We start from the raw sequence: 72089 nt of genomic DNA on the forward strand, positions 1-72089 counted from the left end.
AGAGAGAGAGGTCAGAGCACAGCAGATTTTGAAGAGTTAATAGTTGAGCGTTTTATAAAACTGATGAAAAATATCATGACATATTCAAGAGATATACCCCCAAAAAAGTAAGTAAAAAAACTACACAAAGGAAGTATTCAGTAAAAATGCTGAAATCCAGATTTAAAGAGAAAATCTCAAAAGAAGTCGGAGAAAAGATAATTTCTGCTAAAAAGCAACAAAAAGACTTCCATTTCAAGAAGCCACTAAGAAAACATCAGTAAATGAAACCCATGGTAGAGAAAAGGAAGATGATGCTAATGATGAGATCAGAAATTAATGAATTTGAAAATAATCTTAAAAGAGAGAGGAGCACCAAAGCTCAGAATCAATTCTTTCAAAAGAATAAAATTAATCAATATTTGATGAGACTGACAGGTAAAAATGAGAGAAGGCACAGAAAACCAACTTTAGGAATTAAAAGGGGGGCATCACTCTAGAACCCATAGACATTCAAAAGATTTAAGAGGATATTATAATCAACTTTATACCAATATATTTGAAATTTTAGATGAAATTTTAGATGAAATTAGATGAATTTATATGAAATAGAAATAAATTCCTATAAGACACCACTTACCAAAGCTGACACAGAAGAAATTGAAAATCTGAGAAGATTATAACTATTTCTGTACTTAGAAACTTCTCTACAAAGAAAACTCCAGGCACATAAACAAATCACATCAATCTTATGCAAAGTCTTAGAACAGGAAAAAAAAAAAAAGAAATAGCTTCTCAACCTGTTTTATGAGGCCAGTATGACTTTGATACTAGAACCTAACAAAGACATAGTAAGAAAGGGAAATTATAAGCCAGTATCATTTATGAATATAGATTGAAAATATCCTATAATTTAGCCATTCAAATTCCATGATGTAAAAAAAAATGCATCACAACCAAGTATTGTTTATTTCAGGAATGCAGGTTGGTTTATCATTTGAATATTAACTGGTGTATTCACTACATTAGCAGAATAAAATATCTACATTAGTTCAATAAGTACAGAAATTTGAAAAAAATTCAACATCCATTCATTGTAAAAGAAAAATACCCTTACCAAACTAGCAACAGAAGGGATATTTTCTATTTGGATAAAGAATATCTACCAAAAAACTAGAGTGCCCATCATACTTAATGGTAAGATAGTGATAACTTTCCTTTTGACAAGGTAATGAGAATAGGTGGTCACAATCAACACCTTTATTTAACATTGTTCTGAAGGTCCAAGCTACAGCAATATGGCAAGAAGATAAAAGGAAAGTCATAAAGAGTGGAAAGGAAAAATAAGCCCATCATAATTTGCAGATTACATGATTGTATAACTAGAAATCTAAAAGATCTACAGATAAATTATTAGAGTTAATAAGTGATTTTAGAAATTTTGTTGGATAGAAGATCAATACAAACAATTAGTTATATTCTGTATACTGGTCCCAGAGAGTTAGAAAATAAAAATTTTAAAATTTTATTTTTTTAAATAATCTCTACACCCAACATGGGACTTGAACTTACAACCCTGAGATCAGGAGTCCCATGCTCTACTGACTGAGCCAGGCATATGCCCCAGAAAATAAAAAAAATTAAATACCATATGCAATAGAATAAAAACATCAATCATAAAATGTCAATTTTCCCAAATCTGTATATTCAGCGCAGAGTCAAAATCCCAGCAGATTGTGTGTATGTATGTTTATAACGTGTGTGTGTTTGCAAATTGACAAGCTGATTCTTGAATATGCATGGAAATGGAAAGAGCCAAGCATATAAGATCAACTTAAAGAAGAAGAAAGAATTGAAAAACTTATTCTATTGGAATAAAGACTTAATATAAACTAGAGTAATTAAAACTAATCCACATTTAATTTATGACAAATGTGGTGCTGCAGAATGATGGAAAAAAGATGCTCTTTTCAATAAATTTTGCTAAGTTAATTGGATATCCTTAAGTAAAGAAGGAAATTTGAACCCTACACCATACACAAAATCAACTCCAGATGAGTTTAAATCTAATTATGAAAAGGAAAACAATAAAATTTGTAAAGGACAATATAGGAGACTATTTTCATAACACCACTAATACAAAAGAAAATTCTAATAAATTACATTATTTTAAAATAAAGATTTTTTTTGTTCTTTTAAAAACACCACTGAGAGAGTGAGAAGGTAAACTACTGTGGGAGAAGATGATTGCCACACACAAAACTGACAATGTGCTTTTATATAGAATGTATAAAGAATTCCTACAAATTTATAAAAAAAGAAAAACAATCTAAGGTTAAGCAAAAAAAGGAATGTGGGAGAAAAGAGATGCAAACAGCCACTCTACAAAGGGGGTATCAAAATGGCCAATAATGGGCGCCTGGGTGGCTCAGTTGGTTAAGCGACTGCCTTCGGCTCAGGTCATGATCCTGGAGTCCCAGGATCCAGTCCCGCGTGGGGCTCCCTGCTCAGCAGGGAGTATTTTTCTCCCTCTGACCCTCCCCCCTCTCATGCGCTCTCTCTCTCATTCTCTCTCTCAAATAAATAAATAAAATCTAAAAAAAAAAACAAAACCCCAAAACAAAAACCAAAATGGCCAATAAACATTTGAAAAGGCGCTCAATCTCATTAACAATCAGGGGAAATACAAAAGACAACCATGATGAGATACCCCAATAGAACCACCAGAATAGTTCAAATTAGACAGACTGACAGTTCCAAGTATGGAGCAATGGGGGCACTCTCACCACGTTGGAACACTGCATTATCTGTTAGGGCTGAACATACATAAATGTCATTACATAGCAAATTGACTCTCCACAGATCTGCATGCACAGGTGAAGCAAGAAACTTGTTTAAGGATATTTGTCATGGCATTATATCATAACAGCCCCAATTTGGGAAAAACCCAAAGATCCATCAATATTAAAATGAATGAATGAGCTGTGGTATATTCATGCAATGGAATACTATTTGGCAGTGAAAATTAAGATACAGGTACACATAATAATATGAATAAATCTGTCAAACATATTATTGAGCAAAAGAAGCCATATGCATAAGGGCATAGTCCACCTGATTTCATTTGAACTTCAAAAACCAGGCAAGAGAAATCTAAGGAGTTAAAAGACAGGTAGGTAGTTACATTTGGGGAAGAGGAAGGAGTTAGTATTTTGTTTCTTGGTCTACATTGGTGGCTACATTGGTATGTTCACTGTGTAATAATTTACTGATCTGTAGGCTTATGATTTATGCATTTTTCTGAGTGTATGTTAGAGTTTACTTTTTTAAAATTTAAGGAATTTTTAATTTTCCCAAGAGAAGGTTTATTTTGAAGGCACCCTGTAGATTGCCAAAATGTAACTGCCTTATTTCCCCCAATTTTTTTAAAAGATTTATTTATTTATTTTAGAGGGAGAAAAAGAGAGAGAGTATGTGTGAGCTTGTGGGGGAGGGGTAGAGGGAGAAGGAGAGAAAGAATCTCAAGCCAGCTCCCTGCTCAGTGCAGAGCCAGAAGTGGGGCTCAATCCCAGGACCCCAAGATCATGACCTGAGCTGAAATCAAGAGTGGCATGCTTAACCGGCAGAGCCACCCAGGCGTCCCTAGTTCCCCAAACTTTTTATTTTATACTTTGCCTTGAATGTAAAAGGGAAAGGTGCAAAATTTGATTTCTTGCCACTATTTGTAGTTTTTAGATTTAATAATCATCCCAGAATTTTTTTCTTTCAGATCATCTTTGCTTCCTTTTTTTCCAATCATACACTACAATTGATAGACAAATAAATCTCCTTTTCTCTATTTACACTTATATCTTCATTGCCAATCACTTCTGAACCAGCAACTATGGTAGAACTTGTTAAAATAATGTATCACTTATACTAAATGTGTGTTTATCATTAAAGAAAACCATACAAAGTTTTTTCTTCCTTGCAAACTGGTATGATTTGTTTCCTCATGAAGTTAGAAAACATACTTCCTTGGCTACAGTGCCAATTCTATTATAAGGAGAAAAATTATTTAGCCAATCTTTCATAGGGCATTTTCCTTATCTGGGCATATATAGGACCAACTGAACCCTTGGCTATTTTCTGGGATCATCCTAATGCAGTATACAGAGGGACAGGTGGGGTGGTCCCATTGCGGGATGGGAGGTGATCTGTGCTTGATTAGAAACTCAAGCAGGAAGCTTGAAAGGAAAAGGGGCTTGAATCTAAGGTTTTATTTCCATGGCAGTGGCTGACTTTGACTTCCTTTCATGGTCCTTCTGCCTGTTTCCTTGGAGCTTTTGATATTTCCAACCAAACTGATGATGATGAAGAAACCATGAAAATACTTGAGGCCAGCTTGCAGTATCAGTCAGTGGCCCAGTGGTCCTGCAGGTAGGTATTGGCAGGTCTGCATTTGCGTTACGAAGTTCGACAAGAATGTTTATTGTGTGTAGGAGGAGGACTTCAGGAGATTATCCAGCCATCTTTCTGGGTTTTGCTGGGACGCATGAAGCCAGATTTCAAGTTCTCTTAGCCGTCCTGTTGACAAAATTGGATAACCTCCTCAAAACAGGCAGGCAGATTCCCATGATGCTGCACCCTTCACAGACATTCTGTTTGGCTTACAGCCACTCTGCCTGCCAAATTCCAGCCTAGCTCCCCAGACACATGTGAGGCTGCCCTCTGACAGTCCAAGGCTTTCCTTTTCTCTGACATATCTAGAGGTCCCAAGTTTGATCCAAAGATCAGCAGCATCTGACTGGGAACTTGTTGGGAATGCTGAAACTCTGGCCCCACTGTGAACCTACTGATCTTGCTTATGAACAAGATCCCTAGGTGGTCTCTTCACCCCACCCATCTAGAAGCACTGCTAGAAGTGAAAGTTTCCCAGAATGCAAGAATAGAAAGACAGATGAAGGAGCCTTGAGTTAATCTTCAGATTTAAAAAATGCTTTTAGTTTGTTTGGAATGATGGAGAAATCCAGTATCAGATGTTTTTGACACTTTCAGTCATTTATAGTTAAGTCAAAATTATTTATTTATTTATTTATTTATTTATTTATTTATTTATTTATTTATTTAAATTCCAGTATAATTAACACACAATGTTATATCAGTTTCAGGTGTACAATATAAGGATTCAACAATTCTGTACATTACTCAGTGCTCATCACAATAAGTGTACTTTTAATCCCCTTCACCTATTTCATCCATCCCCCACCCACCTCCTTTCTGGTAACCATCAGTTTGTTCTCTATAGTTAATAGAACTGTTTTTCTGTTTGTCTCTTTTTTTCCCTTTGTTTTGTTTCTTAAATTTCACATATGGGTGAAATCATATGGCATTTGTCTCTCTTGACAGACTTATTTTGCTTAGCATTATACCCTCTAGATCCACCCATGTTTAAAATTACCAGATTTCATTATTTTTGTATGGTGGAATAATATTCCATTGTATATGTATACCACATCTTTTTTCATTCATCTATTGATGGATACTTGGGTCGCTTCCATAATTTGGCTATTGAAAATAAGGCTGCAATAAACATAGGGGTGCATGTGCACAATAAAAAATTAGTGTTTTTGTATTATTTAGGTAAATATCTAGCAGTGGAATTACTGGATCATAACGTAGTTTTATTTTTAATTTTTTAAGGAAACTCTGTACTATTTTCCACAGTGGCTGTTAAATCAAAACACTATTCTAACCCCTATTTTAGGAATTGGAATTTAGAACATTATTTGAGAAATTATGAAAAGAACTCAGATATATATTTTGCATTTAGTTTATTTTCTGGAATTTGCAGAAGAGATTATCAGGTACTTCTAGGTACAGGAAAAAACCGTTCAGGCTCTACAAGAGAGTTGGTTGTAAGTTAGCTGGGGGATAATATTAGCTTCACATTGCTGGTGAAGAAAAAGTTTGCAAGAGAAAATAGACACAGTAATATTAACACAAAATGTTTATTATTCTTCTTAAAATTATTGATGATAATGTAATATCCAAGTACACAGTGACTACCCTATGAGGTAAGTACTATAACTGATTTATAGGTGAGGAGACTGAGGATTGTAGTAGTTAAGGAATTGACCCAAAGTAACCCAGCCAGGAAGTGTTAAGGCCAGTATTCAAATCCAGAGAAGCTGGGCCTGGTATCCGTCCTTTTAGAAGCACTGTGTCATGTCTCTCAGCTTTGGGAGTTTAAACTTCTGAAATTCCTATCAAAGGAGCCCCAAGAGTCGTGGCCATGCTAATTCTAGGGCTTACAACTTCTGTAGATATCTTAGATGCATTGCATCATCTCCCTAGGCAGACCTCTGGCTTTAGCCATTGGATGGTTCCATTCCAGCTCAGATGCACTTGTGCTGTTATGTCCCAGCTCTGGTGAGCACTGAGTGCCTCTCTACTTTGCACTCCAGGGCTGATGACTGTCAGGCCTGGCAGCCAGGGCAGCCTATAAGTGTGGGGGTTTTGATGACCCTTGGGCAGCTTTCAGCCAGTGGGGTCCAGGAACCATCCTCTTAGCCCCCAAGTTCTCAGCCTTCCAGCTCTGGGAGGCATTCTGTTTGTGTCTCAAAGACCTATTAACCTACAGCAGTGACATCCCTAATGCACAATTCCAGTGACCTTTCCTCCTTTCTTGTCTCTCATTATTCGCCATGCCTTCACTGCAGGTTCCAGGGGCCACATCTCAGATTGACTGCCTGTACTTGAGTTCTGGTCTCAGGCTCTGCTTTTGGGGACCCCAACTTAGGTGGCAACTCAAATGGCAACAGGGATCAGGTAGGTGATGAAAATGGTTGAAAAGAACCAGTTAGGGGTGCCTGGGTGGCTCAGATGGTTAAGCGTCTGCCTTCGGCTCAGGTCATGATCCCAGGGTCCTGGGATCGAGTCCCGCATCAGGCTCTCTGCTCCTTGGGAGCCTGCTTCTCCCTCTGCCTCTCTCTCTCTCTCTCTCTGTCTCTCATGAATAAATAAATAAAATCTTTAAAAAAAAAAAGAAGAACCAGTTAAATTTCTAGATAGACACATTTAAACAATGAAATAATTTCAGCTTTTATAAAGAAACATGTGATCATTCAATTTTCCTGAAATTTGATCTAGTTTTACTTTTCACTCTTTTGATAGAGATAGACATAGAAGAAATGTTTGTTTTAATGTTAAGTTAAAGAAAAACAACAGTGTAATGATAAAAAGCAGCAGAGTGAGTTGGTCTCAGTATCTGGACATCCCAAAGAGTGGTGAGCACTGGAATGAACCTGGAAGCCGACACCCAAAGTAAGGAGCTTTAGCTCATTGTCATCATGTGTGTCTTTGGGCCCACCTTTGCCAGAACTTTCCATTTTAAAGAAAAGCTCAAAGCTCTGATATTTACCTGGAATTTATGCATTTTTAAATGTTGGTAATCCATTCAAATTGTTTAAAAAACATCTGGAGGCAAAACTATTGAAGGCTGCCAGTTTGAGGCTGATGTTGTACATAATTTCTACTTCATTAAAACCTTGATGTGCTAAACTCATAATTATTTTTCCACTCCTTAAAGCCTTCTTTCTGGGACTCCACCTAGAAATACTTTGTTAACTTATTCTTGTAAAAGAATAAGTAAATGATTTATACCTGAACATAATAACATTGCATGTCTTCAAGTAAGGTTTTATAGTCAATCATCTTAGTAATCCGGTTGGCCTCAGTTTTCCCCCTGAGTGAGAATTAGAGCTCTGACTCTACTTTCAGAGGCACTGGCTGCGTGGAGACTGCTGCGAAAATATGGATGGGCCAGCCATGGGTTTGGCCAGTGAAAGGTCCCTTTGGGTCAACAGCATCTTGTCTGATAGCATTGTCCTAGAGCAGGATATTTCACACAGTCTCCTGCTGCTCCATGGAATCTGGGACACCAGTTGTCTTGAAGGAATGCCTTGTTATGTAAGTGAAGCCACAGGGAGGCAGAGACAGGAAGCATTCTTCATGGGAAGTTACTCTGAGGACCCAATGCTGGTGTCTAGGAAGAGTCACAACTAGATTTGAGTTCATCTGTAGTGCTCTATCAGGGCCAAGATTTGGGTGGGGGATCTGAAGAGAGTTCATTGTTTCTGTGTCTTTTTGACCTTCAACTCTCAACTCCCTTGCATCCGTTGTCCTTCTTCCAGACACTTCTGCAGCTCCCTGTGCCTTCCCCCACCCAGTCCTCTTCCAGTTTCCTCTCAGTCAATGGCTTTGCTCTCTACTCAGTTCCACCAATAAGCCTGAAACATAGCAGCTGGCCCTGACATCCCATGCCCTTAGCTCCTATAGCTAACCCTCCTCAAGTCCGAGGGATTTGATCCCACCCAGCTCTTGAATCCCCCTCTCATACCCACTGCCACTGGCCTTTGCAGGTGATCATTATATCTTGTCAAAGGTTTCCATACCTGCACTGGCCCAGCTCAGGCAGCTATAATAAAATACCATGGGCTGGGTGGCTTAAACAACAGACATTTATTCCTCACAGTGCTGGAGGCTGGGAAGTTGAGGACCAAGCTGCCTTCTCACTGTATCCTCAACATGGCAGAGAGAGAGAGAGAGAAGAAGAGAGAGAGAGAATGCACATGTGCTCTGGTGTCTCTTCCTTTTCTTATAAGGGCACTAATCCCATCACAGGTCTCCACCCTCATGGCATCATCTCAACCTAATTACCACGCAAAGGCATCACCTCCTAATACCATTACATTGGGGGGTCATCATATAAATTTTGGAGGACGTAAACATTTAGTATATAACAGTGATCTTAGAAAATGCAAATTTGATTATATCACCTCAATATCATGCATGACCCATAGGCAGGCCTCTTCCCATCACATACTATGTCCTAACCTCACTGGTCCTCTCTCGTTTCTCTAAATTTCATATGCCCTATCACCACTGGGCTTTCCCTATGCCTACACTGCTGTTCTCTACCCCTTTGCTGAGTAAATTCTTGCCAATCCTTTGGAGCTCAAGAGTTTTTTCCTCGGGGAAGGCTTCCCCTCCCCCAGATCAGGCTTAGTCCCCTTCTAATAACAATAACGTTGTTGTGGTTGATGATTATTGTATTAGAAATGATTAAAATTGATTGACCCCTAACCAGGGCTTCCATGGAAGCATCTTAAATTTACTCTCTACAACAACACTTTAAGGTATATTCTAGTGTTCTCATTTTATAAATAAGGAAACCAAAGCAAAGGGGAATTAGTAATGTGACCACAAAACCATAGCAATTTGCTTACATGCCTTTATTGCACCTTGAGGCTTTTTAAAAATAGTACTCATTAGGGGTGCCTGGGTGGCTCGGTCATTAAGCGTCTGCCTTCAGCTCAGGTCATGATCCCAGGGTCCCTGGATGGAGCCCCACATCAGGCTCCCTGCTGGGCGGGAAGCCTGCTTCTCCTTCTCCCACTCCCCCTGCTTGTGTTCCCTCTCTCGCTGTGTCTCTCTCTGTCAAATAAATAAATAAAATCTTTAAAAAAAACCTTTAAAAAGATAAATAAAATAAATAAAAATAGTACTCATTAGGATTTATAATTGCATATTTATTTTTGTAAACTTTAGAAAATTAATGTTCATCTTTCCACTGGACCTTCTGGTCTCAGATGGCAAGGACTTTCAGCACCTGTGTTCACTTACCCCTGAATTGCAGGGATCTAGCATTGTGCTTAGAATATAGCAGATAGTCAATAATAGAATGTTTTTGGAATTTTTTTACTCAAATCGTTATGCAAAATGTCCTTCAACAGGAACAAGATTCCTGTTGTTTCTGAAAAAATCCTGTATAATAAAAGAACAGAAAATAGTACAGAGGTATACAGAATATTGCAAAGTGTCTCTGAAGAGCCATTTTCCTTAATGTTATTATATTAAAGGATTTTAAGAGTTACTCAGGGTGAGGACAAAGTATAGAGGACAGTTATGAGTTATTCCTAAGAAGTCAGAGGTATATGCTCCAAGCCTTAGTGAGGAGACCCTGAAAGTGAATCCTGCTTGGCTAGGTTTGGGTCATGTGCCCATGCTGAACCAATCACTTTGGCCCAGGGGATAGGTGTGCCCTGATGAGCTAAACCTGGTTGTACCAACCCTTATGGTAAAGGAGGTGTTTTCTGTCACCAGATTGGAGGTGGGTTAATCATAGAAGCATCATAGACAACCCAAACCAAGAGCCTCCACATAGTCTCACAGGCAAGATCAGCTTGGTAAAGATGTCGGGCACATACTATCTTAGTGAAGAATGCTGCCTAAAATCACCTTTTTGTTCATAATTGGTTCCCTATGTATCTCTGCCTGCTGCAAGATAATTATTTATGCTGGTTTATCCAGTAGTTATATTTCTTAGTGTAAACTATAAATTGACATCCTAGTTTGTACACCAGCCCTGTGATATGCCCTTAGGGGCTGATTTCCTTTTCAGTGTGCTAACAATTCAGGGTGATTAGCCCAAGCCCTCTCATGATGAATTCACCCAGGTGATGCCACCCATTTTTTTTTTTTTGGTGGGAGGGGGTCCCCCTGTAGAAGGTCAGAGAGCTGTAGCTCAAGGACATCATGACTTCACCTCACTACTTCCATTCAACTTTCCATACACTGTAAATATGAGCAAGGAATTAAACAGGATTAAGAATGTGTCCCCAACAGTCCGGTGCAGATGTCATCCAGGGCTGATCTCAGAGTTTTGAAAAATTTCTAGGTGTGTTTGCTCTTTTGCTTTGTCCTTTTGTGTATATAACCCCCACAGGAGGGTGGGGACCATGTCTGTGTTGTACAACCATATGCCCAGTGCTGAGCCCAGTGGTAAATGACCCCTGACATCTTCCATTCTGCCTTTCCTTCTACCCTCCTTTCTGCTCAGGCAGGAGTAATTAAAAAATTCTGGGGCTCCGAGATTCTGGATGTACATTTCATCCACATTTTTTGTGATGTGTCTCACTCTTAACGATGTCTTGGAATGGAAATCAATCCAGTTCTTCCCATTGTGCTGCTGGACTTTGTGTTGTAATAGCACACCAATGACCACGTTGATTTTTGCACGCCCTCAGCAGAACTATTTTACTCCTTCCAATACCTAGTCAAATGGTGGAAAACTTCTTTGTTCCTTTTGAAAGCACAGGGTTTGTTAAAATTGGGTGAAGAGCACACAGCTTCCTGCTGCTACAGCTTCAGCCCTGGCAAAAACAGTGGTGAAGGTAAACCAAAGCTTTCAAGACAGCACGTTCTCACTGGCTGAACTGGAGAATTCCAGAACCGCCCTGAGGCCTCTAGCCATTGCCAGTTCACACAACTGAGTTGAAAAATACCATTCAATTTTAACACGGACATTTCTTTTGCTAGGCAGTTCCTTCCCTCAGTGTGTTGTTGTTTATTCTTGACAAAAAAAAAAAAAAAAAAAAGGAAAAATAGCAGAAACGTTCTTTAAAAAGCCCAACCAATGATTCTGAGGATGTACTGACACCTGATTCATGGAAGCAGTCATTCTTTAAAGATGTTCAGTCAGCTTCCTTCATCTTTGAACTACAGCACCAACAGAGCAAAACCAGTTTCCAAGTGTTAGTTTCTAAAATGAATTCCAAAGAATAGCAGAGTACTAGGGAGTTTCTTCGAGGGCTCCACAGACGTTTGATTTGAATTCTTTAGGCTTTAACTTCTTCCAAGATTGCAATATTTACATAGCCAAATGTAATGTATTTTAAATATAAACTTATGGAGGCCATTGATCAAGTATTCATTTGGACTGACGGGTTTGTGTTTTTCTGAAAAGGAATAAATTGTAATGCTTCTCCTGACCACTTGTTAACCTGAGCTTGTAAGGCAAATAGTGATATTTACAACTCCTTGTCTGTCTTGAATAAGGATTTCCTTTATATCATATTGCCAACAATATTCAAGACAGACAAGGAGTTATAAATATTAAATATATATTAAATATATTAAAATAATATAATATGTTAAAATATTAAATAACTAAATCTATCTATCTCACTTAATTGTAAGGTTAAACTGTAAGAATTCTTTTACTGCCATCTATGAGCCTGGGTTTATAGTTTTGTGTTAAAGAAAAGGAGATTGTTTTTCATTAAGTGGCTTTATAAGCAAATGAACTGAACCAGTAGAATGAATTTGCTTTATAAGCAAACTGAACCATAGAATGAATTTATCCTAATAAGATACTTCTTTATTATAAATATCCAAGTAAGGAGTTTTTAAAGAGTTCTGTAGCTAAAAGATCTTTTTTAGACCACTAGATTATATTATTTCCGAGTCTGTCAAGTTTTGAAATTACATGATTCTATGATATGTTTAAAATCATGAAACAAGTTAGTGATTTTGTAGTGAGGCTAGTGTTTTTCAGTGATCATAAGCTACCCTTCAGTTAGAATATTTTTGGTTTGTGTTTCAGCTATCTGTTATTAGGTTACAAGATATCCCCAAACTCAGTGGCTTAACACAAGTGAATTTTATTATTTTTATGATTCTGTGGATTGACTGGGTGGTCTTACTGAGGCTCACACATGTAGCTGCTTTTAGCTGGTGGAACTTCTGTGACGTGGGCTCAGCTGAACTCCTCTTGCCATGTGGTCTTGCATCTCAGCTGTCTTTATGGCATGGCAGTCTCCAGGTGGTAGTCCAAGAGAACAAGCCTTGGTGCACAAGTTTTATCAAGCTTCTGCTCACATTCTATTTGCTGAGGTTTCAGTGGCCAAAGCAAGTCTTGTGGCCAAGCCTAGAATCAGTGTGGTCGGGGAATACACAAAGACATGGATATAGGGAGGTGTGATTCACTGGGCACCATTACTGTAAAAATTTACCACAGTTTTCAATCGACAGAATTGTAAAAGGTTCTGCTAAACTGTACACAATCTGAAAATAAGACGTCTAGACTATGAGGCAGGAGGAAGGTCATTATAATGACTCCAATGAATAACCATTCCCTATGTTCACACTCTTTGCAGTATGATGCTGTCGTGTGTCCCATTAAGAGGTAGATAATATTTCTCTGCCTTGAATCTTGTTGGTCTTGCAATTTGCTGTGACCAGTAGCATGTGACTGACATGATGTTGTAGGAGCTCCAGAGTCTAAGCCTCAAGATGCCTTGAAGCTTCTGCCTTCACATTCTTGGGATCTACATGCCATATAAAGAAAGATGGGCTAATCTACTGAACGATAAAGGGCCATGTGAAGAGGGAGGTCCCAGTCTTCCAGTCATCACACCAAGGCCTCAAACATGTGGATGAGGCTTCACAGACTCTCCAGGCTCCCACTTATCCACCAGATGAACACAGCCACAGGAGCAAGTCCATGTGAGGCCACCCAACCATCCCCAAGATCTGTGAGAAATGGTTCGTTAGAGTGATAGATAACCGATACAGGGAGTTGATATTAACTTTTATTTACTTCTTATACTGTGGAGTAATTCTTCACTTTCCTCTTTTACAAAGAAGGAAACTGAGACCCAGAAAGACTGAATTTCTTGTTGAAGTTCAGTCAGCTAAATAAGAGCGAGGACACAGGTCTGCTGACTTGTAAAATAAGAATCTTTCTGTTACATATTAAAGCTAATTTTGGAAGATTTAAAATTCAATTTTTTCTTTCTGAGTAAAGATTATTTGAATCCAACTTTTACTTACTTTCCTTTTGGGCAAAACTAACCTAAAACCTGATCCTTGGCATTATGTCCTTTGGCTGAATGTTTTCTCTTTCCTGGACTGATTTTTTTGGGCCAAATCTCTAGAAAATCCCACAGGCTTCATAAATGGAAGGGCAAGTTTGAATTCATCCCTGAGAAATAAAGGATCAGTCAGAATGGTCTGATTAAGTTGATCTTAAACCAATAGAAGGGTTTTGAAAGTCTTCCTTTAAAAAAACAGCAAGAGGGGCGCCTGGGTGGCTCTGTTGGTTAAGCAAATGACTCCTGAACTCTGTTCAGGTCTTGATCTCAGGGTCTTGAGTTCAAGCTCCATGTTGGGCTCCATGCAGGGTGTGGAGCCTACTTAAAAACAAACAAAACAAAAAAACAGCAAGAAAGTTCTAGTAACAAGGAACTCCTGGCCTGGAATATTTTGGCCTTATTTTTCTTCTGTGTTTTGGTTTTGATGGAATGTTTGAGTCTTACAGATTATTTTTTTGAGCTTTTGGAGTTTATACAAGATAGACAGAGGTCACAGGAGTAGGCATCATTCAGTGACAGAAATGTGATGCCACTATTTAAGATATTTTGTGCTTTCCGATGATTTAGCTGTTATAGCAATGCAAATATTACTTTAAAGATTCTGAATAATGTGGAAGGTGTGAATAAGGATAAAGATAATCTGGGGACAGGGCCATTATGAGTCAAACTTGACTGACCCAGGATGGCACATTCACTGATTCTGATTCACCAAACTCATTTTGCTCTTAAGGGCCCCACTCTGAGAGGATCAAAATCATATGCAGAGTAAAAAAAAAAAAAAAAAAAAAAATCCTTCTCTTGTTATTGAAGTTTTTTTCTACATAAATATTGGGAGGGCATTTTTTTGTAACCACATAAGACACAGCTAAAATAACATTGTCTGAATATTGCTGAGAGAGAAAGTGAGTTTAAGGAAGAGTTGTGTAACTTTGATCAAGAAGAATTAATTTCTGTTTTCAGAGAAAGCTGAGTCAGAAAGTAGTTCAGGATAGTAACAAGAGCCAAAGGAAGAAAAAAGCCCTGCACATCCTCTCTCCACTTCTCCTCCAGAGGAGGCATCGATATTCTGAGGGGAGAGTGTGGGAGCAACCAGTCCTGAGAAGGAGAGTTCCCACCAACCCACAGCAAATTAGGGTCCACGAAAATGTTTTTTCCTTCCTCTTTTTAAATGTATCTAGCTAACTGATTTTTTAGGATCTGATACATCTCAAAAGATGTTTAAAATGCTAGGAACATATATTGTATTATTTGTTTCAGAGGTACAGATCTGTGATTCAAATCTTACACAATTCACAGCGCTCACCATAGCACATACCCTCCCCAATGTCTATCACCCAGCCACCCCAACCCTCCCAACCCCCACCACTCCAGCAACCTTCAGTTTGGGTTTCCTGAGATTAAGAATTCCTCACATCAGTGAGGTCATATGATACATGTCTTTCTCTGATTGACTTATTTCACTCAGCATAACACCCTCCAGTTCCATCCACGTCGTTGCAAATGGCAAGATTTCATTCCTTTTGATGGCTGCATAATATTCCATTGTATATATATATACAACATCTTCTTTGTCCATTCATCTGTTGATGGACATCTTGGCTCTTTCCACAGTTTGGCTATTGTGGACATTGCTGCTATAAACATTGGGGTGCACGTACCCCTTCGGATCCCTACATTTGTATCTTTGGGGTAAATACCCAGTAGTGCAATTGCTGAATCATATGGTAGCTCTATTTTCAACTTTTTGAGGAACCTCCATACTGTTTTCCAGAGTGGCTGCACCAGCTTGCATTCCCACCAACAGTGTAAGAGGGTTCCCCTTTCTCTGCATCCCCACCAACATCTGTCATTTCCCGACTTGTTAATTTTAGCCATTCTGACTGGTGTGAGGTGATATCTCATTGAGGTTTTGATTTGGAGTTCCCTGATGCCAAGCGATGTTGAGCACTTTTTCATGTGTCTGTTGGCCATTTGGATGTCTTCTTTGGAAAAATGTCTGTTCATGTGTTCTGCCCATTTCTTGATTGGATCATTTGTTCTTTGGGTGTTGAGTTTAATAAGTTCTTCATAGATTTTGGATACTAGCCCTTTATCTGATATGTCATTTGCAAATATCTTCTCCCATTCTGTTGGTTGTCTTTTGGTTTTGTTGACTGTTTCCTCTGCTGTGCAAAAGCTTTCTATCTTGATGAAGTCCCAATAGTTCATTTTTGCCCTTGCTTCCCTTGCCTTTGGCGATGTTTCTAGGAAGAAGTTGCTGTGACTGAGGTCGAAGAGGTTGCTGCCTGTGTTCTCCTTTAGGATTTTGATGGACTCCTGTCTCAAACCATGAGAGTCTATGGACTCTGAAAAACAAACTGAGGGTTCTAGAGGGGAGGGGGGGGGATGGGTTAGCCTGGTGATGAGTATTAAAGAGGGCACGTTCTGCATGGAGCACTGGGTGTTATACACAAACAATGAATCATGGAACACTACATAAAAAACTAATGATGTAATGTATGGTGATTAACATAACATAATAATAAAAAAAACTAAAAAAGATAAAGTCAAAGAATGGAAAAATAAATAAATAAATGATGATGTTGATGATAAAAAAAAAAATGCTAGGAACCAAAGGATCTCTAAAGCATATTATCCCCCCTGTCAGAGAAGAGGTCATGCAGTGCTAAAAGTTCCTAATGAATGTATCATCTTCCATAAAACTAACAAATTGAAAAAATGGTTTTAGCTTGAAATAGAATGAAGTTGCATGGTGGGTCAAATAGCCTTGATTGATAAGGAGTCCAAAAACCCCTGGAGAAAATGGTGGTTAGCCAAACTGTTCTCAGAAAGTTTAGATACTTGGTATGGGCAGTGAGACTCTCCAAAGGACAAATGGAGGGAATTGCCATCCCAGGAGGTTGCATATAGTTAACTGCAGTGGTTAATGCAAGTGTGGGGCCAGATTGGAATTGTTTGAACATTAGAGAAGGTGGAAAAATCAAGGCTGCCTCCTGTAGTTCTCCTTGTCTGCCCTAACCGGACACATCACCCAGCTTCCTTCCCTTAATGCTGAACATATATTTTAAATGTTTCAGTTAAACTTTCTTGGGCACACATATGGTTCAGCTCAGGTATGAGTTGAAGATTCACATTCAGTTTACATGTTGATTGCTGACAGATATTCCTAAATTAGTGGATATAATCTTCACTGTTTAAAAATTTCCAACAGGTAAAATAAAATTGAAAAAATTGCACATCTAAGTAGTTTTTTATATTGAAAAACATTCGATTACTTGAAAATATTAGGGTTTTTAACTAAATGTTTTAGAATTACTCTGGATGCTTGGTATCACACATAATGCAACATGCATTTGTACATCGGTTATGTTACTCCCATTTCCTAACATTTGACTGTATTTCTTAACTCCTGCTCATATCATGCCTCAGTCCCTAAGTCCCCACCATGATCACTAGACTAGCAAGTTTTCACTTTATATTTGCAAAACTATGGATCATTTCCATGTTAAGATTGGGGCCATTGCTACATCTGGGCTTCAAATCATTTGAGCGATTTTGATCAACATTAGTGATAATATCAGAAAGTTAAAAAAGCTTGATGTTTTTTCTAAAAGTAAATGGCCTTAAGAAAACAGGCAGAAACTTTATATGAAAATAATGGGATATTTTACTACATAAAAGAAAGTAAAACAAAACCCATAAACAAAATGGAAAGCTGAACAACAAACCAGGAAAAACACTTGCAACATGACCAAGAGTCCTTCTCATTAGACCTGTAGAGTCTTTTAAATCAAAACCAAAAAGGTGAACTTCCCAATAGTAAAATAGTGAAGTTACAAAAAGAAGGTGGAATATAATCCTATTTTTCTAAAATAAATATGTATACTATAATATATACCAAAAAAAAAAAAAAAAAAAAAAAAGCACTCAGAGGTGCCTGGATGGCTTAGTTGGTTGAGTGTCTAACTCTTGGTTTTGGCTCAGGTCATGTTCTCAGGGTCCGGGGATCGAGCCTGAGGTTGGGCTCCACACTCAGCAGGGAGTCTGCTTGGGGGTTCTTTCTCTTTACCCCTTCCCCACCTCCCCACTCACGCATGCTCTCTCTCTCTCTCTTTCTGTAAAATAAATAAATATATCTTTTAAAAAAACCTCAAATGAGGTTTTGGGTGATTCTGATGTTCTTTTTGATGTTTAACTGTACTTTCTAAATTCTATACAATGAGCATATGTTGCTTTTGTAACTTAACTTTTATTCATGAAAAAAAGTGATTTTTAAAAACAATGAAAAAATACAACCACTAACATGATGTAGATGTGAGCAAAGCCTGATGCTGTATTGACACCTTACAATTTTTCTATTACATGCTTATTTACTTGTTGTTCTGAACAGTTCTCATGGGAATATTTTTCTTAAATGTTGGGTATGCTTTGATATATATATATGAGCTACTTTGGTCTGTAGGAAGATAGTTGAGGAAGCCTGAACAATTTTGACTGTAGTTCTGCCATTAACTAGCTTTAGAGCCTTTCTCTAATCTGTAAACTGAGAGAGTTGGCCAAGGATTTTTCAAGCTCTAGCTAGTTTCTAATAAAGCTTCTTAATTTTATTTTGTAATGAGATTAATTTTCCAAAGAAACCTCAAGAAACTTGTAATAAAAATATTAGGATCTTTTTTTTCTGCTTATATTCTATGTGGTATAATTGAGGAGGCCACAGAAAATTCACATTTTGGGGCTGAAAAACTTTTTTTTTAAGATTTTATTTATTCATTTGAGAGAGAGAGCGAGAGAGCACAAGCAGGGGGCGCAGCAGAGGAAGAGGAAGAAGCAGATTCCCCACTGTGCGGGGAGCACGACGCGGGGCTCAATCCCAGGACCCTGGGATCATGACCTGAGCTGAAGACAGATGCTTAACCCTCTGAGCCATCCAGGTGCCCCTGGGTTGGAAAACTCTTAAGGAATTTCTCAGTGCTGCTCCTACCTCCCAATAGGATTTTGACCTTTTTAAAAAAAATTTGCCTTTCTTTTACCATATAAGTAATATGTTTTACTTTAGAAAAGTTGGAAGAGTTAGATAATTGGAAAAAAAGTCAGCTATAATTCTAACACCCAGAAACAACCACTGTTAATAGCAGAGCATATGTCAAAACACACATTTACAAAAGTTTTATCAAAACATTCACAATGTTTTTTTTAAGATTTCATTTATTTATTTGAGAGAGAGAGAAGAGCAGGGGGAGGGGCAGAGGGACAAGCAGACTCCGTGCTGAGTGGGGAGCCCAAGCCAACCCAGGTCTCAATCCCAGGACCCCAAGATCATGACCTAAGCTGAAGTCAGACGCTTAACCAACTGAGCCACCCAAGTACCCCCATTCACAATCTTCTTCCTGTTATTAAATAATATATCCTAAACACTTTCCACAAGGAAATATGTATCTCTATAGTAACTTTTAATGGAACCAGATGGTCCACGTCATTAGTTGCCTTTAAATGAACCTTTAAATGGCTTTCCATTTTTCTCTATATCTGTTTTTCACTATTATAAATTACTCTACAATAAACAACTTGTAGATACATCTTTGTGCATTTGTCTTATTGATTCCTTCAGGACATATTCCAAAAAGTGGAATTTCCAAGGTAAATGAAACAAGTGTTTTTGGAGCTGTTTATTTTTATGACCAAATTGCCCGTCAGGAAGGTGATACCAATTTACACTCTTTCAAACATGATCGTTAGCATTCTTTTAAACCTTTGTCAATCTGATAGAAGAAGGAATGACTTCTCAATATTGTTTTAATATGTGCTACTCAGAGAGCCAGTGAGGTAGAACATATTTTCATATATTTATCAGTGGTTTTCATTTCTCCTCTTGGAATTCCCCCATTTGGTTATCTCGCAATTACAGGGAAGAATCCAGACTACTTTTTGGCTATGTGAGTCAGTGTGGAATTGTCCCCAATATTTCATCTTTTCACCTTATTTAAATCTGGTTTTGTCTAATCCTTAGAAAAATATTAGGAGCCTAACACTCACCCAAAAAAATTCTTTCATATGATGCTGACATTTTCAACCCATTTTGACATCTTCTGTTTCAGTCTTTCAATAAAATGTAAAACAACCACATCTTTCAAAATGCGACAGGACAGTAATAATATTTCCAAGGTGGGGTGGGACATAGAAAGGGGCAAAAAAGATGGAATTTTCCTGGCTCAAGAGATTGAAAGGAAATGGGATTAAAGGGGTTCTTTGCTTCAGTGTTTTTCAGAACGTTTACTCTATGAATGTCCAGAGAAACTCTCCAGGAAGCAGAAAATAATATGCAAGTTTTCCCAAATGTATTTTTATCACAAGGTCATTTTTTCACCTCTTTTCATTTGTGATACGCAGAAGCAAATGGTGGTAAAGAGTAAGGATGGACCAGTGCAGACCTTTCATGCACTGTTTGAAAAGTCAGCTCCAAATGCATGTCTCACTAATGGTGCATCAGGAGCATCATTGGTCTGTGTGAAATATGAAGTGGTGATGATAATTGTTATTTTTTTGAAGATTTTTTTTAAAAGATTTATTTATTTTAGAGAGAGAAAGAGAGTGTGTGTGAGCAGGGGGAGGAGCAGAGGGAGAGGGACAAGCAGACTCCGTGCTGAGCGGAGAGCCTGACGTGGAGCTCCATCCCAGGACCCTGAGATCCTGATCTGAGCTGCAATCAAGAGACGGATGTTTAACCACTGAGCCACCCATGCACCCCTGGTGATGATAATTATTATTACTCAAAAACATACCGCTACAGGATTTATGTTTGCTTAAGTGAAAGGAAGTGTCCACTTCCTCACTACACCAGAGGGTCTAGAAACTGAATACTAAAGATGCGAGGCTCTTTGGATTATCTCCTGTGCCTCAGTTTCCTTATCTGTGCAGTGAAATATGCGTTGAGTGAAATGTCTTTTTTTTTTTTTAAGATTTTATTTATTTATTTGACAGAGAGAGACAGTGAGAGAGAGAATACAAGCAGGGGGAGCTGGAGAGGGAGAAGCAGGCTTCCTGCTGAGCAGGGAGCCTGATGCGGGGCTCGATCCCAGGACCCTAGGATCATGACCTGAGCCGAAGGCAGACGCTTAACGACTGAGCCACCCAGGTGCCCCTGAGTGAAATGTCTTGCCCCAGGGCCACATATCTCAGAGTGGGAAAAATCCAGCTTCCTATCTCTAAACCCTGCCTGCTCTGCCTTACAGCCATTATTTGTGGCTGCTTTGAGCCTGGGTTCTAACACCCAGCTGGTGTGTGTGGCACCGCCCTGCTCTGAGCATACCCTGAATCAGGGTGAGGTTGTGCTGCTCCTAAGATCTGATGCATTTTATGAGACGTGCTCTCATCGGATTACAGAGTTTATTACAAGAGTTATTACATTTTCAAGTTTACACTTACAGAGATGATGAAGCTGATTATGACTCGTACGTAAGGCCCATAATAATAACCATTGCTGGGAAATAAGATTTCTGTTTACACCATGAAGCACACTTCTAATGAGAGATGTGGAATTTTGCAGCTTCTCTGCTTTTGCTAAATAGATGTTTGATGAAAAGATATTTCACAGTCCAAAGCTTTATATACTTCTGACTAACTTTAAACTTAATTTGTCCCTTCTAAACCAATGTCACCTGCCTTACGGGAGGAGACTCTTGGAGAATTTTGCCATTCAGATAAAATAGGAGATGTGCATGGGCTGTAAGAAAGAGAAAGCAAAGACCAAATTCCACGTCTGGAAGCAAAGTTCCTGGAACCTGTGAGTCAGGCAATGGAAGTTTGTACTTCATTTAGAAAACATTCCTGCTTGTGAAGAACAGAGTGCAAACTGCAACCCACGTCTGGGACTCTGCACAGAACTCTTCCGATAAAGCGAAGGTGATAAAGACAACTATGCCCCTATTCACTATGGAAATTTCAGAGGCTTCCTTTGAGCTGCTTTCCACTGATAAGCTACTTCATGTTTTTCAAGTTCCCATAGTGAGGAAAACATTCAAGTGTGTAGTCTACAAAATTAACTGACTAAAGCCTCCGGAGGTGGGCTCTGCAACTCAACTTCCCGCCTCCCCAGACCCACGTCTGGGCCCACCCCTCCCCTCGACTCTGATCCCTTGCTGCTACCCTATAAGGATCTGCTTGAGTCCATTTGTTCTCTTTAGTGTTCTGCGAACATTCCTTGATCTTTCCTGCCGCGTATCCTTTTTCACAATGTTCCTCCCGCCTGGGATGTACTCTGTGATCTCTCTGGAGAGAAATCTGTTCCTCAGGTGCAGATAGAGCCAGGGCTTATGGGACGAATTTGGGGATCAGGCACTTTTCCAGTGCACATCAGTGTGAATAAGACGACCTTCTTCCCTTCAAGGCATTCCCACTCCAGTGAAATCCAAAGGCCTTGTGCTCACTCCTGCCCCTTGTAATCCTTTTATTGGCTAACTTAACATAGTGCTTATTCTCTAAACCTTTCTGTTTCCAGCCACCTTTTAGTATTGTCTTTAGAAGAGTTTCTCAAACTTCGGTCGTGGGGCTACTTCCTTCATGAAGGTGAACGAATATATTCCTTGAAGTACAAGTATTTATTTAAATATTTACTTCATATAGATTTCGTCTTTTTAAAAATTAAATTTAAGAGGAACGTTTTATCACTATTTCATAAATAGAAAACCAGCATTACTTGCCTTAAATAAAAAGTAACTATAGAGAATACAATGAAAACTAAACATTCTTATTAAATGCTAGCAAGAAGCGAAAAGATGCTCGTAGGAGCCGTATTCGTGAAAGAAAAAACCGGAAGCAGTCCAAATGTACAGAATAGTACAAGAGATAAATAAATTGTGGTATATTCACACACTAGGAAACCACACGGCAATAAAAAAGAACAAGCTATTTTATAACATCCAACTGGGTGACTCTTCCAGATATAATGATGAATGGAAGAAGCTAAGGATGTTCTAGATGATTCCGTTTCTATGAAAATCAAGAAAGGAATTGAAGCCCCCAAGCTTGCTTTGTTAGGAGAGAGTAGAGAAGGAAGGACGACAAAATTTTAAAGATTCTTCATCATACCACCTCCCCTCCTGGAATATAAGCGCCATAGGCTGGAATGCGATCCGCTTTCTCCAGGGCTGTATCCTCAGTGCCTAGAATGGTACCTGGCTAGTGTGAAATACCAGGGAAATATTTGAATAAATGAATGGATTTCCTTTGTCTGGAGGTTATCTCTGCAAAGTCATCATTCTTTTTTTTTTTTTTAAATTGAGGTATAATTGGCATATGACATTATATTAGTTTCAGGTGTACAATGTAATGATTCAATATTTGTACACACTGCACAATGATCACCATCAAAAGTCTAGTTACCGTTGGTCACTATATAGATTTAGAATTTTTTTTCTTATGATGAGAATTTTTAAGATTACTCTCTTAGCAACTTCCAAATACGCAGTACAACATTATTGACTATAGTCGCCATGCCATACATTACATGCCCATGGCTTATTTATTTTATAGCTGGAAGTTTGCTCCTCTTGACCCCGTTTCACCTCTTGTGCGCACCTGCTAAGCCCCGTCCTGCCAGCAACCTCCATTCTATTCTCTGTATCTATAAGTGTTATTTTCTTTGTTTATTTGTTTTGTTTTTTTAGATTCCACACATGAGTGAGATCATACAATATTTGTCTTTCTCTGTCGTGTAAAGTCCTCATTCTTGAATCTGTGTCAGCTGGGAAGTGTTGTGAATCCTGGTTTCATGTTCACTGAGGTCTGAACTGAAAGCCTTCAAGAGTCCATTTTTGCAGGTGTCTGCAGCACTCTCTAGTCCTCTGACTTCAGCCTGCACAGGCTCTTCCTCCATTGGTAGGTTCACCATCCCCAAACTCTTCTCCCAGAGTAGCTACTTGGACAAAGAACAGTTGAACTTTCATCACCAGCCCTGTCTTTCACCTTGAATACACAAAGCGCTTATGCTGGGACATATCCGAGTTTTGCTGAAGTTCTAACCTTTGCAATTAAGCCTTCCAGAGAAAGAGCCACACAGCCAGGTATGTTTCCAGGTTGGAAGACATATGGGTTTCCTTTGGCTTTGCTGGCTTTATGCTTGTGGGAAGGTAAGACCCTTTCCATAAAGAAGAAATGCTCATGCTATTTCAAAATAGAAGTAAAACCTTAGCATGCACGAGCTTTGTAGTATCCCTTTTCTTTGACATTTCGAGTGCAAGAAGCTCAAGGTAAACAGACATATGTCAAAATCAAAATAAATGAGAATTTAGGTTTGTTTTTTTTTAAATTTCTACTCCGATCAATGTGATTATGTGGAAATGATGGCACGTATACATTCCTTCACTCTGTACAGTAGCATCATGTATCACAGTTTACTTGCTTATTAGAGAATAACATCATAATTGCAAAAAGTGACATTAAACTCTCTTGCCTATGAAGAAAATGTTCAAATAGAAAAAAAAACTTGTGAGTGTGTCCTTGGGTTACAAACCTTCTGGAAATTCCTCATTGACCCCAGGTTAGAAATGAAGCCTGAGCACCTCTCTGGGCATCGGAGGTGTGTGGGGGGGGTGCTTCCTCAGACACCAAAAGGCTAAGAAAACTTACCTACCAATTCACCCAGGAATAATGGCATTTTGTTAGCACAGAAGGTTCAAGAAAAGGAGCCACAGATTGAGAAGCAGTTGGTATTACTACCAGTTATAAAGATTACCTGGGGCATGTCAGTTCCTATTTTTTTTTTTCTTTCTCTCCTTTCCTCTTCTCTACATCTCATGGGATCCAAAAACAGCATTTAGATGTTTTAGGTCATGTTAATAAAATGTGCTGAAAGGCCAAACTTACCTCTATGCCAATGGGAGATGTAGAACTTTGAGAAATTTTCAGATAAAGACACTGTTCACTGGGTAAAGTGTGATACTGTTTTGATATTTTCCTTTTATTTTATTTTACTTTTTTTCCTGTAAACACCATCCTTTCCATCCCCAGGCTCTGCTCCTGTAATCTGTCCTAAAGGTATAGATGGAGCTTGCTCTCTGTTAAACTAATTTCCAATGTACCTTATACTCCCTATTTCCTTCATACGAAGATGCCATTAATTGTAAGAAAGGTCACTGATTTGATAGGTTTTTGTTGGGGCCAGGGGATGGTGGATTACTACCATGAAGTATAGCCATTGACATTGATTATAAAATACATTCAGATTTTAGAAATGGGAAAATATGACATGTATCTTAGAGTGGATAAAATATGTTATTGCCCTTGTTAGGAAAATTGCATTTTAATGGGGGTAATTTAAGCCTTTGATGGGTCCCTGAGAAGGACTGATGGGTATTTTCATGCAGGGTAGGGACCTTCTTTCTGCCTCTCCTTGAAGCCTACTGCATGGTGGGCCACCAGCTCTCTTTTCCTACCCTCATTTCTTGTTAAGACTGGTCTGGAGTGTGTTACTCCTTTATCATCTTATAAAATTAATAGATTGTGAAACTCTAAATCTCTTAGAGCAAAAGTGCTTAAAGAAAGTTGACAAAGCCAGATTTTTAAAATGTGATCTTCTAATGCCAGCAAAAATGTATCTTGTTAAGTTCCTCTTCTTTTCCCCAAGCAAGTCTCAGTGAAAAAGCAGTATTGCAATATTTATAAGGGTCCTAGGTTACAATACATCAGCAGAGAAAAGGTTATATGAAGATAAAAATTGAAGCGTTCTTTAAAGTAATCAGTGTTCATCAAATTACCTACTCTGTTTTTACATAGTACAATAGATGAATGATATCACAAAATAATGTCAGGGCAAAAACAAACTCTAGAATTTAGAAACAAATATAAATACAGGACTGTCTTTGTAAAAGTTGTCAGCCAGTGACATTTATGGTCCAATGAGAATGAATAGCACGATGCATTTAGAGCACGTAGGTCTAAATCTGTGACAGGGCTGAGTGCTTAGTAAATGTCTCCAGTGAGTATTGTAATGAAGTTAAAAGTTGTGATGAGAGAAACTGTAGCGCTCAGAGAAACTGGAAATGTCCATCCTTCCAGGTACTGGGTCTAAAAGACACAGGTTTATTGAAGTTTCATTCACAGCTTTAAACACACAACAGAGCTGCATTGAAAAAATATTGTTCTTTCAACATGAATCCCTATATTACATGCATATGAATTCAGAAATAAGAGTTAATCATAGCTCTGGAATTGGCTTAACACTGTCAGGAGGAAGTGCAGGTTTCCCTTCTAATTAATGAGCAGAAACAGCCTTCACAGAGTATTTTTTTACTTCTTCAACATTTCACACTCAAGAGCCATAGAAAAGTATTGATAAATTCAGGTCTTTCGATTTGCAAAGTGATTTCCTTCCTCCTCCGGGGCAAATTATCCATGAAAAGCTCTTTTCTGTTGGTCGAATAATGGTGTGCTTTAAAAAGGAATGCACTGCTTGAGAAAGGGTGCAGTGTAACTCACTGAGCTCACATCAGATCCTTTGAGGTAGGTCCTTGACCTAACAGATACCTCAAGGAAGTGCTGTGGAAAAGTGTGGAGAAAAGAGGGCTTCTGAATCAGGGTGGACAGGAACATGGGGGTCCAGAGACAGGGATAAGGCATCCCAGTGGGGAGATGGGTACTGAAAAAGGAAATAGAAGGCTGATGGTCATCATTTTGCCCAAATCAACCCTGTTCACTCCTCTCTGTACATAATATGCAAATATGACAAAGATTATCATTCTATAATTATTTTTCAACCCTGCCAACTTACAACCTTGAAGGCAGAGTATTTAAGGTTTGTCGATTAATGACAACTGCTTCCCAGCTGTCTGCAGTGTGATCATTCTTTTTAGCTATGTTTCATTTCAGTTTCATGGGAGCACTAACTCTCCCTCAATGTATGCATTAAAGCTACACTTGTAGTTAGAAAATGAGAAGCTGAATCCCCATTAGGTTTATAGTGGCCCCAGAGCTCACAAATAGATTTCCCTGCATAGTGGTTCATCTTCAGAACTGTGATGTAACATTGTCATTCCTCTTCAAAAGACAGAGAACAAGCCCAAGTGACCGGCTGGCAAACACTAGAACAGTGGTTGTCAGTGGAGAAGGGGAAAAATTTGCTTCCAGGAGACATCGGCAATTATGGACACATTTGACTGTCACAACTTTGGAGAGGTGGTATGACTGACATCTTGCAGGTGTAGGCCAGGGATGTTGCTAAACATTCTGCAAGGCCAAGACAGTTCCCACCATAACAAAAAGTTATCTGGCCCCAAATGTCAATATTGGTGATGATGAGAAACCCCACATTAGAACTTTTGTTTGGATACAGCTTCTCTGACTTTGTAACCAAGCCTGCTCACTATACGTTGCAAAAGAGATGGTTTCCCTCCATATATCTTCGGTTTCCAAGGATCCTGGGAAGTGGAAAAGGTGAGGGCAGAACTTGATATCCTTCCAAAAAGAAAAGGGAGGAAAAATAATTATTGATGGTTTCCTCTGCCAGGCACTGTTTGAAGTACTTTACATGCTTTAATTCACTTACTTTTAAGTACAATTCCTTGAAATAGTTTCCACATTTTATATAAAAGGAAAATAAAGGCACAGTAAAGTTAAGAAACTTGCCAAGGTCATGGTGCTGGATGGATCCAGGGCTTGGACTCACACAGATGTGTTGCTTCCTAGAAGAAAGCAGGAAAGGCGAAGAAGCCGTTTGGAACACTTTATGTTCACATTCAGGGCAGAAAGTACAACTAACCCTACCAAGAGAGATTTCTCATGAACAGTTTCCTGTCCCTTAGCCCAAGGGTATCAGCCACTCAGTCTATTAGCATCCGGGTTGCCAGGACTTTTTAAATGCAAATCACTCAGAATTATTATAGCATTTCATTGAAACTAAGACACCACTGGTTGTAAGATGCACTATTCCTTTTATGTACCACTAAGAAAGAAAAAAAAAAACCACCACAATTTATATTTGTAAGACACCATCGATTTTAAAAGATACATTATATTAAAGATACTAATGTATTTTAAAAATGTGCATTTAACAATTTAGCGCAAATGGGTTAAGCAACTCCACATGACACTAGGCTATGTCATGTAGAATAGAGTATGAGACCTGTCTCTGTCCTCAGGAAATAAAACAAAAGCCTTTTAAAGTCATTAAATGTTTAGATCTCATTTCTTAATACAAATGCAAGTTTAACGAATAATGTAGAGTCAATGATAGCTTTAGGTCTTGTTGACTTAGTAGGACTACAGAAAGAGGAAGTCCTTTTCTGTTAGAAAGAACTACACAATTTAGGTTGAAAAGATACGATTTGTGAAATCCTGTGTTTATAATCATGTAATGATATGAGAAACAGTGAGCGTGTTTTCTTCACTGTCGCTGTCAAGTTCTGGACCAGAGTAGGTTCTCAAAAATGTTAGTTGAATAAATGAAAGAATTATTTCTGTAGAATTCTTCTTTTCCTTTTGATGATTTTTTTAAAATGCAAGAATTCTTCTAGCTTCTTATTTTATGCTTGTTTCATTTTCTGTGTCTACAAAGGAGCAAAACATTGAGTTTAATTCAGGGAAAAAAGGGCCATGGAAAAGGATGCTGGAAAACAAGATGGAAGAAATCTTCCCTAGACATTTTAAAGCAAGTGCTTAGAGTCACATTAGTCTTCTAAGGAAGAATCAGTTTAGGAATTAAAAGTGAGAGAACTTGTGCATCAGGTAATAGTATGCTGTGGTAGTACTTTGTGTCAGGGATGGATATCATCACCTTCCTTCCTTGCATTGTCCAATGCTCCAGTTGGAAGTTCAGAAAAAGTGCTTGTTTGCTGAAAGTGACAAGATTCTCTGAAATGAAGATTTGTATTAGAGGTGTTGTTGTATTCTTTGAACTTGTAATTCTACTTCTTGAGAAAAATGATCATTATCTATTGAATGCATTGTAGGGGGAGCAAGAAAGGAAGTAGAGACATCAATTAGAAAGCTATTACAGTGGTCCAGTGGGGAGGTGATGATGACGTAGACTAGTGTGGTGGCAATGAAATAGAAGGATACAGGATATGTTTCAGAGCCTAGTGGACAAGACACACTGATGGATTTGACATGAGGAAACCAAAGGAATTTAAAAAAACAACTAAACATTTAACTTGGGCAGCTGGATGATTTTCCTCAATTCTAGAGCAAGAGCAGTTGCAGAGGCAGTGGGGAGGGGATTAAGAGTTTTGTTTTAGCCCGTTTACATTTGTGATGGCCTTTTAGGAGTACATGCATAGACATCAAAGAGACAGTTGAATATATGACTTAAGAATTATATGGGTTAGCCTGGTGATGGGTATTAAAGAGGGCACGTATCGAATGGAGCACTGGGTGTTATACACAAACAATGAATCATGAAACACTACATCAAAAACTAATAATGTAATGTATGGTGATTAACATAACATAAAAAAATTAAAAAAAATTTTGCCAAAAAAAAGTCAGGTCTGGAGACAAAAAGCTGGAAGTCATTGTTATCTAAATGTTATTTAAAGATAAGCAGAAAGGAGGAGAAGATATTAAATAGTTTGAGGGAGTGGGAAAGCAAATGAACTAAAGAAATATAACATGATTTCTGGACCATATTGATTGATATTTTGAGGTTCATGATCATAAATTATAAGGGATACCAGACACCACAGTTTTGTATTTTTCTCACCAATGATCAGCTACTTGGGTGCATCACAAACACGTGTATATCTGGGATAGCTGGGTTCAAACAAGATTGGGGCTTTGCCAGTATTGGGAGAAAGGGGCAGGCAATGGGAATGGCAGTGCAATCTTAGCTGCGTGAGGCCACAGAAGGAATGGTTGATGATTGTATGTGGTCAGCAGCTTCTGAAATGACTCCTAACTATCCCCACTTCTTGATGTTTACAATCTTGTGTGATTCCCTTATCTGGTGTGTAGACTAGACCTAGTGACTTGCTTCTGGGGAAAGAATGTGGTTAAGATGATTGAATGTCATTTCTGAGATTAGGATACAAAAAACTGACTTCTATCTCAGTAGCATTCTTCTCATTTTCCTGCTCTAAAAATGTAAGCTTCCATGTTGTGAGCTGTGCTATCAAGAAGTCCACCTCATTCAGAACTTAGACTGGTCTCTGACCAGCAGCCAGTGAGAAACTGAGGTCCTCAGTCCAACAGCCTGCAAGGAAGTGAATCCTGCCAACAATCTGGAAGTAGATCCTTCTCTAGTCAAGCCTTTAGAAGAAGCCACAGCCATGGCCAATTTCCTAATGGAAGCCTTTGTCAGAGATCCTGAGCTGAAGGACCCTGCTAAGCCATGCCCACCCAGATTCCTCATCCATAGCAAATATAAAATAGCAAATGTTTGCTGTTGTTGTTATTTTAAGATTTTATTTATTCATTTGAGAGAGAGAGAGAGAGAGAGCACAGGTGGGGTGGGGGGGGCAGAGGAAGAAGGAGAAGCAGGCTTCCCGATGAGCAGGAAGCCTGACATGGGACTTGATCCCAGGACCCCAGGATTATAACCTGAGCCAAAGGAAGACACTTAACTGTCTGAGCCACTCAGGTCCCCCAAATGTTTGTTGTTTTAAGCTGCTAAGTTTTGGGATAATTTGTTGTGAAGCAGTAAAAAGCTGACACGTGGCATAATGATGGAATGAATGATTCAGAGGCTTTGGTGGGGGGGGTAAAGAACTGGCGGAAAGGTTGTACTAGAGTAGATGAGGACAGGAAGTGGTGGTCACAGAGGGAGATGTGAGTGCTGGAGATCAGGATTTCAGAGGTGGTGCAGATAGCAATAATGAGGTCAAGGGCATGACTACAAGCTCAAGGTCAAAGGCATGACTACAGAGGTGGTGGCTGGGGTGGGGTGGAGGAATAGATCCTTGGAAGTTAGAAGACCAAAAAACCTAGAGGTCAAGGTGTTAGATTTGCATGGATGCTGATAACACCAAAAGTAGTGACAGGAGAAGTGGAAAAGAACACTGTTGAAATCTTAAGTCAGTCAATTGATGAGGAGCAGTGACTGGGCCCTCAGTAGAAGACAGTAACAGGGAAGAGTCCTGGCTACCCAGCATATGAGCCCCTCATTACTGTGGGAGCTCTCTGACCTCAGAAGGTAGGGACTACCTCCAGGATACCTACTGTCCAGCTTCCCTAGAAGCTGGGATATGCACCCATAGTCTGTGATAATCAGACACACCTGCTAGAGACTGTGATATAAGTTGGTAAATGAAGAAGCATAGGGATGTTGCATCCATTCTAGATATAAATGATGACAGCAGCTACTTCTAGTCTCCAGTGGCACCAATGTCCAGTTTCCAGTCTTACTGAGATGGGGAATAGAAGCTGGGGGTTCTGTGTGTTGCGGTGGGGGCAGTGGTGGGTTCATTGGGTCAGAATTGTGCCTCCAGTGAGTTCTCTAGTCTTCTTGGGGATTCTGTAAGCTATCTATAAATTCATTTTATGGCATAAGTTAGCCAGAATTTACATTCTCTGCTTGCAACTAAGCATCCTGACTGATAATGGTGCAGTAACATAGGATGGCATGAACATCAAAGGAACCCAGGAGTGTATGATGTGAGGACCATATAAAGGGGCTGAAAGGGGAAGTGATTTAGTCAAATAACAACGAGTTATCATGAATATACCATGCAATGTATCTACGAGGATGCCTATTTTAGCACTGTTTATAATACTAAAATAGGGGGTGCCTGGGTGGCTCAGTCGTTAAGCAACTGCCTTCGGCTCAGGTCATGGTCCCAGGGTCCTGGGATCGAGTCCCACGTCGGGCTCCCTGCTCCGCGGGAAGCCTGCTTCTCCCTCTCCCACTCCTCCCTGCTTGTGTTACCTCTCTTACTGTGTCTCTCTCTGTCAAATAAATAAATAAAATCTTTAAAAAAAAACATACTAAAATAGGGAGTTACTTAAAAAAATTTAACCAAAAGTTAGGCTCTTTTAAGTTCCTGTAAGAACTTAAAATGCTGTGTTGTTGAATTAACGACATGGAAGAATGTTTCAGATTTACTGGCAAAAGAGAGGAACAAGTTTACAGGACAATACTTACAATGTGAGCTCAGTTCTGCTAATAAAAGCTGTAGCTATCTGTATAAAAATACGAGGGGTAGGTATTACTAATGTGTTAAAAGTAATTGTCCTTGGAGAATCAGAGTAGAAGCTACATACATTTTCTTCCTTGTGCTTTTTTAGTATTTTCAAATCTCTGCAATGAACACATTTAAATGTGATTTTTAAAGAGTTTAAACAAAAGTGAAGTTTTTGATTATAAAGTAAGTTAGTATCTCCTCCAAAAATATACTGAAGAGTTTGTGTGGGATTCCTTGCTTGTAGTCCAACCATGGTGTCATGATCCCCATCATGAAGTCTGTGGTGTTTTGCTCAGTGATGTCATGGGTGTCTCCCTGGGGATGCAGAAAGCTCCACTGGTCACCAGCATACCTAGTCTGACTGAGAATGAAGCTTCAGAATGTTCTCTTTCTTTTGGAGGGTTATGTTTCCCTAGGTGACAAGAAAAAAGATAGGCTGAAGCTGGAAGAGTTGCCTTTCAAAACCAGGTGAGGAAATGCTAATTGTACTGAAAATTCATCTGACCTGGGAGTCTGCAAGTAGTCCTAAATCTAAGCTCTGATTTATGGGGCAGTTTTTAAATTAAACAAAAAATCTATATTTTCTCCTTGTTCAGAGGGTTAGTAAAGATTTCTTTTCTGGAAACATGTGGTTTAATCTCCTATAACATTATTTTTCAAAGATATTTTGGAAGCCTTTTTTTTTTTTTTCCTGTGGATGGAAAGTTTTATGAAACCCTGTTTATCTTGAAAAAGTCTCTCTCCATGATACTACAGAACAGAGAGGAAAAAACACTCACTCAAAAACCAGAGCAGTGTTCATTCCAAAAAAAAAAAAAAAATCTACTTGTTTCAATCTTTATGCAGCATCAATACAATAAGGTTCTTTTTTAATGTACCTCGGTCAAGCTTATTATGCTTTAAACTGTGTTACAGAAAAAGATAAAATCTATTTTCTCTGTGTATTTCAACAGCCAGACACAATTTCATTTCTAAAAAATTCTGTATCAGATAAGATATATATGCAGCAAACAATACAAAAAGGCTAAAATATATTGCTTTTATAAATTTAACTTAATATAGTCAGTTGCAGCTGGGTAGTAACCACACACTGGAGGAGTGAACACAAAGAACAACATAAACTTTGAATGTGAATATTACACATTTTCTTTCAAATTTGGCTAAAGTAATGCTGCAGAATCCTCACTAAAAGTCAGCTCTCCCTGGTTTTGCCTTTTGTGGACCACCAAGAAACTATGAAGCCACTGTCAGGATGGAGCTCGGGCTTCCTTCTGATCTTCAGACCAGCTGTCCTCGGATATTCCCCAAACCTAGTGATGAAATCCATAGTATCAACACCTTGACCTTAGCAGTTTCTTGGTGGAAGCACACTGTCCATAGCCTTCTTGGAATTCAACCCAGAACTAAAATCACTGTAATGATTTTTGAAGCTTTATTTTATTATTTTTTAAGATTTTATTTATTTATTTATTTGAGCGAGAGAGAGGGAGAAAGCGGGGGGAGGGCAGAGGGAGAGGGAGAATCTCAAGCAGACTCCTGCAGAGCCCGGCTCAGGGGAGCCTAACGCAGGGCTTGATCCCATGACCCTGAGATCATGACCTGAGCCAAAACCAAGAGTAGGAAGCTCAACTGACTAAGCTATCCAGGTGCCCCAATTTTTGAGGCTTTAAACAACTTATTATTATTATTTTCTGTTGGTAAGACAGACAGCAGTCAACTTTCCAGACAGCTGAGACAATATCCAGATAAAGGATTCCAGGTAAAGCTGCTCAGAAGCAAGTTATGTATGTAGAATTCTTAATTTCCTGGAAGTTTTAGGAACTGTACACATGGTCTGTGCATTGTGTATGAATTACTTTTGTGGAAGAAGGCTCCAGCATGTCCCATGTAAATAATTAATATCATGTATGTCCAGAACCAGCACCTGCAGGGACAGATTCCATCTGAGAGCTCCTGTTTTCAAACCTGCAGGTTGTGCTGAAGACCAGGATTATTTCATGTTTGAGGAAATGAAAGAAATCCTGTCTTTCTTCAGATGAGAGAATGTATTTTTAATTATAGGTTTTCTATAGCTATTCCTTTTTCTCCTTTGGAGATTAGTGTTGCTCATCTAATAGGTCTCTTGGATATCTCCTTCAGGCCCCTTAAATCACCCTTAATGACTTCTATTTCTGTGTTTCTTTCATGTGATGTTTTTTAAAGACAATTTTTTAGAGCACTTTTAAGTTTATAGAAAAATTGAGAGGAAGGTACATAGATTTCCTATATATTCTCTGCCCCCCACCCCCATGCACGACCTCTTCTATTATCAATATCACTCACCAGAATATTACCATTTTTTTAAAACAAGGATGAACATACATTTACACATCATAATAACCTAAAATTCATAGTTTACCTTATGGTTCACTCTTGGTGTTGTACCTTCTGTGAGTTTGGATAAATGTATAAGGACATATATCCATCATTATAATGTCATACAGAGTATTCGGATTGCTCTAAAAATCCTCTGTGCTCTGCTTCCTCATTTCCCTTCTACAGCCCCCACCCCTGTCAACCACTGATCTCTTAATGTCTTTGTTGTTTTGCCCCATTTGATTTGTGAGACAAAAATTTGAGTCGTAATAGCAACTATTTCCTTCAATTTATTTACTGATATTTTTTAAAAATTCCAAATTTTAAAATCAAAATTTTTGTTTGCTTTTCTATTCCAGAAAATCTCTTTGTTCTTATCTCAATTTGCCTTAAGTATTCTTATTATTCGAGTCATTTTCTATCTCCTCCAGCAGCTCTGTTACATTAGGGACAAATTCAGGTTTTCATTTGTTCTTCTTCTCCATGGTTGTCAAGGTCCCTTGGATGTATGACTCTTACTTGGTAATCCAGGCTCAGTTCCAACTAGAAAGACCCAATGTATCATGTATTAGAAAGGTACTTCTAGAGTGGCTGTCCCTGCAGGGACAACAAAAAGCAGCCCTTTTTTTCTGTATTGGGAATAGAGAAAATTCAGACCAATTGTTCAACTGATAGGAAAACCTGGTCTCCCTAGTTTGTGAATGTTCACCTCCTCTGGAGTGTCCAGGATCTTCCAGGACCAAGTTCATCGAGCATCATGGCATTCAAATCTTAGGGGTCTCTTCTATTCCTAAGTTTCCTACCAAACCCACAGAGGAAAGAGCCCTGCAATGGTTCTATTGCTGGTACCCTTGGACCCCATGTACTTGTGACCCCTGCAGGAGAAGTAGGTGATCTTGTGCTGAAATTAGGCTAAAGAAGCATGGCAAACAGCTACTCTTTCCAGAATCCCTTTCTCTAGGGGGGGAAAAAAGTGAGAGGATTCATTTTGAGATCACGATGTGTATGATATGGACATGCAGAAGGCTCTATTAGACCGGCATCTTCTGAACTCTAATCACTATTTATTTCTATATTTCATTAATACAGTGATGACTGATGTTCGCCGTGATACCACTAGGAGATACTAAAGGACTTACAATATTACTAAGAAAGTCAAATTACACTCAGCACATGCTTTTGTGTTGTCTGACTTTATGCTATTTGGATACTTTGAAATGTAAAATCTTGGATGATTTCCATGGTAACATTTATGAAAACCAGATTATTTGATTAATCAGAGAACACTTTGACAAGACAAGTTGAGAGTTTACTGGTTATTTCTATGCTAGGTCAAGTGGAGTTATTCTAAACCTTATATAATAGCATAGAATCTATTTTTAAAAGTTTTTCTGCATAACATGATAAAACTTTCACCTTTTGCAAAATTCAGCACGTTGAACTTCAAACTGATAACAATTGTGTTTATTTTGCTTCTTATACAAATAGGTTTTTCCTTTTCTTCTCTGTGACTGTTTTCCTATTAAAGAGAGAAGGTTTTGTTTTTCAACTTCCTAGATATTTCTAGTAGAGACAATTCTTTTTTGTGCCTGAAGGCCTGAGATTTGAGTTTCTCTCTCAGCTTTAATTTGTTTCTCTTAAGAGATAAGTGATAGGAGATGAAATGGAGCAATATGAATCTAGAACACAACTTTATGGCAATGAAATATCAGAGAATCTATTATGCTATGCAATATGCAATTCTGGGCACAAGAATATGTACATTGCTGATTTCACAATGTCCTTTTCCTTATTTAATGGCTCCAAGCAAAGACATAAAGATTCTAGTTTCATAAAGTATTATCCTCAAGTGCAGGTGCTTTCTAATATTATGTACCTTACTTGCTATAAATTTGCTTTGCTTCTATTTTTCAGGCCTTTTCTAAGAAAATACTTTTATATTGGGAAGTTAGAAAAATGAATTTCTGACTTAGGTTTCAGGCTAATGAATTTCAGATATTTTGGTAACAATTTATTGAAATAAAAACATAACACTTATACACTGGTGACTTCTAACATTTTTCCCATTCTAGACCCTTTTCTTGAACTGGAAACATAAATTCAACAGCCCACTTGGCTTCTCCAGGGTATTAAGATAGCTAAGAGGTATCCTAAGTGTTGCATGTCCAAGTAGAAATATCGATGTCCCACCTGTAGTAGTTTAATAGTGTTCCCTCCCAAAGTTATGTGTACCCAGAACTTCAGAAAGTAACCTCATTTGGAATAAAAGACTTTAAAATGTAATTAAGGTAAAAACTTAGGATGAGATCATCCTGGAGTAGGTGGGCCCTAAACCCAATGACAAGTGTCCTTCTAAGGGACAGAAGAGAAGAATACCGAGACATAGGGAAAGGCCATGTGAAGATGAAAGTAGGATCAGAGTTTTGCAGCCACAAGTCAAGAACTTTCAGGAGCTGTCAGAACCTGGAAGAAGCAAAGGATTCTCTCCTAGAGCCTTTGGGAAGGATGTGGCCCAGCAACTCTTGACTTCAGATTTCTGGCCTCCAAACTTGTGAAAGAATAAATTTCTGATATTTTTAAGCCACATAGTTTGTTACAGTAGTCACAGAAAACGGATACACCACCCCTTCCAAAACCTGTGTTCCTCCATCTTCCAAATTCAAGAGAGTGACAACTCTAGTCTCGGAAAAGTTGAAGCCATCCGTGACTGCGCTCTTCATCTCACATCTAAAACCCAGTTCATTAGCTAGTCTTATTGGCTTTACCCTCCAAATACAATCAGAATCCAGCTGCTCCTCACCACCATCATGACCGTAATCCTGGTTCTGGACACTATGATCCTTTGCCTGGGTCTCAGCAATAGCCCTCTGACTGGTTCCACCCTTGCCCCTCCTTATATACAATGGACTCTTCATACAGTAGCCGGATGCTCCTTTGAAAGCTGAGTCAAGCCACTTCTCTGCTTAAAATCCCTCATGAGATTGATGGATGTCTATTTCACTGAGGGTTAGAGACAAAGATCCCGCCAACTTTTCCATCATCTGCCACCTCCCAATGCCTCAGCTCATTTTCTACCACTCTCTTCTCCCACCTCTGCCCTGACTCTCTATCATAAACACACACACACACACACACACACACTCTCACACACTCACACACATTCTGCTCCAGCTACACTGACCTCTTTGCTTATCATCCAAGGGCTTTTGCACCAGTCTTGCCTTCTGCCTGGAATGTTTGTATGGTTTTCCCATCTCTTAATCTTTTCACGTCTGCAAAGGTCACCTGAACCTTTCTCTGACTCCTCTATAAAAATAGCCCCTATCACTCTCTCTCCCCTTCCCTCAGCTCATTCTTCTTCATTGCAGTGATCATGACTTGGCATGTTACTTTCTTATTGTCTATTCGCTGCTGTCTGCACCTCCAGCTTTGAGTCCAAACCTCCTAGAACAAGGGCTTTGTTTTGTTTAGTAGTTCAGCTGTTTTTTCCCCAGTGCCTGGCACACAGCAAGTACTCAGTAATTATTTATTGAATGAAAGGGCAGCTCAGACTGTACCATGAGACTCCTCTGTTAAGACTTACTTTTAACACACTACAAAAAAATCAGACATGTTGTCTATATGCTTTTTTATAGCTGTTTGGGATTTTATTAATTGAATGAATTTTATTTAAATGTATCAAAAATTATTTTGATACAGCAGGTTTGCCGATGACTGTTTGACTCAACCCATATGTTCTCTGTCCAAAAATAATCAGACAACTCAAAGGAAAAGATAAAAAGGCTTTTCCATCTCTCTAGAATTCTCCATTTGTGACGCAACTTCACCATTATTCTCTTAATGCAGCTTTTAATTTGCTTTTAACATTTCTGTTAGCCATTAAGTTGACCCAATTAAAATGTAGCAGGCCTGATCTTTGCTCTATTTCTCTTACTTCAACGACATTAATGTTACAAGGTTTGCAACCAGAGGAGATGTTACTTCCTTCCCTCTGCATTCCCCCAGTCCTTCCTGCCCTCGGTCTGATAACTGCACCCCCCACTAGAGCTGTCTGTGTCAAGCACACCAGTGACTTATTGATGGCTCAACTCAGGACACTCTGTCTTGATTTCTCAGCATAATCTACACTTGCAGTTTCTCCTCTTGGTTGTTTTATGGTTTTTCCCCTACTCAGAGGCTGGCCCTCCCCCTTCTCTCCATAGCATCTGTTCCTCCTGCTCTCTAAGCTCAGACAGAATATGGAGCCCCTGTCCTCGGAGCTCTCTACACCTCCTTGGCAGTGTCAACTCTCGCCTTCCCAAATGATATCTCCAATCCCCACCCCCACATCTGTTCCCACAGCCCCCTGTATCGGGTGGGCATCTCCTTTTGAGTGGTTTGTCACTAAAGGTATCTAAAAATAAACTTTTTCTTCTTCTCCTCCATCAGTTTCTCTCCCCATCTTTCTTTTCCTCAGCGGTTTCTCTCAGCCCTGCAGGTTCTAAACCATGGGCTTACTAAAAAAATTTTTTTCTTGGATTTGTTTTTCCCACTTTAATAGAGCATTCTATGAAGTTTTCTTCCTCAAATTGCTACTCATTCATCAATTTCGTTTTCATGTCTATATCCTTTCTTAAAACATGCTTATCACCATGAGATTAAATGGGCTTCTTGCATCTAGATTGTCCTCATTTAGCAAATACATCAAATTATTTTTTATAGAACATCTCTCTGATCATCTCATTCTCTGTCTTACTAAACGAGGATGAAAATCTCTCACATCTCCCTAGTCCTATATATTACCCATACCCTGTGATCAAATTTTGACATCTTGGCCTTGAACAACTGGTCCAGCCCCAGGCTTCTTGTCCAATACTCTCCTAATGCTATTTCTTTACCCAAACTTATTGCTTGAGCCAATCTGATTTCCCGTTTTCCCCTGAACCTGCCACGTGCTTTCCCACCTTCGTGCTTTCATTCCGGCATCCTTTTATCTCCTCTGACCTTATCCCACCTGTCGTTTAAAACCTAGATCAATCCACCTTCTCTGGTCCCACAGGCCTTCAAATATTTCGTCTTTATTAGAGTTCTTTTCTAACAGTTATTGTCTGTGAGATTAATTTCAATCATTTTGTAGATATCTTTTTACAATCGCCCAAGTTTTAAGACGCTTATGTACATAGACTGTCTTCTATTGTTTTAATATCTTTTATTTCTCCTAGTTTAAAATGCCATCTCATTCTTGTTTTCAGTCTCTCCCTGTCCCTCTCTCTCACACACACACACACGTTTAATTATCTCTGCTTTGTAGCTGACTTTATTATCTCATAATTTGGGCAGTAACACTTAATTTGAGTATTTAAAAATTTTTTTTTTCCAAGCTGATAGTAGGAACAATACGTTGTCACTCTAGAAAACTTAGAAAATGCAGAAGTTTGTGAAAAAATAGAAGTCATCCTTATCCTTCTATAACATTTGTTTTAAATATTTGTCTATCCATGAAACACATGCATCTCTAATTGTTATCATTCACTATAATTTTGCATCCTTTTTTAATATTGTGTCATGAACATTTTTTCACATCGTTGAAAACTTTCAATTCTTTCTAAATCCCTGTTGGTGGCTATGTAAGATGGGCTTGCTATGACTGCTCTCAAGGCAGTCCTTCAATACAGGAAGTCCTGGGTAATTTCACTGTGAACACACATGGAATAGTGTGAAGTTTTCTTTTTTGTTACTACTTCATGCTAACAATGCATGATCTTTTTACTGCAATGAAAGGGTCTCTATCTAGAGATCAAGAACTATTAGGTGAATTATTGGTCCTAAATAATAACAAAAAGGACAGATATTTCACAAGTTTATCACCAAATGTAGTTTTTAAACATCTTTTTCTTTCCTGCTGTGTATGTATGCTGACACCAGATGGGGGCAGAGTGATGCAGTGAGAGTGGGGAAGAGCGCTGTTTGGAAGCAATATGGTAGAAATCAGTTGACTAGAGTTTCATGTTTATAACCACAAGATTTTTTTTTTTTGTAAATTTCTTTTTAAATACGAGAGATCAAATATAATAAAAAATAACTACCTAGAGTAAAGGGAAAAAGATTCTTCTACTCAGAGGCAATGTTTGCTTTGATCAACTTGGTTGTATGGCCCCATTCAGTAGTAATTATGGTCAGAGGACCTCAGAAGGGCTGCTGGCATTGGAATCTAAGCTTTGCTACATGCACCTATGGCAACTCCTGCTACTTAATTGCTTGAGCCTCAGTTTTCCTCATAAATCAAATGGTTTCTCTCTCAAGGTGTTGCTGCAAGGGTGAAATAAAATAATGCTTGTGAAGCATAGGGCACAGAGTAAATACTCAATGTATGTTTATTATTGTTCTAATGGATTCTGTGGTCAACTACCTTCTCTTCCCCCCTCAAACTCCTAAATTCTAAATCCTAGAAATATCACAAGCAGAATAATTTTTCATGGTACATGTTCATGTACTTTGTTCAGTTCCTTGGCTATTTCTACTGCTTGTGTTACTTGTATTTTCTAAAGAATATACTTTTTCAATATGTTTTGTTTCTATTTCTGAAGTGTCATCTTATGGTTAATAAAAGTGGTTCATTGGTACCATTAATTGTCTTGTTTAATAAATGTTATTTGCTGATACCATAATTAACTCAATTTTCAATTGAGAAAATACTCTGTCTTGCTAAAGTACCTGGTAAGCGCAGAGAAAATTCTGTCAAGTGGAAGTTATTCTCAATTGTAATTTTTCATATTAAAATGTGTAAATATTTCCACCCAAACTTTTGTCATTTTGACTCTAGTTAGGTAACCTTTGTTCAACAAGTATTTTTACAAGAAAAATCTCACTAAATAAGTTCTCTCTACTTTTTTTTTTGAAGTTTTATCAATTTTAGGTGTTATAAAACAGGCCTTCTGAATTTCATTCCATTGTGGTTCAGAAAATAAATGTATTAAGCTAAAAGTAGCTCCATCAAATGATTCTTCCTTTTGGTTTAGATATTTCAAAGCATAGTGATTTAATTTTTAGTCTTTAATTTTCAACACTGAGTTCTCATTGTTGAATTTGTTCAGTTCCTCCGAAATTTTATCAGGATAAATTTCAATGACTTCTTTTTTTTCTTTCTTTTTTTGACATAGTGTTCCATGATTCATTGTTTGCATGTAACACCCAGTGTTCCATTCAGTATGTGCCCTCTTTAATACCCATCACCAGGCTAACCCATCACCCCACCCCCCTCCCCTCTAGAACCCTCAGTTTGTTTCTCAGAGTCCATAGTCTCTCATGGTTCATCTCCCACTCCGATTTCCCCCCCTTCATTTTTCCCTTCCTGCTATCTTCTTCTTCTTTTTTTTTTTTTAACATATAATGTATTATTTGTTACAGAGGTACAGGTCTGTGATTCAACAGTCTTACACAATTCACAGCACTCACAATAGCACATACCCTCTCCAATGTCTATCACCCAGCCACCCCATCCCTCCCACCCCCCACCACTCCAGCAACCCTCAGTTTGTTTCCTGAGATTAAGAATTCCTCATATCAGTGAGGTCATATGATACATGTCTTTCTCTGATTGACTTATTTTGCTCAGCATAATAACCTCCAGTTCCATCCACGTCGTTGCAAATGGCAAGATTTCAATCCTTTTGATGGCTGCATAATATTCCATTGTGTATATATATATATATATATATATATATATATATATATATATATATATATATATATAAACATCTTCTTTATCCATTCATCTGTTGATGGACATCTTGGCTCTTTCCACAGTTTGGCTATTGTGGACATTGCTGCTATAAACATTGGGGTGCATATACCCCTTTGTATCCCTACATTTGTATCTTTGGGGTAAATACCCAGTAGTGCAATTGCTGGATCGTATGGTAGCTCTATTTTCAACTTTTTGAGGAACCTCCATACTGTTTTCCAGAGTGGCTGCACCAGCTTACATTCCCACCAACAGTGTAAGAGGGTTCCCCTTTCTCTGCATCCCCGCCAACATCTGTCATTTCCTGACTTGTTAATTTTAGCCATTCTGACTGGTGTGAGGTGGTATCTCATTGAGGTTTTGAATTGGATTTCCCTGATGCCAAGCGATGTTGAACACTTTTTCATGTGTCTGTTAGCCATTTGGATGTCTTCTTTGGAAAATGTCTGTTCATGTCTTCTGCCCCATTCTTGATTGGATCATTTGTTCTTTGGGTGTTGAGTTTGATAAGTTCTTTATAGATTTTGGATACTAGCCCTTTATCTGATATGTCATTTGCAAATATCTTCTCCCATTCTGTTGGTTGTCTTTTGGTTTTGTTGACTGTTCTTTTGCTGTGCAAAAACTTTTTATCTTGATGAAGTCCAATAGTTCATTTTTGCCCTTGCTTCCCTTGCCTTTGGCGATGTTTCTTCTTCTAGGAAGAAGTTGCTGTGGCTGAGGTCGAAGAGGTTGCTGCCTGTGTTCTCCTTTAGGATTTTGATGGACTCCTGGCTCACATTGAGGTCTTTCAACCATTTGGAGTCTATTTTTGTGTGTGGTGTAAGGAAATGATCCAGTTTCATTCTTCTGCATGTGGCTGTCCAATTTTCCCAACACCATTTGTTGAGGAGACTGTCTTTTTTCCATTGGACCTTCTTCCCTGCTTTGTCGAAGATTAGTTGACCATAGAGTTGAGGGTCCATTTCTGGGCTCTCTATTCTGTTCCATTGATCTATGTGTCTGTTTTTGTGCCCGTACCATACTGTCTTGATGATGACAGCTTTGTAGTAGAGCTTGAAGCCCCGGAATTGTGATGCCACCAGCTTTGCTTTTCTTTTTCAACATTCCTCTGGTCTTTTAGGATTTTAGGATTATTTGTTCCATTTCTTTGAAAAAAGTGGATGGTATTTTGATAGGGATTGCATTAAATGTGTAGATTGCTCTAGGTAGCATTGACATCTTCACAATATTTGTTCTTCTAATCCATGAGCATGGAACGTTTTTCCATTTCTTTGTGTCTTCCTCAATTTCTTTCATGAGTATTTTGTAGTTTTCTGAGTACAGATTCTTTGCCTCTGTGGTTAGATTTATTCCTAGGTATCTTATGGTTTTGGGTGCAATTGTAAATGGGATCGACTCCTTAATTTCTCTTTCTTCTGTCTTATTATTGGTGTATAGGAATGCCACTGATTTCTGTGCATGGATTTTATATCCTGCCACTTTACTGAATTTCTGTATAGTTCTAGTAGTTTTGGGGTATGGTATTTTGGGTTTTCCACATAAAGTATCATATCATCTGCAAAGAGTGAGAGTTTGACTTCTTCTTTGCCAATTCGGATGCCTTTTATTTCTTTTTGTTGTCTGATTGCTGTGGGTGGGACTTCTAATACTATGTTGAATAGCAGGGGTGATAGTGGACATCCCTGCCGTGTTCCTGACCTTAGGGGGAAAGCTCTCAGTTTTTCCCCATTGAGAATGATGTTTGCTGTGGGTTTTTCATAGATGGATTTTATGATATTGAGGTATGTACCCTCTATCCCTATACTCTGAAGAGTTTTGATCAAGAAAGGATGCTATACTTTGTCAAATGCTTTTGCTGCATCTATTGAGAGGATCATATGGTTCTTGTTCTTTTTTTTATTAATGTATTATATCACACTGATTGATTTGTGGATGTTGAACCAACCTTGCAGCCCAGGGATAAATCCCACTTGGTCGTGGTGAATAATCTTTTTAATGTACTGTTGGGTCCTACTGGCTAGTATTTTGGTGAGAATTTTTGTATCCATGTTCATCAAGGATATTGGTCTGTAATTCTTTTTGATGAGGTCTTTGTTTGATTTTGGGATCAAGGTAATGGTGGCCTCGTAAATGGAGTTTGGAAGTTTTCCTTCCATTTCTATTTTTTGGAACGGTTTCAGAAGAATAGGTATTAATTGTTCTTGAAATGTTTGGTAGAATTCCCCTGGGAAGCCATCTGGCCCTTGGCTTTTGTTTGTTGGGAGATTTTTGATGACTGCTTCAATTTCCTTAGTGGTTATAGGTCTGCTCAGGTTTTCTCTTTCTTCCTGGTTCAGTTTTGGTAGTTTATACATCTCTAGGAATGCATCCATTTCTTCCAGATTATCTAATTTGCTGGCATATAGTAGCTCATAATATGTTCTTAGAATTGTTTGTATTTCTTTGGTGTTGGTTGTGATCTCTCCTCTTTCATTCATGATTTTATTTATGTGGGTCCTTTCTCTTTTCTTTTTGATAAGTCTGGCCAGGGGTTTATCAATCTTGTTAATACTTTCAAAGAACCCACTCCTAGTTTCATTGATCTGTTCTACTGTTCTTTTGGTTTCTATTTCATTGATTTCTGCTCTGATCTTTATTATTTCTCTTCTCCTGCTGGGTTTAGGCTTTATTGGCTGTTCTTTCTCCAACTCCTTTAGGTGTAGGGTCAGGTTGTGTATTTGAGACCTTTCTTATTTTTTGAGAAAGGCTTGTATTGGTATATACTTTCCTCTTAGGACTGCCTTTCCTGCATCCCTAATATTTTGAAGAGTTGTGTTTTCATTTTCATTGGTTTCCATGATTTTTTAAAATTCTTCTTTAATTTCCTGGTTGACCCATTCATTCTTTCATAGGATGCTCTTTAACCTCCATGTATTTGAGTTCTTTCTGACTTTCCTCTTGTGATTGAGTTCTAGTTTCAAAGCATTGTGGTCTGAAAATATGCAGGGAATGATCCCAATTTTGGTACCAGTTGAGACCTGATTTGTGACCCAGGATGTGATCTTTTCTGGAGAATGTTCCATGGGCACTAGAGAAGAATGTGTATTCTGTTGCTTTGGGATGGAATGTTCTGAATATATCTATGAAGTCCATTTGGTCCAGAGTGTCATTTAAAGTCTTTATTTCCTTGCTGATCTTTTGCTTAGATGATCTGTCCATTCCAGTGAGGGAGGTGTTAAAGTCCCCCACTATTACTGTATTGTTGTTGATGTGTTTCTTTGCTTTTGTTATTAATTGGCTTATATATTTGGCTGCTCCCATGTTAGGGGCATAGATATTTACAACTGTTAGATTTTCTTGTTGGATAGACCCTTTAATATGACATAGTGTCCTTCCTCATCTCTTATTACAGTCTTTGGTTTAAAATCTAATGTGTCTGATATAAGGATTGCTACCCCAGCTTTCTTTTGGTGTCCATTAGCATGGTAAATGGTTTTCCACCCCCTCACTTTCAATCTGGGGGTGCCTTTGGGTCTAAAATGAGTCTCTTGCAGACAGCATATCGATGGATCTTGTTTTTTTTATCCAATCTGATAGCCTGTGTCTTTTGATTGGGGCATTTAGCCCATTTACATTCAGGGTAACTATTGAAAGATAGGAATTTAGTGTCATTGTATTGCCTGTGAGGTTACTGTTACTGTATGTTGTCTGTGTTCCTTTCTGGTCTATGTTACATTTAGGCTCTCTCTTTGCTTAGAGGACCCCTTTCAATATTTCTTGTAGGGCTGGTTTCGTGTTTGCAAATTCCTTTAGTTTTTGTTTGTCCTGGAAGCTTTTTATCTCTCCTATTTTCAGTGAGAGCCTAGCTTGATATAGTATTCTTGGCTGAATATTTTTCTCATTTAGTGCTCTGAATATATCCTTCCAGTCCTTTCTGGCCTGCCAGGTCTCTGTGGATAGGTCTGTTGCCAATCTATTGTTTCTACCATTGTAGGTTACAGATCTCTTCTTTTTTTTTGAGGTGATTTTTTTTTTCCGCCTTGTCATTTTGTCCAGAGGAGAATAAATGAATGAGAGAACAAAATGCTAACAGGGTAACAATGTCCCCAGAAAATATACCCTAAACAAATCAGAAGAGACCTGAAACTGGGGGAAAAGAAAGGGAAAGAAAGAAAAAAGAAAAGAAAAAAGAAAAAGAAAAAGATAAAAATAAACAAACAAAAACAAAACAAAACAAAAAAACAGAATATGATCAAATATGATCAGGCTGGTGCATAGATCAGTGCCACACACTAGATTTTGGGTGTATTTTGGTCTGTTAGAAGAAACTGCCTCCCAAAATTTTAAAGAAAGAAAAACTTATATAGGTGCAAAAATAAGGGTGTAAAGATGAAAATTAATAAGATAGGAAGTTGGTTGAAAAAAGAAAGAAGAGGATTTAAACAAAGAAAGGGAGAGAATGTGATCAGGGAGGAGACTAGAACAAAGCAATACACTAGAGATTTAGGGTATATTTTGGTCTGTTAGAAGAAACTGTATCCCAAAATTTTAAAGAGAGAACAACTTATATATATATACCAAAAATAAGGTTAACTACTATGAAGGGATAGACTATGACACTAAAAATGAAAAAATAAAAAAGATTTTTTAAAAAAGGGATTGATAAGATGTGGTTGAAAAAGGGAAAAAGAAAAATTCAAAAAGAAAAAAAGAAAAAGAAAGTTAAAAAAAATTAACTTTGAAAGACTAAAGAATCATGGTAAAAAAGCCATGAATTCTATGTGCAGTATTCCCCTAGCACTGGAGTTCTGCCATTCTCATTGATCGGTAAACTTGGTCTTGGCTGGCTGTTCTCGCTGATCTTCTGGGGGAGGGGCCTGTTGCCGTGGTTTCCAAATGTCTCTGCCGGAGGCGGAATTGCCCCGCCCTTGCCCCCTCCCGGCTAAGTAATCTGCTCGAGTTTGCTCTGGGGAGCTTTTGTTCCCTGCAAGCTTTCCCTACAGCTTTGGAGGAGGAGAATGAAATGGCAGCCTCCCAATCTCCACCCCAGAGGAGCCAAGAACTCAGGTCCCTGCTCCTCAGTGCGCCCCCAGAGAAAAGCCGTCAGTCACTCCCGTCTCCCCGGTCTCCAGCCGCACTCCGTGCTCACCCGGCCTGTGACCGAGCATTTCTATCTCTGGCACCCGACTCAGTGTGGAGTACCCAAACCCCGCAGATCCCTGCGGTGCGCTCCCGTGCTACTCCTTCAGGGGGAGGAAGGGGAGTCTCCCCAGATCTGCCACTTGTTGGGTCCCTGCTGGAAGAGCAGTGGCCCAACTGTGCCGCGGATCATGGTTTATGGCAACCCCAAGCTGAGAGCCCGCACCTCGGCTCCATCTCTGCAGCCGGTTTCCCCGCTCCGATACCTGGGAGCTCTGCCACTCTCAGGCACCCCCGGTCTTTCTGTGACCCCGAGGGTCCTGAGACCACACTGTCCCACGAGGGTTCCACCCTCCGCTTAGCCACCAGAGTGACGTCCCTCAGTGGGGCAGACTTTTAAAAGTTCCGATTTTGTGCTCCGCGGCTCTATCACTTGCCAGGAGCGGCTGCCGGAGGCCCCTCCCCCGCCGTCTATCCTCCCGAAATTCGCCTCGGATTCACTTCTCCGCACGTCCTACCTTCCAGAAAGTGGTCGCTTTTCTGATGAGAGAGTTGCTGCTCTTCTTTTCTTCGATCTCCAGGTGTTCAGAATGGTTTGAGCCCTATCTATTTGAATTCCTTGGACCAGACGAAATTTAGGTCTCCTACTCCTCCACCATCTTGCTCGCAATCCTCAATGACTTCTTGTTTATAGTCTTGTTTTCAAAAATTGAAATTCCCTGGAAGCCAAACTTTATTGATATACCATCCATTGAATAGTTTGACTAAAGATACATGATTTTCAACAAAATACAACCTAAATTTTGATAACTCATTTAGAAAATGCTTAATATTATTGTAAGATAGAGCTCACCACCTCGAACAGCATAGGTGTAAACTGCATGGATCCATTTACATGAAGATTTTCTTCAGTAAGTACAGTACAGTATTATAAATGTATTTTTCCTTCCTTACGATTTTCTTAATAACATTTTCTTTTCTGTGGCATACCTTAATGCAAGAATACAGTAAATGACACATATAACATACAAAATATGTGTTAATCAACTGTTCCCAGTCAGCCATAGGCTATTAGTAGTTAAGTTTTTTGGGGAGTCAAAATTATGCATTGATTTTTTACTGTGTGTGGGGAATGGAACCCCAACCCCTGTGTTGCTCAAGGGTCAACTGTACTTAGGTAGATTTACGAAGAAATTCTTCCAATGTTCAAACCTTTTTAAAATCTAAATTATGATTGATTAAAAAAGAGAAGTATATTTAAAAATTCAGCATATTTTCATCACAAAATATTTGGAGAGTAATTGCTTTAACTGTGTTTATAGAAAAATATTTGTGTATTTTGACATCTATAGCTTTTCGTAGAATGCTGTCACTTGTTTGGCTACAGTTAAGATTTGTGTGCACCACACAAGTAATTCCAAGCACATTTCAGCTCTATAGGTTTCTTAATTTAGAAATAACATTTTTACCATGGCATTATGCTCCACAAAAATCATATCATATTATCACTGTAAAAAAATAAATCACACACACTGTAAAAAAGAATATCAAACATAAAACTTTGCCTTCAGCACTGAATTTTTAAACTAAATTCATAATAGTACTGAATGCTTTATCTTTGATTGAATCAATTTCCAAAACTTTCATTTGGATTCCATGAATTAGAATGTCCAAAAAAATTGAACATTATTGGAATCAGCTTCATTGATTTTCCATCTGAAGCATCCAATGACGTTGATATAAAACTGGCTCCATATTGTTTTCAATGTTCTTCTGTCAATAGAGCCAAGACATTAGCAACAATCACTTCGCTATTTTTCATATGCAAAGAAAACCTGGTATTGAAAAGATGTGAAATTAACTTAGAAAGCACTATCATTTGATTTGAATAAAAAGTCATGCTTCACAGAGTGATGATATACTCCAGTACCTACAAATGCATTTATTAAATCATCATTGTGGGGCAGTCTTTTGAAATAAATACAAATAACTTTTAAAGTTGATGCTGACATATGGTAGATTTGAGTCTTGTAGTTATGTGGTCTGTGTTATTTCTATGGTCTCCAATGTGGGCGGTCAATATTGAGAAACATTTTGCACAGGTCACACATTCCATCTTAAGATATGGAAATTTGGTTCAATTGATTAAACATGCACTTTTTTATTGAACTCATTAACTACGGGAAGGCTTTAATGAAAAATACTAAAAATATCAAATAATAATATAAATAGTTATTGATTGATATCATAAAGCAAACTAATAAAACTATCCTAGAACAATCAGACAATTGTATACACTCTATAGCAGAACTGCTCAGGTTCTATTTCCTCTACTTCTTCTGTGTTCATTTAAGTTATAACTTCCCACAAGTCCCATTGACCTTACCAACTGGTAGCCTGCTAGGTTCCTGTATTTCACAGGCTACAGAGCAGACCTCAGCATAACTGACTGGCACACCCAATGGCAGGCAGAAGAAGCATCACCCAGTCCTCACACCACCATCCATCTCCAGGCTATGTTGTCTGAACAAGCCTCATTACATCATCAAGCCTTCTTGACCAGGAGGTGTTAATCATAGTGTCTGGGTGGGATTAGGAGAGGAGAGATGGGTTCTCGCTGGTTGTCTTTCTGATTTAACCACATGTTCAAGTGAGCATCATTCTCACTGCACACTTGTCTCTCACACACTGCTGGACAAGACCCTGGCAGAAGCTTCAAGTTCAAAGGGGAGTTCTACTTTGAACTCTTGTTCAAATTCAATGCTCAGTACTCATCCTAGCTTATTGCAATACAACCAAAAACATCAGGGACAAATGCTAAACACAACAGGACTTCGGGACAACAGGAGTTAACCAGGCCTGTGTCAGAGAAGCAGGACATGTGTTTGAGGTAGACATGAGTGATTTATCCATGCCACTTTCCTGCTCCCCTCTGGCTCCTATTATCCCACTTCTCTACTTCTCCTAAATGCCTTTTCAGTTTAGGAATAGTGACTTGGCTCCTTCTATCTTTTTCTTAGCTTTTTATGAACAGTAAAACCCAGCTTCTTCCCAGCTTGATGATTTAGAGCTTTGCTTTACAGGTTTTATGATAATTTTAACTCAGCCTTTTAAAAAATTTTTTTACTCAAAAAGAAAGTTAAGTCATGTGATTGAAAAAAAAACTCTAAAAATAGAAACACACTTGATGTTTTAATGTGTTTACTACAGGTACCTTTACATGTTCCTCAAAGCAGGTAGAATTAGCAGTAGAAATGAAAATGGAAGGAGTAAGAGAGATGTTAAGTTTTCCTATGCCTGAAAACTGTATTTTAAAGTTGGCCATACCTCAGAGAAAGCTAGTTTCATGACACTTTATTAATTTGCTTTTATGTTGCTTTGTAAATGTGTTACATATTTCAGTGTATTTTTTCTCCAACTAGACTGTAGACTCTTTGAGAGCTTTTTATCATGTCGGTATTACTCCATAGATTTTAGTATAGTTCCTATATTTATTTAGTCCCTGTATTTACTGACTGAACAGTCAATAAACTCTCTCTTACTCACTGTTTTTACCTGTAAATGGAATCCATTCATCTTTTTTCATTGAATTATCATCTTGAATCCGTCAGTGAGCAGAGAAATGAGGCACATATTTAACTCTTGAGCATGAGGAATATGCCAAACAGGAAGCAATGCTTTTTCAATAAGGTATGTGAGGTTGATTAGACTTACTCCCTACTGTAATTCAACTTCTTTTATTGAATTACAATTTACAACTGTCAAGTGCATAATCTTAACTTTATAGTACAATGACTTTTTCAGAAATGTACACACCCATGTAACCACTAAGGTCAAGATGTAGATCATTTCCAGCACCTGGAAGCCCACATCTTCTACCGCCCAGTCAGTACTCCCCATAATATCAACAACATTCTGATTTCTTTCATCATACATTCATTTTGTTTGCCTGTGAATAAATAAACGGGATCACAGCATATCTATCCCTTGGTGTCTGGCTTCTTACTTTTTAAAAGTCAAATGTCTAACTGAATTATATAACATGCAATAAAGTGTTTACTGAATTTTTACTAAGTGAACCAGCACCCAGAATCTAAGTGATCAGCACCCAGAATCAAGAATAACATAACTAGCGCTCTAGGTTCTCCCATTAGACCCCTTCTAGTCAGTTCTTCAATGTCAAGGCTAACCACTTTCCTGACTTCTAATACCATAGATCAGTTTTGCATGTTTTTGAACTTTATATAAATGGAACCAGAGTATTTACACTTCTGTGTTTGACTTCTTTCACCCAGAGCTGTATTTGGTAGATTCATCTATGTTATGCAAATAGTTGTAGTTTATTCTTTTATATTTCTGTTCAGTATTCCATTGTATGAACATACCATCAATTAAAAAAAATCGGTTTTGGGGAAACATTTGGATTCTTTCCAGTTTGGTGTTATTATGCATAATGCTGCTACAAATAGTCTTGCTCATGTCTTTTTGTGCAAATGTTCATGTTTGGAAAATATTGCCAGTTTTCCAAAATAATTATTAATTTACATTTACATTGGGCATTATATGGAAGTTTCAATCATTCTATATCCTTGGATATAGTGGTGTGCTGATAAATCAGCTCTTTGGGGACAAAAAGAGCCATGATTTGTAGTGTTTGCCAATTTTGTGATGTAAATTCTCCCACCATGGCCAATGTCAAGCTACCAACATGACATTACTAAATGAAAGTTGAGAACAGATGTGGATGTCCTGCTCAAGCACACCCTTGGTTCTTTGCCTTTTTAATGTTAACCACTCTTTTGAATGGGTTGCACATTCTGATTTAAAATTTCCTTCCCTGGATGATTTAAAAGGTGAATATATTCTCTTAGATTTAGTGATCATTTGGATTTCTTCTTTTTGAAGTGGTTGTTCAAACCTTTTGCTCATTTTATGTTGGAGGTCTTTTTTAAAATTAATTTTTAGTCCTTTATATACTCTGGATAAAAGTCCTTCTCAGATACATGTATTGCAAATATACTCTCCTACTCTGTGGATTGTCTTTATGTTTTCTTAGTTGTATCTTTTGATAAACAGAGGTTTTTGCTTTAAATGCAGTTTAACTTAACAATTATTTCATCTATAGTTAGAAATTTATGTGCCTAGTTTGAGAAATCTTCACTTACCAAAATTTATGATGATATTTTCTTGTGTTTTCATCCACATATTTGCTTTTTCTTTCACATTTAGACATTAAATCCACTTGAAATTTATTTCGTGTATGGTTTGAAGTAGATGTCAAGATCTGTTATTTTCCATGTGGGTATCCATCTTATGGAAGAGATTGTTCCTTTCCCACTGCATTTCAGTGCCAACTTTGTCATAAATTAGTTCATTATTTACATGTGAATCTTTCTCTAAATTACTTTGTTTCATTGATCTATTTGTCTATCTTTGTGCCAACCTATCTTTGTTATTATAGATCTTATCGGGTCTTGATACATGGTTCTGTTATTTTATTCTTCCTTATTTATATATTGTTTTGGTTTGTTTTAGTAAACTATTTCTATAAAAGTACTGGATAACAAACCACCCTAACATTTTGTGGTACTCAACAGTAAGCATTTATTCTTGGGATGTCTGGGTGGCTCAATTGGTTAAGCATCTGCCTTTGGCTCAGGTCATGATCCCAGGGTCCTGGGATCAAGTTCCACATCGGGCTCTCTGCTCAGCAGGGAGCCGGCTTCTCCCTCTCCTTCTACCTGTTGCTCCCCCTGATTGTGCTCTCTCTCTCTCTCTCTGGCAAATAAATAAATAAAAAATCTAAAAAAAAAAAGAAAAAAAGCATTTGCTCTTGTGCTCCTGGGTCTGTGGATTGGATTTGATGGCTTTCCTTCAGCCTGCAGGTAGGTAGGTGGGTTAGGATGGCCCTGCTCCATTGATTTCATTCTGGAACCCAGGCTGAAGAGGTAGTGGTTACCTAGAGTTTGTTCTCATAGTGATGGCAAAATACTAGAGATAAAACTCATCCATACAAACTCATTTCATGCTTCTGCTTTCATGACAGCCTCTAATATCTCATTGTCCTATGCAAGTCACATAGCCAAGCCCCAAAGTCAAGAGTCCAGAGAATAAATTATGTTCATGTGAGGTTAGCAGAAGAGTGTGGATATATAATATTACTATGGAGAGTAAAGAACAGGAGTTGATATATGAATATACCACCATTGCCTTGGCTATTTTTGGCTTTTTGTATTTTCATATAAATTGTAATATCATGTTAACTTTCCAAAATTAACTGTTGGGGTTTTGACTAACATTACATTGAATTCATAGATCAATTTCATAGTTATTGATATCTTTACAAGAACATGATATATCCTTCCATTGATTTAAATATTTAATTTCTCTCACCAACTTTTTATAGTTTTCAGGGTAGAGGATTTACACATCTTTTATTAAATTTATTCCTTGCTAGTTGATGTAGCTGATGCTATTTTGAATAATATCTTTTTAAGAATTTAGGTGTTTGTTTTTATTTTTTCTTCTGAGATATAAACACATATTTAAAAAAATATTGAGCCCATATTCAGTGATCTCACTGAATTCCTTATTAATACTAACCATCTGCTATACATTCTTTTGGATTTTTTACAATCACAATTTTATCTTCCATTAATAGTGATAGTTTTATTTCTTTTTTCATTACATATATTTATATTATATTTTATTATATATTTTTTCATATTTCATATATATACATATATAATTTTCTTGCTTTATCACACTTTATCATATTAACTAGAACCTCCAATACAATGTTGCATACCATTGGTGGTAGCAAATATGTTTGCTCTGTTTTTTTTTTTAATTTTTATTGTTTTTTATTAAGTTTTTAATTTTAATTCCAGTGGAGTTAACATACAGTGTTGTATTAGTTTCAGGTGTACAATATAGTGATTCAACAATTCTATACATTGTTCAGTGCTCATCATGATAAGTATATTCTTTTTTTTTTTTTAAGATTTTATTTATTTATTTCACAGAGAGATACATAGCGAGAGAGGGAACACAAGCAGGGGGAGTGGGAGAGGGAGAAGCAGGCTTCCCGCCAAGCAGGGAGCCCGATGCGGGGCTTGATCCCAGGACCCTGAGATCATGACCTGAGCCGAAGGCAGACGCTTAATGACTGAGCCACCCAGGCGCCCCATGATAAGTATATTCTTAATCCCCTTCACCTATTTCACCCCTCCGCCCCCCCCCCACTTCCCCATTGATATGTTTTATTTTAAATAAGTACCCTCAGTTAAAGTTTTTTTTTTCAACAAGAACATTTTTTACTTGAAGCCTACTTCAGAATACATGGTTTTAAAAGGTATATATAAAACATTCCATTCAGGAAAAACAGAATACACATTTTCTTCACATGCACACTGAAGAATCCCCTGGATAAATCACATAAAAAGAGAGATGACAAATACTACAAATTCAAGAAGACTGAAATCATACCAAGTATATTTTCCACCCACAATGGTATAAAATGAAAGATCAACAATAAAACAAAGCTGGAAGATCTATACATAAATATTAAATATTTAATATATAAATATTAAAAAATACACTACTCCACAAGCAATGGGCTACATAAAAATCAAAAGGCAAATCAAAGTATGCCTTCAAACAAAAGAAAAAGAAAACACAATATTCCAAAACCTATGGGATGCAGCAAAAGCAGATGTTAGAGTGAAATTCATACTATCAATGCTTGTATTAAGAAAAGAAGTTCAAATAAACAACTTAACATTATACCACAGGAACTAGAAAAAGAAGAAACTTAGCTGAAATTTAGTGGAGAAAGGAAATAACAAAGAAAAGTCAGAAATAAATAAACTAGAGACCAGAATAAACAATAACATAACATTGAAAGTAATGGCCAGTTTTTCCAAAAACAAAAAATAAACAAAATTGACAATGCTTTAACTTCATTAACTAAAGAAAAACCCTCCAATACAGTGTGCATACCAGTGGTGATAGCAAATATCTTTGCCCTGTTTTTGAACTCGGAAGAAATGCTCACAATATTTAGCATTAAGTCTAATGTTTGTAATAGCTGATTTATAAATAACTTATAAGGTTAAAAAAGTTAATTCCTTAAATATAAATATAGCTTGAAGTTATATATACTTTGCTAAGAGTCACTGTCTATATAGTGTATCTTTCTTTTTTGTTTTTCAATTTTAATTCCAGTATAGTTAACATACAATGTTACATTAGTTTCAGGTGTACAATATAGTGATTCAACAATTCTGTACATTACTCAGTGCTCATCAAGGTAAGTGTATTCGTAATCCTCTTCATCTGTTTCACCCATCCCCCCACCTCCTCTCTGGCAACCATCAGTTTGTTCTCTATAGTTAAGAGTATGTTTCTTGGTTTGTCTCTCTTTCCTTTTTTTTTCTTCTTTGCTTACTTGTTTTGTTTCTTAAATTCCACATATGAGTGAAATCATATGGTATCTTTCATCATCCCAGACTGAAACTCTGTATTCATTAAACAATGACTCTCTATTCTCCCTTCTCTGGCCTCTATAATAATCACTATTCTACTTTCTCTCTTGATGAATTTGACATGTAAGTGGAATCATACAATATTTGTCCCTTTGTGTCTGGCTTATTTTACTTATTATAATGCCCTCCGGGTTCATCCATGTTGTAGCATGTTCATTTCTTTCCAAGGTTTCTTTTTCTTTTTAAGGTTGAATACTATTCCATTGTAGAGAGATACTGTATTTTATTCATTTATTTCATTTCTTTTTAAGAATTCCATTTCTTTTTAAGGTTGAATACTATTCTATTGTAGATAGATACTGCATTTTTTTTCATTTATTGGTTGATATTTGAGTTGTTTCTACTTTTTGGCTGTTGTGAATGATGCTTCTATCAAAATTGGTGTATACACATTTGCTCATGTCCCTGCTTTCAGTTCTTTTGTGTATATAACCAGAAGTGAAATTGTTGGACCATAGGGTAATTCTATGTTTAATTTTTTGAGGAATTGCACACTGTTTTTCATAGTAGTTGAACTACTTTACTTTCCCATCAGCAATATCTAAGGGTTTCAATATTTCCAATATTTCCATATCCTTATCAACACTTGTTATTTTCTGTATTTTTAATAAATGTCATACTAATGAATATGAAGTGGTATCTCATTGTGGTTTTGATTTGCATTTCCCTAATGATAAATGATATTGAGTGGTTTTTTAAAAAGATTTTATTTATTTATTTATTTATTTATTTATTTGACACAGAGAGAGGGAGTACAAGCAGGCAGAGCGGCAGGCAGAGGGAGAGAGAGAAGCAGGCTCCCCGCTGAGCAGGGACCCCGATGTGGGGCTCGATTCCAGGACCCTGGGATCATGACCTGAGCTGAAGGCAGATGCTTAACTGACTGAGCCACCCAGGCACCCCAATACTGAATGTTTTCTCTGTGCTTATGAGCTATTTGTATACCTCCATTGGAAAAATGTGTATTCAAGTATTGCCTGATTTTTAATAGAATTGTTTCTTTTTTTTGGTTGTCAAGTTGTAGGAGTTCATTACATACTCTTTATATTAATCCCTTTCATATATTGATTTGCAAATATTTCCTCTCATTTTAGGGTTGCTTTTTCACTTTCTTGATAGTACCTTTTGATCACCTTCTTGATAGTACCTTTAAATTTTGACGAAGTCCAGTTTGTGAATCTTTGATATCATTACACTGAAAATAAAATTTTCATGTTATTATATTGCACCAGATCCAGTTGACAAACGTCCCGCTTTCTACTCTTGTGTGTGTGTGTGTGTGTGTATACACACAAAAGTATAAAAGCCTCTGAGAAGGGAAAAATGACCATTATAAAATCTATGCAATTTGCTTCAGAGAATAGGAATGTCTATCACCTCAGTTTTACACACAATGTCACAACCTGTTCTTTTGGTGGTTAATCTTTGTCAGTTTCAGTTATCTGGAATGTCATTTTAAATACAGAAATAAGTGAAGACTGTTCTGAGAAGTAACCAGGGTTATAACATGGCCCATAAATTTTCTTCTAGAGAGAAATAAAATCCTCTCCAGATCCATAGTATTGACTTAGAAATTATATGGTGTTAACTACCAACTCCACATACTGAGCTTAGTTTCTCCTTAGGGAACTTCCAATCTTCTTAGGTTGTAATGAATTGAAAATTAGAGAGCGGTCAGTGGAAAGTGGGAGACAGGTTTGTAGAAGCAAAATAAAGAGAGAATATACCTGATCTTATAGAAGGACATAAAACAAACACCACCAAACTGGGGAACTGCTCCCTTACTGTCTTATAAAAGACATAGTAAGTGGTTTAAGAGAAGAATAAATGTTATAAAAGAATGATAAATGGTTTCCTAATTTTTATAGCTTCAAAAAACAGTTAAATGATGTTTTATAGGTTTCATTTACTAGGGAATATTTTGTATTTTTATGTGTATTTATATCAATTCACATATCCTGAGTTTCTGATTTCAGTATGAGATGAATTAAAAGAGGTGTTGCTTACTCATGTCCTTGGGGCTAATATGAAAGGAAAAAAAACAGGAGGAGAATGGGTTCGATGGCCAGGACTGCTCAATGTGGGTAGATGCCTTATTCCACTATTTAGTTTTCTTTTCTGCAACTGTGAAAAAAAAGTCATAAAAGTTTTTTTTTTAATTTCAAGGTTTTTTTAAATCAATATGTTCTACTTTAAAATGTTTTTCTGTTTTGTTATCATCAGAGTGATGTGTTCATAAATGAGAGTGTTGGAAATTGTAGCTGTTCAGTTCCCTTTCCTTTTGAAGAAATGGTTGATTACTGTTAAGAAGGTGACATATGCTCTGCATATTTCTAGAGCGAGCTCATCTCAAGTAAAATACAATGTTCTCTATATCTTTTGTTCCCTGAATAACTTCGTGATTTAAGTGAGTGACTCAGAGGCAGAGAAGGGATAAAAGAGAAGAAATGATTTAAAAAATAACTACTTAACCCCTACTCCCACTTCAGTTCCTAGTCCAGTTGTTTTTTTCTCAGAAAAAGCTTCTCTTCTAATTTATCTACTTCACATCCCCCCACAAGAAAATGCAACAACACCATGGACCTCTCCTTCATGGGCTTTGTCACACTTGCAGTCTCACCTTATTTGAATGTCTTGTTGAGGAATGCCGTCTTTAACTCAGTCTAGATTGTGCGGGAGATGGACTCTAAGATGGACCAATGACCCCTGTCTCCTGGGATTCATGCCCTTGAGGGTGGGCTGGACCTCTGACTTGCTTCTTATCAGCAGAATATGGCAAAGGTAATGAAATGTCCCTTCCATAATCGTGTTTTATATATAACTGTAATTTCTGTCTTGTAAGCAAATCTTCTCCCTTGACAACTTTGATGAAACAAGCTGCTATGTTGTGAGTTACCCTATGGATAGGCTGCACATGCCTGAGGATGGCTTCCAGCTGACAGCCAGCAAGGAACTGAGGCCCTCAGTCCAAACACCCACAAAGAACTCAGGCTTACTAACAGCCACTTTAATAAGCTTGGAAGTGGATCCTTCCCCAGTCAAGTCTTCTGATGAGACCTTGGTGCTGACTGACATCTTAGTTGTGGTCTTGGGAGATTTAGGAGCTGTGTACAAGAGGAAAAAGTGAAACGTAAAAAAACCCAAGAATTTTGTATAAATAGATAGGTCATATCAAGCTCATGTTGAAAAAAAAAAAAGGAATAATAAGGGTATTTTCTTCCCCTCTCCAGACCTCATGGTTCCCCCGCAGAGCCTCAGTGATGCTCATTCTTCCATTTGCATTTTAAGCTCATGACAAAGGGACTTCAAGAGAGGTAAGGAGACAAAAGGAGAAAGAACAGAGTTGGTCTGATGCCAAGCCATGTGGGGGGGCCTCTTCTGGGTGGACTCAGACCTCTGCACTGCTGCTGAAAGCTGCTTCCTGGAAAGGCCATCTGTCCCCCAGCTGAAATTTCCCTTTTGCCAGGCCAGTATTCTGTGAAGAGAGTGGGATCAGCCTCAATGCAAAAGAACCATCATTTGCACTCTGGGATTGGCCTGCTCTGGAGGCAACCTGGGAATTTCCAAGCTTTCTCTCTGACACAGCTCAGTGCTACTGCCTTCCATCACCCCCCACCAGGAATAGGGCCTTGTAGAGGTCAGCTAGAAAAATCCAGCTCTGCGCTCAAGTGACTGACAGCCTTCCCTGTGGCTCTATCCCCTTAGACACAGAGTGTGTCATGGCCTTTCCTGAATTCACCCTTAGTGATTCAATTCAATTCAATTCCACAAATGTTTACTGAGCATCACTCTGTGTCAGGCTCTTGTATTGGCAGTTGGATATATCTGAGAATAAAGCAGAAAACAAAAACAAGGCAGAAAACACTTTGCTTTCACTGGGCTTGCTTTCTAGTGGAATATCCAGACAATACGGTAGTCCCAATAAGCATTTCTGAAAAGATACATATAGCTAATATTTTACAAGGTAGGGGAAGTTAGCCAAGCAGTTTTCTGGGGCAAGAACATTCCAAATACTATGGAGGCCCTAAGATGGGAGTGGGTGGGTGTCTGGCATGTTTGAGGGACAGAAAGGAGACTTGTGTTCCAGGAACAACGTGGGAGGGAGGGTGGCAGGTGGGGAGGCACAGACATGACAGAATCTCACAGGTGATTTATGCTCTTGATTTTCATTTAATGAAATGTAAAGCTGGTGCAGGGTTCTGAGAGAGGAGTGTGATATGCTCAGAAGAGTGCTGGTTTCTGCAGTAACCTCCCTCACTGTTCCACACACCAGAGCTGCATGCAGATCACCATGGGCCCTGCCGTCTTGACCACCTGAATCCCCTTTCCCAAAAATATCAGACATGTTCAGCACCACCAGACCCTCACAGTCACCACTTCTTTAAGGTGGCTCTTTCTCACTCTCAACCCAATCTCATCCTTCCCTTGAGCCAAGTTCATTATTTGTCCTGGGCATGCCCTGTTCATTGCTCCCTACCCCCCATCTTTCACCTACCTGCATTTCCCCACATTTCCCAGGTGTAGCTCAGGCTCCATCTTCAAACACCCAAGGCCACAAATCAGCATAGAGTTATTTCCACATTGTTTCAAACATTTCGGTTGCATATCCTCAGCTAAATTTCAACTTTCCTAATCCTAGCATAGAATATGCCCTCCCTGGCTTCCTTCCATCAATATTTACTGTGTGCCAAGTAACACTAAGCTATGTGCTACAGATAAAAGGTGAGAAAAACACATGGTCATCTTTGCTCAAAAGGCTTGCTGCCTGTGCTAATTATCTATTGCTGTGTAACAAATTACCACAAGTTAGTTTTTTTTTTAATATTATCTCACAGTTTCTGTGGGTCAGGAATCTAAGCATGACTTAGCTGGGTCCTTGGCTTATTATCCTTCCCCCATTTTATGTTCCATGTAAGATCTTATGAAACAACTATATGCACAGAAATAAAAGATTTAAGTTACTTTGACTTGGGCCCATTTGTTCATATTCTTGTTTGGGGGAGGCAATTTTGTCAATCCTAGCACAGTCTAACAGGGACTTGCTGAGCATATGTCTCCTAAGTGGTTTCTCTCAGTTGGATGGTATATTAATTTTCTAGGGCTTCCATAACAAAGTACCACAAACTAAGTGGCCTAAACAACAGAAACTTATTGTTCCTCAGATCTGGAGGCTGGAAGTTTGAGATCAATGTGTTGGCAGGGTTGGTTCCTTCTGAAGATTGTGATGGAGAATCTGTCCCAGGCCTCTCCCCTAGCTCCAACTGGTTTGTTGGCCATCTTTAGCCTTTCTTGGCCTATAGATGCATATCTCTGATCTCTGCCTTCATGGTCTAGTTAATTACATCTGCAATGATCTTATTTCAAGGAAAGTCACACTTTTAGGTTTTGGAGGTTAGGACTTCAACATACGGATTTTTGAAGACACAGTTCAAACCATAACAGATGGGTTTGTGGGAAAATTAGGTACTTGAGTGGACTGATTTCTTCAGTCTATTAAAATGGGTTTGCATAAAAGAAGCTCATTACATTCTTTTTATCCTCTCAGATCAAATACTAAGTGACAAACTATGGATGTCAGATTTAGAAATCCTAAGCAAATTGGGGTAAGAACAATGTTATGCATTTTCTTTTCTATTCCCATTAAATGTTGATAATTTCAAAGCAACTTGAGGACTCAACACTATTTCATATAAAGAGTGGCTTCCCGTCTCACTCTATCATGTCTCTCTATGGAAGCAGAATAATGGCCCTCCAAAGAAGTCCACACCCTGATTATGGGAACCTGAGAATATATTACCTAGTATGGAAAAGGGGAGTTTGTCAATGTGACTAAGGTTAAAGACCTTGAAATGGAGAGAATGTCTTGGATTATTCAGGTGAGTCCCACCTCATCATATGATTCCTTAAAAGTAGAAAATCTTTTCCAGATGAGGTCGGAGGTATATGTAACAAGGGAAGACAGGTTAGAGAGAGGTACAATATCGCTGGCTTTTAAGGTGGAAGAAAGTGGCTAAGAGCTATGGAATGTACACAGCCTCTGCTATCTACAAAAGGCAAGAGAATGGGTTTTCTTCTAGAACATCCAGAAGGGAGCACAGTCCCACTGCAGACACTTCGACTTTAGCCCAATGAGATTTGTGTTGGTCTTCTGATTTCTAGGATTATCAGATAATAAACTTAAGTTGTTTTAAGCCACTGTGTGTAGCAATATGCTACAGCAGCAATAAAAAATTAATAATTGTCTAACTAAACTGCACGTCTCTACCCACATAATGCCTAGCACAGCCCCTCTGCACACGGTAGGTGTTGTATCAATGATTTGACAATATTGTCAAGTATGGATCACAGAGCTGTTTCAGTAAAATAAAATTGTACCCATCTTTGTGCATTGGTAGGTCTCAGGATAAGCTAAACGTGTTTAGAAATCTGAATTTAAATCCTCCTTGATTTCTTAAGTGAATTGGCTGGCTCTCCATTGTCCTTGGATCAATGTTACTGATGAAAATATATGTGTTTGGCCTTACAGAAAATGTATTTCTGTTAAAGTAGCCAAGGTTCATAGTTATCCCTATGTCCTGGGTAATTCTTTCCCTGAGGGCTAAGAAGGGAGAACAGATTTTACTTTGAGGATAGGAGTAAGGCATGTGGGAGTCAGCAAAGCATGTAGGGGCAGTTTGGCTGAGTTGTTTCAATATTGTGTCATGCTCTCTAGTCAGACAGTCTCAGTCTGAATATCAGAGGCAGGTGGTAAAAATTATAATGGGAGAACTTTCTACAGTGAGAGAATACAGGGCTTATAAGCAGACCCATAAAGTAGCCAGCATCTCCATAGGGAAGAGGTCACCGCAGATATTCAAGAAAGCAAGCAATGTTGTTCCCACTGTGAAAATTACAATGCTGAGCCCTAGCCAAGGTTCACTAGGGTATTTCTCAGCAGCCAAGGAATATTGGAAGAAAGGGATAATGTGTTATTACCTCAACAAGAGCCTGACAAGAGTTCTAGTCAATTTTCCTCCCTCAATTTTTCTTCCTCAAGCATGGCAGGTAATATGCTGTAGCCTTATAAACCAGACCAAGGTGGTCAGGTGCTTTTAGTGGCTATTTTCTTGATCTTTTCTCCTACTAATGATTTTTGTCTCCTGCTATTTTAATAGCATTTGTCATATTTAGCTCTTGATGAAGGGATCCAAATCCTACAAAGCAAAAAATGAGATGGCTGAAACTACTCACTCTAAAGCAGGAATGTTAATTTTCAGAAGACTGTTGCCCTAGTGACTGTTAGATTAGAGTCTCCTTTGTTTTATCCTGGTCATATATCAAGATTTATTATACATTGATGAATTAGTCAGTGATAAGCTAAGTATCACAAGTATCATTAAAAAACAACACAAAGTATAACTCAATAGAACCACACATTAATTTTTTCTCTATTCTCCATTTCAAGGGAAAAAATAAGGACTACAAAACAACCTTGCATTAGCATATTATTTTTTAGAATTCTTTTTAAGGCCATGACTGCTATACCATCAGATTGACTCAAAGTAACTCACAACAAGGCATCACACTCTATATACGTTGATGATATTTTTAAAAAACCATGTTTCCGAGCCTCTTGTAAGATCTTCAAATAAAGAGCAGAGAGTGACATTTTCTCTGTACTCATGCTTATTACTGCAGTAACAAACGTAGTACATCTTATGGAGGTATTTTTCAATAAAAGTGAAATTAAAGATGGTACCCATCTCAGTAAAATACACCATCACGTGCTCTGTTTTTCAGGCTGAAAACTTTGGAGACATCTTTGGTTTCTCTCTTTTTCATGTACTCCACGTCCAATCCATTAACCCATCCCACTGGATCTACCTTCAAAATAGATTCCAAATTTAACCATGTCCTGTTATCTATAATAGCAAATCCCTAGAGCCAGCCACCACCATGTCCCACCTGTTCTACAGCAGTACCCTCCCAACGGGCTCCCCACTCCCCACTTGCTCATACTCTCCACACAGTAACCAATTTAAAATGTAAGTCAGATCATGTCATACCTCTGCTCAAGACCTGCTGTGGTTCCCTATTTCACACAGAGTAAAATTCCAAGTACTTGCCCTATCCTGCAAGGTTCATGTGACCTGTCCCCCAATACCTGTCCAGCCTAATCAGACTCCCTCACAGACTCTGTTCCTGCCACACTGGCTTCTCTTGCAGGCTCCTGCCCTAAAACATTTGCAGCCGCTTTTTCATCTTTTCCCAAATGATTCCAATCCCCCAAGATACACAAAAGATTCATCCTCTCACTTCCTTCATGATTTCTGCTCAAATGCCACCTTTTCAAGAGAGATTTCCTGATCTCCCTTCCTACAAATGCACTGCTCTTCTCTCCCTGCCCCCTTACCCTGGGTGTATCATTCTTCATGATACTTACTGCTACTTGAGATGTCATATATATTATAAATAATTATACACACAAATTACACATATTATAAAATATGTATGTATATTATATATATAATTACTGATTTATTATTCTCTTAGGAGGGCATAAGCAAACCTGACTTCACACAGGCCAGGAACAGAGGCTGACTTTCCTCCAGACCACCAGGCAGCCTTGGAGGAAAATTCAGAACCCTGACTTTAAATAAAGTAAAGGGGATTGGAAACGATGAGCTAAGTAGTGATTCCAAGTGTAACCTAACACTAGTTTGGAATGAAGTAACCTCACTCTTCAAACAATTGTTCCTCCCCTAGGTTTTCAGCCATCATTTACCAAATCCCTACTACCTCTTGAGCTTTGTGTCAAACAAGAAACCATAAAATGCCGAAGAGAGGACTTTCTCTTATGGAGTTTACAGTCTACTGGGGAAAATATGATATACCACCTAGTTTTGCTTCTCTCTTTTATGTGTGTTCTGAATGTCAACATGAGCAGTTCAGATACCAGAAGCAAGTAGAATTTAGAGTAGAGAATAAAGTGTTTCTAAGGCTTGTGGCAACCTGAGAATGGTCATGGGTGAGGCTTCAGAAAGGTTAAATGAGAAAAAGTACAGAAACACACAGCTTTTAGAATGAAAGTTGAATAGACTTGACTAGAGCAGTTTTTGCCAAGAAACCTGGTAAAAAGTCATTAAAGCAGAGGATGGAGGAATCTGGAGGTTGGACTTGACCTTGAAGACAGTGAGCAACTGCTGAATGTTTTCTCAGCGTGAGGAAGGAGCAGGTGACATGTGCACACTTAGTCTAACAAAACAATAATGTGCATGATAAATGGCATTTATCGTGTGCTTATCAGGTCCCGGGCACTGCTCTAAGTGCTTCACAGGCATTTATTTAATCATACGACAATCCTAGCGGTAGTTACCCACAACACCCAGTGGGCGTGCACGTAAGAGATCAGATACGGAGGGGCGCCTGGGTGGCTCAGTCATTGAGCGTCTGCCTTCGGCTCAGGTCATGATCCCAGGGTTCTGAGATCGAGCCCCGCATGGGGCTCCCTGCTCGGCGGGAAGCCTGCTTCTCCCTCTCCCACTCCCCCCTGCTTGTGTTCCAGCACTCACTATATCTCTCTGTCAAATAAATAAATAAATAAATAAATAAATAAATAAATAAATATCTTAAAAAAAAAAGAGAGAGATCAGATAGGGAGAAGCTGCAGAGGAGGGGATACTGAGGCAGGAGCAGTAAAGACAGCCAGACCATGGCGACAAGCTGCTGAGTTTAGATGAACAAGGTGGTGTCTGACATGTTTTGTTGAATGTCAAGGGAAACTTCCCAGTTAAATATTTAAAGTATACAGAAACATATAAGGTAACTCCTTCCCTTGACAAAAAAAGGGCAAAGATTCTTCTTTGTAGCATGAAACAGGTCCCCCAAGGGGTCTTCTGGTAATGCTGACAGAGAAGAGAAAGCTCTGCATTTCTTCTGGATCCCCTGATGTTGTCCCTCAGTTTGCATTCTAGAAACACCTCTTCACCACCACACATAAGTATAACATTTTGTAAAGTTCTTTCAGATTAAAAAAATGAAGAAGAGGCTTTTATTATTTAATATTTATTTCTGCATTCTGGACAAAGTAGTATTTTTTTCTATTTACTTACAGTCTTTAAGGCGTACCAAGGAGTGTTGAGAAAGATATCACAGGCAGCCGTGTGCCATAATTCAGATCTGTTACATTGTCTTTTGTCATGTTTTCTTTATATCACTTTTGTCTTTTGCTTTTTTTTAAACAGCTTTACTGAGTTTAGTTGACATATGTCACATATATTTCTACAAGTTTAAAGTGTACCATTTGTTAAGTTTTGATGTATGTAGTTACTGACGAAACCATCACCGCCATCAAGATAATGAGCATTTCTATCACATCTAAGTATCACTTTTTCCAGAAGTGAAATATTTCCAATACAGTTTAAGCACCGACACTCTGTTCTCATCTTCTCCTTCCCAGAGCTCATTGTTACCTTGAAGCTATTTTTCTTAAGTGGTTCTCTTTTTTTAACCTATTACGTACTCACAGATAATATGCTGAGATATTGAATAATAACCTTTAAAATTTTACATAAATGCTATCCTACTGAATATATTTTTTGACTTGCTTTCCCTCCTCAACACAAGGTTTTTGACATATTCCTGCTTAAACTTGTAGATCAGACTTATTCATTTATCTACATTATAAAAGCATCCTACTGTATTGGGAAAGGAGACAAATTTGAAGTCCAAATTAAGCTTTTTGCATTATATCATGGTCGCCTGTTAAGGAGGTAGAAAAAATATAATTGAAAACGCATCAATTGTTGATAGTAGTTTTTTATATGGTGGGAATACGGGTGATTTTTACTTTATTCTTTGTCCCTTTCTCTAATTTAAAAATTCTCCATAATTAATATGTATTATCTTTGGAATAAGGAATATTATAGTAGCAAGTTGAATAATTGGAGCACCTGACCATAAAATGACGTAGGTGAGAAGTTCACAGGCAAACATGAGCATAAAAAAGTGACTCAGAGAGGGAGGATAGCAGCTGAGACAAAGTTAGAGTTGAGAGCAACTTCAAGGATGTAGAGATTTTCTTACTGTTTTATAAGTTGTGGTGTTTATTTCAGAAAAGGGAATGGATTGGTGTATTCAGTGGGACTCTTCTAAACAGAGCTGAAGGGATACATTAGACTTATGGGGATAGGCAGTGGCAGATACATGTGTCATTTCTTCAGGCATATCACTGCATCCATTCATTCAGTGCATGAAAGGCTACATTCCATTCACAGGGAAGCTGATGGAATTCTTAGCACCAATTTCCTCTACTTTTTTCTAGTTGAGAATATATACATATCTTTTCCACTTTTTCTAGATCTTATTTCCCATTGATTCTTCTTCTTCCTTTTTTTTTTTTTAAATAAAATCTTTCTAAGCACTCCCAGGCAAAGATTACTAAATGCTTCCTTGAGTGTCCATAACTAAAATAAAATAGAGGAGCAATATATTTCCTGACATTTTCTTTATGTTTGAAAAATGTTGAGTTACATATTCTGAAATACCTATCTTGGAGGAAACTCAGGATGCATGTTATGGTGGGCAAATTTCCCTGCACTATTGTTAAAGTTGTTATCTTTCCAGAATGCCAGTGAATTATCTTTTTACTTTGTAAATTTATTTAAATGGAGATTGTAGTGCCTTTGCAGCTTACCACAGTATAGTATGGTGGAGACCGAATAGTAAGACTGAAGGGTTGGGCATGTGTGGGCTGCCGGTGGCAAATAACACTGTGAATGAATTAGGAATTAAGTCTTTTCTAAGTTACTTTAAATTAACATTAAACATCTTTATAAGGATGTATAATTTTGACTGAGACAGCTGGAATAGGTTTATATAGACATCCAAATTCAACATTGTGTCTCCCTCCATTTGAGACATTTACACCTCCTCATCTATGTATTTGCCTTTTGCATTATTCCACTTCAAATTATATATATGTGTGTATACACACACACACACACACATACATACACACATTCTCTTACTGCTTTTGTGTAACTGTGTGTAACTGCTTTTGCCCTCATCCGACATTGCATATGATGTTTATATACCAATATTCCAATTATTGGTAAAGTGTGCGTGAAATGTGGGAGTACTTCAAGCTGTAGATAAGTTATGTTAAGTGGCAAAAATTGGCTTACTGAATAGAAGCAAATATTCAAGAGCTCTGTTAATGGACACATTTTGTATATGCTCTTGGGAGTGAGTGCTTAATAAATATCTCATGTTCAGAGGTCCTAAAATACTGATTTTTAAAAAGGCACAACTTATTAATAAATGTGTTACTTAGTGGAAAGGCCATCAAATATTGTTAATACTGACTACTCTACAAAGGAAGTAGAAATTTAATTAACTAATAGTATTGTAGTCTGGTTACACACTTCCTGTTTTATTTCTCAAAGGAAAATACTAGCAATTAACTTAGAATAGTTGAGTAGTAATATGTCTAAAATATCTCCCATGGTAATTTATTTTTATAAGAGCTAACAAAGGAGAAAAAAAGCCTGAGGATTAATACGTTTTAAAAAATGGGAAAATTATTTACACTGTTTTCTCTGAGTTTCAAAATTACTTTTTAAAAAAAATAATATTGTCCTTTTTTAGGACTTAATTAGTAAAAATTATATAATAAAGCATCAAATATTTTTCCAGATTTGCTCTCTCATTTATTATATTGTCATTACCACTGTTTCATGTTTTACTCATAAGATACTGCTTATAAAGGGAGTGGAGACATTATAAGCATATAGCTTCTACAAAATAAATTATTATTTTTACTATATATTACATTGTTCAGTAACACTCTACTTGACAACAGAACACTCAGAATCACACTTGGTACAAAGTCAACTGTCATTTATTGTTTACCTTCTAGTTTTTAAAGATGTCTTCAGTTACTATTTTGTTTTCTTAGTTATTATTATTATCACCATTATACAAATGAGGAAACTGGCTCAGGAAGGTCACTTATCAGGTAAATAGTGGAGACAGGATTCAAATCTTGTTGTTCTGGCTCCACTATCTCTGTCCTTTCATCTTCAACATGCTTCCTTTTAAGAAAAGACTATGGGAGTTGAAACAGGGAAGGGAGAGAAAGGGGAACAAAGCCATTATTGAGCTAGAAAAGTAACCACTCATTCTAACAACTTGACTTCAGTCAAGGTAAGCTCATGAAGTAACTAGAGAACAACAAAGAGTCTTCAAGAGAAGACTAATAGCTCTTGTGCTCTCAGAGATTGGGATGTGGGGCCAGGTACACTCAGGGCTTGTTGTTGTTTTTTTTTTTTTTCCCTGTCCTATTTTGTGTTGATCTGGCAGAAAAGTTTAAAAAGGAACACAAATGTCAAGAGAACTACTGACAGATGAGAAATCAGATGCTCAGAATAGCAGATGATTTGGGCAGAGTAATTATCACTGGGTGGAAGGGATAAAACGAAAAAAACTATAGTTTTGCTCTGATACAGGGAAGGAACAATTGACTAGTTTAAATATGAACTTTAAATTGCAAGATTTGCTGAAAAGAGTGAAAAGAAAGAGGGGAGCAGAAGTCAAGAGTAAATTTAGCCATTTCTTATTTGTAACTGTATTATAGTATTTATATTATCATAGGTATCAGGGATGTAATGTTCTTGTGTGGATAGTACTTAATGACTATTATCCTCTTATTATGAAATTACATAAAACTGAGATCCAAAAAAGTGAGAGAAACACAATTTGTCAGCAATAAACTGGGGCATGGGCCCAGACTTCTAGATTCACATTACATTGCTTTTTACAAAGGCAGAGTAGGAAAAATTTTCAATAACATCTCTTCACTAAATGAAAAAAAAATTAGTAGTAATATGATATAGCGTGAGAGAGATTATAATAAGTATTACCCTGGTATTGGATAGGTATTGGCTTTCAAAATGGAGCCTTCAGAGAGATATCTGGAGAGGTGATTGCCTGAGCCAACTGGTCTACAGCCACTAAAGCTTTGTGTAGAATTCTATGGCCTCTTAGAAGTGTTCACTAAAGACATAGGACTCTTGAAGATTGAGAGTTGGTTTGGTTGAAGGCCTAACTTTATTTTTTAGAACAGGGAAAAACAAAATGGATTTTACTGTTGGGTCTTTATTGGGAAAAGGAGGAGGAACTGTCCGTGGTATCAGATAAGAATCTCTACCAGCATAGGTTCTCCACACTGGGTTATAGAAGTCCAGGGACCAGTAAGCCAGGGTTAAATATAGATGAAAATAAGTCAGAGTGGATGGACAAAGACGGATTTCAAAGGGCCATGGTTGTTATGTGGTTTTCTATCATCTTGAATTATATTACCTAGATATTTGTCTCACTTTGTTCTTTATTATAGAAAATGTAACAAGTTCTTATTAAAGAAGTTTAGGAGAATTTTCCCATATAAAAATGAAAGAAGAATTTCTAAGTCTTCTGGAAAAATGGCATTTACAGTCCTCTTTCAATATAATTTCTGCTGCTTATTTCAAGAGGCATCCAGATGCCTTCCTTAATTGGATCCTGTTAAGATAGCCCTGATGGAAAATTCAATATATTGGCCATAATTATTAAATTAGTGAGTCACAGACACGATTAGAAAGAAATTAACACAGGCACCTGACTCTTGTTAAGGTTCTAATTGATTCTGGTTATTGAAGTTGTCCCAATTAAATTAGAGATGCCCACCTCAAACTCAACATTCCCTAACAATATTAAAGTGACTCTTATTTATACAAAAACTAGTCCTGTTAATGCTGGGCAGAGAAAAAAATCTCTGTTTCTTAAATGTATGTATGTAAAAAGTGGAATTATTTTTTCTGGTAATGATTTAAGTTCCCAATATAGAGTTCTTCCTGATACAGAAGAAATGATATCATGAATTCCAGAAGAGGAAAATTGAAGGTGACTCTAAAGATCTATCTCAGCCAACAAACACTCTATTGTGTCAATCCCCTTTAAACTTGAAACTGAATACCTCCCTGAAGGGTACTCCTGCGGTAGTCCATTTAATCTTTGGGCAGATTTAATGCTGAGAAATTGTTTCTCATACTAAGTTTACTCATTCATTTAACAAATATTTATTGTGTGCCTATTTGCCAGGGATTACATCAGGGTACTGTGTATAGAGGGGTAAACGAAAGATCCTCTACCCTGAAGAAAATTCAAATAGGAGCTGAAATACTGCTATTTTTCACCCCTAGTCTTTGCTTGACCTGTCCTGTGGGCTATAAACACAGCTTCCCAAGGAGCTAAAGATCACTGTTATAGGCCTATAGATTCTTTTCTTCCCTTAGATAAGTACTCATTGTTAGTTAGTTTGCTTGCTTGCTTTCGAGAATTCTTATAGGAGATGATTTCAAGTCTTTTTTGCCATCCTATGATTCTTCCTTGACCATCTTATTTTCTCTCTACCCCTTTTGAAGTGTTAGGCTCAGTATTAAATGTGATTCACTGGGCAATAGTTAGTTTTACTCATGTACTCCCTAAAAGAACTTTGAAAAACTATATACTCCTCTGAAAATTTTTGGGTAGGCATCTAAAACTTTTCATTGTAAGTATAAATAGTTGTAGTGGATGTAATTTCCAGTATATTGGAGACATTGATTTTAAAAATAAAAGTGTTGCATCATTCTTTTTAATGTATCCAAAGGAATATAAACATCAAGGTGATTTAATATTCACCATTACCCATTTTGAAAAAACACATACATTTGTATTTTGTTGAGGATTTAGACTCACTCTTATTTCTTCTTGAAATCATAATTTTATTTCATTTCTCCCACAGAACTTTATCCGAATGTAATATAAATTTTACTTAACGCCATATATTAATGACACTAATTATTCTCTGTAATGATAAAACCAATTTAATTTATTTCTTGTGATGATAGGATTTATGTGTTAAAAATTTTTATGAGCATACAATATAATAATATCAGTATATAATTTATCAAAGCATGAACCCATGATAAATTTTGATAAATAATTAAGAAACAAAAAGGTAAATATTTGTTGTTAGTACTTTTTAAATAAGTTAGATGGGGAGGGTATTTGGATGAATTACCCTTAATTGAAGGATTTATATAATTGTTCTTTTCTTTCTTTTTTTTTTTTAAAGATTTTATTTATTTATTTGAGAGAGAGAGAGAGAGAATGAGAGAGAGAGCATGAGGGGGGAGGGTCAGAGGGAGAAGCAGAGTCCCCGCTGAGCAGGGAGCCTGATGTGGGACTCGATCCCGGGACTCCAGGATCATGACCTGAGCTGAAGGCAGTCGCTTAACCAACTGAGCCACCCAGGCGCCCCTGTTCTTTTCTTTCTTTTTTCTTTCTCTGTAGTGTTTTAAAACTTTGAGCAACACACCAAGACTGTGGGTGAGTGAGAGCTATATCTTCTTTTAATATCATGGGAAAATGACAATGGGTGTTGGGGGCAGTAAGAAGAATCTTGACCACAGTCACCTTCTCAGGGGGATCAGGTTATAAAAGAATAAATATGGATAGTAATGATCTGGAAATGAATCCCCCTTAAAATATCCATGTGTTTGTT

Source organism: Neomonachus schauinslandi, chromosome 3 (genome assembly GCF_002201575.2).
Source record: "Neomonachus schauinslandi chromosome 3, ASM220157v2, whole genome shotgun sequence".
Lineage (NCBI taxonomy): Eukaryota > Metazoa > Chordata > Mammalia > Carnivora > Phocidae > Neomonachus > Neomonachus schauinslandi.